Genomic DNA, 72,089 nt, shown 5'->3' on the forward strand with positions numbered 1-72,089 from the left:
TGAAGGTCCTCAGGAATCACTCTTTGGCACTTGCCTTTTGTTTCGGCTGAGGACGATGCAAGCGGCAGCAACCACCGACCCGTGGGACCAAGAACTGGAACTAGGTACTGCCCGTGGCGGTAACTGTCTCCTCATTTTAGGCCTTTCCTCTTTTCACCGCTCCCTCGCGGCCAGCCCTAACGTGCTCTCCCCAATGGGCTCAGCTCCGCTCTGCACTGGAGTCCCCGCTATCTCCTAACAAGACGCGGCTACGCTGCATCCGTCCTCCACCTGGCCCCGCGTCCAGTCCTTAGGAGGGGTGGTGTGTGTGTGTGTGTGTGCGCGCGCGCGTGTTTGGTGGGGGAGGGTTTCTAGCTCCACAAGCGCCCTAGAAAATAAGTGCTAATCAAGCGTTAGAAATGGACTTCAACTGTTAGCAACTTTAGAGATGGGAACGAGGGTAGATACCCGTCAGTTCTGCCTGGGTCTGTGCAGCTTGTCACGACAAAGCAAAAAGGAGACCATATGCACAGAGCCTTTCTCTCTAGCTGAGAGCCTCATACAGCTCAACCATCCCCTGGGCAACCTCCCGCTGGAGGACGCCTTCTAGAGCGCGCGTGTTTACACTTTTCCTGGACCGGGGGGGCGGGGACCGTAGCTCGCAGACTCTGGGGGATTCCAAACCGTTACTCCGCCCGCCGAGGTGGGGCCAGCCCAACGGCCGAGCCTGCGCAGTGTGCCTGGCAGGCTCCAGGGTCCCGGCGCACTACAAGTCCCAGAAGGCAATGCTCGGCGGGGCCGGCAGCCGCTTTACCTGCTGCGAGCTTTAGTCCTAAGGATACTACCGGCTTTCCCCCTCCCCCGTTCCCGTCGGTCTCCTCTCCACAGTTAAAGGCTACTTCCTTTGGAAGCACATAAGAGGAAGCCATAGCAGCCTCCACACTGAAACTCTCCGGGTACTCGTTCTTTCTCTTTCTGCTCGAATTATGCCTGACTCCCTCACCGGAGTCGGCCAGCGGACGCGAGACAAGGAAGCCTTTGGAGGTCCCAACCCGGGCAACCTGGTTGCACTTCCGCCTCCCAGGCTCCGGAAGGTATCGCGCACGCGCTCCCTGCGACTCCGGCGCGGTTGACTTCCGCTCCCACTGTGCCCTGCGAGCCGAATCATGGATCACACTGGTAAGGAGGCGGAGGCAGTGGGGGTCCTGGTTCCATGCCCCCTGGCCGGCCTGGAACTGGTCGCCCAGCGAGCCTAGAGGGTTTACGCTCGCCCTACAGCATTGGGGTGTGGCGGCGAGAAAGAAATCTCACAGACCCCTCCGCGTGTCCGACCAGGGCCTGCTACTTCCTGGCCTACTCTCTGGTGTGGTACCTACAGCCTCGGTGCCGGCAGCAGCCGTTCCTTCTCTGCTTCTGCCGGTCTCCGAGCCGGGACGGCGGGCGGCGCGGGCTTCGCGGGGAGGAGAGAGCGCCCGCTCTTTTTGTCCTCGTTTTGGGTGATCTGCCCTACGTTATGGGGACTGGCGGGTAGATTCCAATCTCGGAGTCGGGGAAGCCTCATTACGCTGGGAGTCGATGCGCGAGAGTGGGTTGGAGACTTCCTGCTGTCTCAGTCAGCTTTGGGCGGGTGCTGCGGTGGTCACCGCCTGTCGTTTTTGTCTCTCCGGTCTTTCATGGACTAGAGGTGGGAGAAGGGAGTCAGATATGGTTTTCGGAATCATACCGGGAGCAGCCTTTCTGCTTAAGCCGAAAGCATGCTCCGCGCTTCGGCTGTGGTCCTTAACCATCAATCTTGAGCTTAAAATCAAGATAGTCTCATTCCTTTCTCCAAGTAAGAATGGCTTCACTCTTTGTTGTTTGCTTTTTGGCTTTTACTTCTTTATGGTTTTTGGATATTGAATGAGTGCATTTGGAGTTAGATACTGCTCCGTTCAGTTATATCAGCCATATTACAAGTAGGGAGGGAAAGGCTTTTTCCAGTATTAAGTATTGTTTAGAATTCCTCAGTCATCAAGTGTCTACTTAATTTCATATATATATGTATACATATATATATGTATAAGTACGTTATGTGTGTATGTATACACACACATAGATATATATACACACTCTTCTAGGCTTGGAAATGGAATGGTAAAGAAGACGGACTGAGTCCCTCTCCACTTGGAGGTTACGTTCTACTGGGAAAGACAGTAAACAAGTTTTTAAAAATACTTAAATGTTTACAGATTATGATGAGTGCTTTGAAGAGGGTAAACGGGTGCTCTGGTAAAGACTCTCAGGAGGGAGGTTCAGAGAGGGTGGTCAGGGAAGGTCTTTCTGGAAAAGTGACATTTGTAAGCTGAAATCTGATGGATGAGAAGAATCCAGCGTGGAATAAATCACGAGGAAAGCATTTAGAGCAAGTACAAAGACTCTGAGGGAGGAAAATTTAGAGAAGACCAGTCAGCTGCACCTAGTTAACTAGAGGGAAAGAACCGGAAAATGGGATTGGAAAGGAAGGCAGGAGTCAGTCGTGCAAGACTTTGAAGTCCATGGTAAAGATTTGAATGTTATTTTAAGTGCAGTATGAAGCCATTGATCAGAAGTAGAGGAGGAACATAATCTCTTTTTAAAAACGTAATAGGTTGGTTTATGGAGAATGGTGTAAGAGAAGGCAAGAATAATAGAAAATAGAAAATTTAGGAGGTGATTGCAATAGATCAGAAGGGAGGCTTGGCTTAGTGAAGGTGGCTGGTTTAGTGAAAAAGGGAGTGGGCAGATTCAGTGAATCTTTTGGTGATAGAACTCCAACAGGCACTGGTGGATTGGTTTGGAAGCATGTGAGAGAAAGGAAAGGTGCCTAGGGTTCTAGTTTGAGTGGTGTCCATTACTGGAAGACTTGGGAGGAAAACACTTTTTTTTAAGGAGCAGAGGTGAAAAATGGGAATTTGGGAACAGGATTTTGGACTGCTAAGTAAGAGATGTGTGTTGAGACATACAAGGGGAGATGTCAAGTGGAGATCAGAGGGAAGTTTGTTTGGGACTTAGTACCACAAATCACTTAAGGCAGAAGAGAAGAGGGCCTAGAACCAGGCTCTAAGGAACTCTAGTGTTTGGAAATTTTATAGAATCGAAACTCTGGGATCTTGGTGTTAGGTAGCAGACATGCCACGTTAGCAAATGTTTTTCATTTGAGCATCTTACTGGAATTTTGGGAGTCAAGCAGCTTCCACAGTTTAGAGAATGTTACGTTAGGAAATTGTAATGTGGGTGGGTGTGTATCTCCATATTTGTTATCCTAGTTCTCTAAGTTAAAAGTTTGCCTAAGTAAGTAAAAGTCATCTGAACATGAAAATATTCACTAATGAACTGACCATTAAAAAAATTAGTTCCTGCTCAGATATCCCTGCTTAACACCAGCTTCGTTTTTATTCTTCTAGTTAATTTCATTATACGGCCCGTGTCCGTAGTGTTTCATATCAGGAAATGGTATAAAATGCTGTACATTGATTATGATTACAAAAGATTCCGATTTTCATGAAATTCGTTAATGTGAATTCGGTAATTATTTGAATCACAAATAAAATCATTGGCAAGTGAGGAAATGCCAGTTAGCCAGTGAATTGAAGACCTTATGACAGGATAGACATCTCAAAAGGATGTTTCTAATATCAAAGGATTAATAGAGGCCCTTGGGGAAATTGATGAAACCCTCTAACGTTATGCAAAAATGACTGGTTTTGTAATCTTGCTGAAAAAGTCAGTCATAAAATAAAGGCTATCCTGTGGTGGTTTTATAATAGAATTTTGCTGGAAAAATTATTCCAAGAAACTCGTACTTAACACTTGATTCATTCTTCGGCTATTCTAAGAATTAGCACTTAGTTGTAACTATAACCTAAATTTTGTAAAAATGTTTCTTGGTTCCTTTAATTCAAGATAAAATTCTACACAAATCTTTAAAAAACCTATATAATATAGAAGTGTTACGCCTTTTTAAAGTGGATTTCACTTTATATGGCCAGTTCTATCCTTAATTCTCGCTTTGTGTAATATCCAAAGACTTGTGTTGTTAGGGCTTTATGTTTGTAGTTGTCTTATTCAAAAGGAAATAATGCTGTATGTTCTGTTTCTTAGTAAAACCCCCAAAACCCTAAGACAAACCCAGAGTGATGTCACTATTAACTGCTGTACTTTGCTTATGAACTTGCAGTCTGAGGCAGGCTGCAAGGTGTTAGAGGGCAGCAGGCTCTGGAAAGCCATAATAGGCTAAACAAGCCACAGTAGTGACCACAGGTGTCCAGGGTGGTGTGAAAAAGACTTGTAGTAATGAAGTGTTGGTATTTTGATCATTCATCAAGGTGAAACTGTTAAGAGTCCTTTTACTATCTGAAGGACAGCACTGAACTATCTACAACAACTTGCTTTTTTTAGTTCATTGGAAAATCAGGAATACCTATTGAGCAAAAAAAAGAAAATTCATTCTGTCTTATCTGTCTTTTTGCTATTACATTGCTTGTAGGTATTTTTATATAAATAAGCAACTAGAGTGAAAGCAGATGAAATACATTATTAAAATTGTTAATACATTTTGTGAAGTGTTGAGAGTTGATCAAGTTGGATTTATCCTAACTTGACTTTGGCTATCCATGTAATCCCTTTTCCATGAATTTTTTTTTTGAGGGTTAGCTATTATGAAAGTAATAATAGAAAGTAGACTGAAAGATATTTAAATTAATAGTTAAGGACTGATTTTGAATTTTGTCCTATCCTTCCGAAAGAGTGCAAATCGATGTGAGTTCAACATGTGTCTGTAATTCTAGTACCCTTGGAGATCATTAGTACTAATTAGGATACTACTTCCAAATTTGGCTTTACTGAATTTAATGTGGACAGTTTCGCTATCACTCTGGATTGTACTGTCTAATGCAGTGACAGTTACACAGCCTTGTTCACTAATTGTCATGTTTAAAACATTACTATTAAAAAAATTATTTGCATTTCCTATTTTAGGGCATTTCCCTTTCTGTCTTTAGTAGGTAAAGGTAAATATTTTCTGGATTGTAATATCTTGTCATGGACTTGAAGAAAAGGTGGCTTTTAATCTTCAAATAGAGTCAGTTTTATGAAATAATGCTCCTGTTACTCATGGGATATGAGTGAATTTAATTCATAAGCTAATAACAGACAGGGACATAGAAAGTTTCAGTTATTTAGGCCAAGTACAGAAAACTTGCATCCTCCTAAACTATAATTTTCCATTACAATGGTGACCAAGAATAACACAGTCACATGTGTACATCTAGAAATGTTATAGCACAAGTACATTAGTGCATGTTTTTACTACTAAATGGTGCAATAATTTTTACTATATTCCTGAATGCTTTTTAGAAAAACGATTTTACACTTAATAATCACATCCCTAAAACTAACTTCATTTTCAGTGCATTATTTATTTAATTTTACCATTGTCAGTGTTAGTTTTGTGTTTCCAGTATTATTGATTGTCCTGATATCGATGCAGATTACTAAATTTACTGAGTGCCTACTTTGCATACTTGATGGAGATAGTGATGGTTTTTTCTTTTTGTTCTTCTTCCTTTACCTTTCTTTTTCTTTTCTTAAAAAAATCTCTTATAGTTCCAAGACAGAGGTTCTTATCTTAGGCTCATGAAGGGTTTTACATTTCTGTAAATCCCTCTGGAAAAATGGAAAATTTTTTTGTCCATTTTTTTAGGGAGAGGTTCTGTAACTTTTGTCAACTCTTTAAAGGTTCCATATCTCAAAAAGCATTGCTTTAAGGGTTTGTGCAAAATAGAGAAAATTTGTACTTGAACTTATGTAGCATAGTATTTAAAATCAGAAACCAGATATTCAACCCTTGATAATGTTGGGTATGTTGCTTTAATACCTGTGGCAGAATAATCTTCAAAAAGAAAAACTAAAAGAAATTACAACTTTTTTTCTAACATAGACAATGAGTTACAAGGCACTAATAGTTCTGGATCATTGGGTGGTCTTGATGTTCGAAGACGAATTCCTATAAAGCTCATCTCCAAACAAGGGAACAAAGCCAAAGCTTCACCTCGAACTCCAAGGACTATAAACAGGATGCCTGCAAAGGCTGCAGCTGGTGATGAAGGTAATTTGTTTAAACTAATAGGTCCAAAAGTCTTTCTTTTATATCTGATTCCACCAAATAAGCCATGTGATTTTATTTACCTTTAGTCACCTCTTTTTTTAATCTTTTATACTCTCTTCCTTCTTCAGTCTTTGACTTCTCATTTTGGCATATTTAATTTTCTCTCCCTTTATAAATATTTTTGGTTTATTTTCTTGTTGAAAGTAACACTGCCTATTGTTTAAAAAAATCTAAACAATATTGCAGAAAACATAGTAAAATTGTCTCCCTCCCCCATAATTATTCTCTTCCCAAATAATCCCTGGTATGACTTTTTCATAGTTCCTTTATAACTGCCCTTTTTTCATGCAAGATGGATGTGAGATTTGGCCTTCTCAGTACATACAGTTGTATCTCATTTAAGAAAATAGGTTTAGGTATTTCACTTATGGATATACCATAATTTATTTAACAATTTTTCTAATTTTTTGCTGTTAAAAACAATTTTGTAGTAAATATCCTTGTATATGTACCTTAGTAGGTATATTTTGTAGAATTTAAACTTTGCGTGAATTTGGGCATCTTAGAACTTGGTGGATTTTAGAATTTGTACATTTTAGAATTTGACAGATGTCGCCAGATGGCCCTTTAAAAACAGTACATCACTTTATACTCCCACACCAGTATTGGTACTAATAACCTTTACAAATGTTTGTTCTGATACACATTTCTTTAATTATGAGTGGGGTTGTATATCTTTTCATAGTACTGGTCATTTCTTTTGCCTAGGATCTACTTGTTCATTTCCTTTTCCCATTTTTTTTTCCTGTTTGATTGTCTTTTGATTTTTATGAGTTCTTTCTTTGTAAATTAATATATTGTATATTACATTACAATATATGACAATACAATATATTGTCATATATTATATATATTCTCCATTTGTCTTTTGAGTTTTATATATAAAATTTTTATTGTAGAAAAGCTTGACGATTCTATGTAATCAGATATCCAGTCTTTTCTAGTGTGACTTCTGGGTTTTTTGTCATCGTTAGAAAGGCCTTTCCCCATTTAATGAGTATAAAACAGTTTTCCCATCTTACCCTTTAGTACAGGGTCAGCAAACTATGGCCTATTGGCCAAATCCAGTCCTGTCTTTTTGTAAATAAAGTTTTATTGGGACACATCCATGCCCATGGCTGCTTTTCACACTATATTGGCATAGTTGAGTAATTTCAGGTATGGCCTACAGAGCCTAAAATATTTACTTAACTGGCCTTTAAGCAGGAAAAGTTTGCTGACCCCTGCTCTGGAACTTTTATAGATGTGTATTTGGTTATTAAAACAAAAAGGGGGTATGGGCTTGAAGTGGAAGGGAATGAAGAGATAACTGAGAGGAAAAGGATAGAAAGGGGATTTTAGCTCTTTTTCATTGTTTTACTGTTACACAAGAATTTATACATTACTGTGTAGTTTTTAAAAAGTATTTAAAAACCAAAAAGACCAACGCGGGGGTACACTAGGTTATTGATAGAGCAGCAGTAGCTGGTATGTTATCTATACAAATATATATGTAGCTTAATGATGGGAGTACAAGTTGAACTACTCTGAAAAATGATAATGTGCTCCTAACTTTCTTGGCTGTTGTTCTGCTCAATAATTTTTTTTTTAGATAAGTAGAGAAGTTAACTTTCCTTATTTTGAGTTTTAGATGACAGCAGCTTTTATAAGGTATAAATGGACCATATAAGAACCTAGGGTCACTCAGATGTAACTTATAAGAACTCTACATTTGTGTTGGAGGTAATTAGATAACAGTACACTGGTATATATGTCTGTATCAGGTTCAAAAAATTCTTGCATCTATGTGTGTGTGTCTGTCTCCGTTTGTGTTTGTGTGTCTGTATGCAGATGCTGTAATGTAGCCATGTGGGTAAAGTTAAAACTTCTGTGCTTTGGCTACTCTGTTTACCAGTTCTAGGGCCAAAAGAGTCGTGAGAAGCCTGGCACCTTGGAGGGATAGATTTGTCTTCTCAGCTTTACTTTAGGTAATTGGATTCTACCTAGAATCCCCACAAGACTGTTTGCTGGTGTTTTTTTTGTTTTGTTTTGTTTTTTTCCGGTACGCGGGCCTCTCACTGCCGTGGCCTCTCCCGTTGTGGAGCACAGGCTCCGGATGCGCAGGCTCAGTGGCCACGGCTCACTGGCTCAGCCGCTCCGCGGCACGTGGAATCCTCCCGGACAGGGGCACGAACCCGCGCCCCCCACATCGGCAGGCGGACCCCCAACAACTACGCCACCAGGGAAGCCCTGTTGGTTTTCTTTTGTATGAGATGAGAGGATTACCATCAACTTTTTAATTAGGTCAGAGAAATTGAAATTGAGCCCATTTGATCTTCATATTAACTTTATTGATATATGCCGTGTAGGGGAGGATACTTGTAAGTAGATATGATATAAATTCTGTTGTTTGTGTGATTAACCAGGGAGAGGTTTCAATGGAAAGGATGAAGTATGAATATGTTGGATGTTTCTAAAATCACGCTCGGGGCTTCCCTGGTGGCGCAGTGGTTGAGAATCCGCCTGCCAATGCAGGGGACACGGGTTCGAGCCCTGGTCTGGGAAGATCCCACATGCTGTGGAGCAACTAAGCCCGTGCGCCACAGCTATTGAGGCTGCGTATCTGGAGCCTGTGCTCTGCAACAAGAGAGGCCGCGACAATGAGAGGCCCACGCACCGCGATGAAGAGTGGCCCCCACTCGCCACAACTAGAGAAAGCCCGTGCGCAGCAACGAAGACCCAACACAGCCAAAAATAAATAAATAAATAAATTTTTTAAAAAAGATAGTAAAAAATAAAATCAGGCTCAGTTTAAAGCTGAAGAAGAGGGTACCTAATTTACTAAGTCGTAAGAAGAAAGTCTGCAGAATTCTTTGTTTTCATTAATCCTTTGGCAATAATATCAGTTTCTTACAGCATAATACCACTTTAATAGATAGATCAGAATAAATGGTGATAAGTATCTTTTATTTGTGTAATAATCATGATGATGATAATTAGTAGTTTTATACTAGAAGTAGTTTGGCGAATTAATAAGAGCACTTGAATGGGAGTGAAGAGATCTGAGATCTTTTCCTAGCTCTGCCACTGATCTTCTCTGTGTTGAGTTATTATGATCTCCAGTACTGAAGTATTCTCAGTCATGAGAGTTGGACTACATGATTGCCAAGATCATTTCTAGCTGGTGCTTTAAACTAGACTTGATTATCTTGTTCTTAGAAGAGCTTTGAAAGGTGTCAGTGAATAGGTCTATTTGGCCATGTATATGTACTTCCAAAATGAAATTGAGATGTGAAAAGTTAATAGGTAACACTTTCTTCTCTCAGAAGGATTTGATTATAATGAAGAAGAACGGTATGACTGTAAAGGGGGCGAACTGTTTGGAAATCAGCGAAGATTTCCTGGACACCTTTTTTGGGACTTTCAGGTATAACTAAATATAAAAAATTTTATTAGAACAATAAACTATTTTAAATACTTTATTAGAACAATTCAGACTACATAAAGAATGGTATGAACTTTTATTATAGTTACATCTTTCAGTAGTCACAAATCTTCTGTTTATTAATACCCTATTTCACTGTTTCCAAAAATAATCTGAAGTAATTTTTAGTAAAGTCAAGTAAAATCAATAACCATTAACACTGTTTAAGGGAATAAACCCCCAAGACTGATGGTGGCCCAACTAATGTGGCATATGTGGGGATTATACCAAGAAACCTTCATTTCTAATTGTTTTAATAACCTTTATAAAATACTAACCAATTCATTGTGTAAATTATGGATGTAAGTTTTAGAAATGCTTAAGGAAAATTTAATTATATCATTTCAACAGATAAACATCTTAGGTGAAAAGGATGATACACCAGTTCATTTCTGTGACAAATGTGGATTGCCTATTAAAATCTATGGGCGAATGGTAAGTATAAATTAAATTCTGTTTTTGTAAGTTAAATATTTGTGTAGAGGTAGGATTCTGAAATTTAAGTAGGTAGATTTATTACTGTTTAGTGATTAAGTTTATAACATTTTAAATAAGTATATAGCTAGGGGAAATTTGGGAATAATATGCATTTAATAGAATTATCTTGACAAATTCTTTAATTGCTTGTAAAATATTAATTACAGAAACTAATTTTAAAAACTAAATAATTTCCTTGGACTGTTTGATACCTGTTAGTTTACATTAATTCTAGTTTATTAGGGAAAAATGTTTTTTTTTCCCCTTGTTAACAGAATAAAATCAGTTATTTATTTCTGAAGGCTATAATTTTTAATATAAAACTGAATAAAGATTATTTATGATTTCTGAGAGTTGAATTCTAAACGTTAAAAAGAATACAGCCCTAAATATAATTTAATAGTAATTTTGACATATAAAAAGATAGTTTTACATTTTTGTTGGAAAAAAATTTGAACTCAATGATATATCTGTGATAGTGGAGGGTGTGGATTATGCACTGTTGCTTTGCTGTATAACACAGCTAAATAATGGTAATGGCCTGTGAGTTTTAAAATGGTGTAACATCATTTTACTGTGTCCTTCTGATTTATTTTTAAATATTTGTAAGTTCATTAACTTAAGACTACCAGGGAATAAGGCTACTTATATTACATTAGAAGATATTTGTTCTTTTCCTGCCTAGGAATACTTTCAGGAGATACAGGATTAGATAAAACATCATGCAGTATTCTTCAGGAGCTTTTAACCTGTAGGGACCATGAATGTGTAAGCAAATATGCATGTATGTGTTTTTTGAGGAAAGGGCCAAAGTTTTCATCACATTCTCACAAGAGCTTTGTGACTGAAAAAGGTTAACTGTTGCTTTTATGTAATTGGTACTTAATAAATGTTCATTTTAACAAAACAGTTCTTAAGTGCCTTCTATGTCTAGGTCACTGTGCTTACTGTTTTTTGTTTTTTTATGGAAGTATTTTAATTTTTTCTAGTATGCTTAACTGTAACATGTCTCTGTTCACAGATTCCATGCAAGCATGTTTTTTGCTATGACTGTGCTATTTTACATGAAAAAAAGGGAGATAAGATGTGTCCAGGGTAAGAGCATCATTAAATTTTTAAACAATAAAGTTTTGATATAATGATTTATAATCTAGGTTAAAGGTCAGAGTGTGCTATAGACCGGTGGCAGGATATCAGATGTGTAGGTGGCAGGATATCAGATGTGTAGACATGGCTCATGTTTCTCTGTGCGCCTAGAGTTGACCTTAGCCTTCTCCTTAAGATAGGGCTAATTAGCTATTATCAATCAATTCAAATTGACCAAAATAACGAGTGTATTTGCCATCACAAAGTTAGCGTTATAAACCAAAAATAGTTATTTTCTTGTTTTAATGGGACGCTAGAGAGGTAGTATCACTTAGTGATTGAGAGCAAAGACTTTTGAATTAGAATTTCTGGATTCAAATCTCTATTCTCTTATTTATTAGCTGTGTGACATAGGTGATTTCTTCATCTGTAAAATGGAGCTAATAATAGTACTTACCTCCCTGGGTTATTATTAGAAGTAAATGAGTTAATACATATATAGTACATAGTACTATGTAAGTATAGGCTCTTATTTATTACCTTCAAATCTGATTATTATGTCTTGAGTATATCTTAGAACACCATCATGTTCTAAGATAGACTCAGACAAGTTATGACAATCTAGAGGTGTTGGTTGATAGTGATCTATTTGGGGATGGTCCTGAAGGATCCAGAATAAACTATGAATTTTTATGTCAATTTAGAACCCCTGATAGAATGTTTGAGGAAAGCTTTGAGAGAAACGTCTTTGGAACAACTGTAGGCTTCCTAGATTCCTTATAACCTATGTCAGAACCTATCCCAAGGGTTGTAGTATTAGTTGATAGCAAAGCTATGGACAGTTGTAAGGGATAATTTTCTTTTATGGTGTAGGAAGATTGGCATCACTGAGAGAGAATGGATGATTCATTGACAAACCAGTGCCGACTAATTCTCTTGCCATATTTTTATTAGCCCTTTAAAGTCACAGATTATAAAATTTATAGTGTGAGTTTAAAGAGTATTTCCTTCCTAGAATTATAATTCAGAATTATGAAATTAAAAGTGCATATTCACTGTTTGCCTTATTTTCTGTAATGCCTGATTTTCCAACACGGTGTACATCCACTATATAGTAAATTTGATTGCCTCATTGGGATAAGGGATTTTGGATGTTGTAAAACACCATGTAGAGGACATCAAAAGGTTTTCTCTTTTATGTAAGTGTTCTAATGTTAATATTTAAAAGGGAATTTAGTTTTCAGGGTATTCACTGTAACTCCAGTAAGCATCTCACTGGTTGGCCCTTAGGTATATTAGAGCATAAGCCTATCTGGATTAACAGACCCAGGTTAGAAAGTGAAGAAATGGCAATCCAAATTAATGTAAATACTATATACTAATGCTTAAGCATCACCCAAAGAAGTGCCTCACATCCCGTTACTGTGGAGATATTTCAGAGCTTACAGCAAGTTAGAAGCAAAAAATAAGAAGTGTGCCAAATGGCCACTAAAGGGATGCTTTCTAGTATCAAGAAGGAGTACCAGCCTTCAGTGAGGAAGGAAAAACAGACACCACTCAAAATCAAGAATATAGAGCCGTGTAATACAGTGTCATATGACCTGACACACATATTCAATGATAACAGCTTATACATGTATAGTGCTTAACTAGTCAATAACTCCTGTCATTTTCACTGTTTCATTAATGTTACAGATACTCTTTTAAGTGGGGCGAAGTAGATACAAAAACATTTTGAGTTAGGTTAGATGTTTGAACCCCGTTTTACAGATAAAGTTTAAATGACCTCACCGAGATCTCAGAGCCAATACTAGACCCCAGTTCCAAGTCCTAGTTCGGTCCTCTTTCCCCTATTTCAAGAAGACTCTAAAGGCAAGAGTGGATTAAAAATAGTGAATGAAGAATAGTTACAGTTTGACCCTGACTCATTAAGAAAATATTGAGTTAAATTTAGTGGTTATAATTTAGAGAAGCAGGAGTGTGTAATACTTTGTACTAGTAAATTTGTCTTACAGTTCAGAAAGACCCCTTCTTGAAGGGACTCTTGGTGTTCAGGGTTTGAATTTAATTTGTTTATGTTGTTTAATGTTAAGAACCTTGATGATTATGATGATCCTATTTATTTTTGTAGTTCTTACAGTTCTCCCACTTGGTGTCTTCCACTTAGTATTATTTGCGCAGAAAATAATACTCAATAAATAACGGTACAAGTTTGAATTGCATGATTGTGACACATCCTTTGGTTTGCCCTTCCTGGATTTTTCTTTGTGACTGGATGCAAAGCATAGAATTGTTTGAGAAAATGAGATAAATTCTAGGTCTTGGGAAGAAAAGGTCTTTTCTTAAAACATACTCTGTTTGATAAACACTTTGAATTTTTTTCTTAAGCGTTCTGATGTTGAAAGAAATGCTGATGCTTAATAGGGAACAGACCACAAAGTGGAAAAGATTAAAGGTTCACTTGCAGTTAACTATAACTTTTAATTGTGAACTTCTGTAGTATTTTCCATAACAAAATTTAAAACTAGTCATATCTTTGAAATTAAGTGCATTATTTTTGTAGTTTGTTTTTAGTAAATCAAACTTTTTTCCCCCTCTAATTTAGCTGTAGTGATCCTGTGCAGCGAATTGAGCAGTGTACACGAGGTTCTCTCTTCATGTGTAGCATTGTTCAAGGGTGCAAGAGAACATACTTGTCCCAGAGAGACTTACAGGCTCATATCAACCACCGCCATATGAGAGCTGGAAAACCTGTTACCCGTGCTTCACTTGAAAATGTTCATCCTCCTATTGCCCCACCACCAGCTGAAATCCCTGATCGTTTTATAATGCCGCCAGACAAGCACCATATGAGCCATATTCCGCCAAAGCAGCACATCATGATGCCACCACCTCCTTTGCAACATGTGCCGCACGAGCACTATAATCAGCCACATGAGGATATTCGTGCTCCTCCAGCAGAATTGTCCATGGCTCCACCTCCACCTCGCTCGGTCAGTCAGGAAACCTTTCGTATTTCAACAAGAAAACACAGCAATTTAATAACTGTCCCTATTCAGGATGACTCAAGTTCAGGTGCTAGAGAACCACCACCTCCTGCCCCAGCACCTGCTCACCATCATCCTGAATATCAGGGTCAACCAGTGGTCTCGCACCCTCATCATATTATGCCTCCACAGCAACATTACGCACCACCCCCACCTCCTCCACCACCAATAAGCCATCCAATGCCACATCCTCCCCAGGCCGCAGGTACCCCTCACCTGGTGTATAGCCAAGCTCCACCTCCACCAATGACCTCTGCTCCACCACCAATCACCCCTCCCCCTGGACATATTATGGCCCAGATGCCACCTTATATGAATCATCCTCCTCCAGGACCTCCCCCCCCTCAACATGGTGGTCCACCTGTAACTGCACCCCCTCCTCACCATTATAATCCTAACTCTTTACCCCAGTTCACTGAAGATCAAGGAACTCTGAGCCCTCCATTTACACAGCCAGGGGGAATGAGTCCTGGTATATGGCCTGCACCGAGAGGGCCGCCTCCTCCTCCACGAATGCAGGGTCCGCCTTCTCAAACCCCACTTCCTGGACCACATCATCCAGATCAGACAAGATATAGACCGTATTACCAATGATAATAGTATTTTGAACTGAAGATATGATGAGGAAACAAACTTATGTATAGTCAATCTTTTAATTAAGCTTTGACTGTTTGGGGAAGGGAAAGTGCCTCTTACTGAGGTGGCTGTAAAACACTTAGGGTCTTGTCTCTTAAAATGGTTTTAAATCTTGACCTTAGGAGTGATTTCAAGTACTATACTGTAGTGCAGATAAGTGGCTCAGTTGAGCACAACTATATTTTAACAACTTTCTTCCCCTAGTGTGGTAAATTGACCCAGAGGTGACCATTTGTAAAAAATTTGAAAAAATTTTTTCGTCGTTCCACTTTCAAAAGTATTGCTTTTGTTAAACCCAATGTTTAGTTTTTCTTGTCATACATTTTGTTAACCTGTGTAAATGGATTAAATTTCAATATGGTTGTAAAAATGCTATTTTTATGTGAATTTAAGTGCAGCCACATACTGTTTTTTAAACCATATGTTTTACCACTAATTTCCCAAAGTTATAATAAAATTCTAAAAGTAAAAATCTACTAGAATTTACTGTAAGGCAGACTGTTAAATGGTAGAAAATGATTTCACGTGTTAGGCACTGAAATTTTGAGGTATATTAGGTGTATAATGCACTTCACTTGGATGCCTTTTCATTTGTAGGCAGCCTCAGGAACACCAAAATACATTGGAATTCCAGTACTAAGAAATATTTATGTTTGTAATATTGAAAGGCAGTGTTCGTTACTTGGAAAGTTACGGCCAAAGTAATCAACTCTGTAGGCTCCAAGCTGTTGGGGATTCTGGTACCCATTAATGCTTTTTACTGAATGGTTGGAATCACATGATGCACCACACTGATTAATCTTAAGTAACGTTATTTTATAGAACTGTTTAAATGGTGTGCTTTAGATGAAGTGTATTTCTCTCTACTCATTGTCTTAAACTAAATATTTAGGGCTGAATAGGCTTTATGTAATTCCTCATTTCATGGTAGAATTTGATCCCGTGCTTAAGTGGGTTCTTGTTTATTGGGTTTTAAACTATAATTTGAATGCCATGGAGGAATTTGAATACTGTATTAATGAAGGACATTCTTGTAATCACATACTTGTGTTGCTCAGGTTTCATTACTGTGTGATAAGGTTTTTCCTCTAACTTGACATTTAAAAACTATTAATGATTTCCTGTTTCTTTTATTGGTTAAGCATGCTTGGGGTCAACAGTGAAGACTACCAGATGATTTTGTATTGGAGAAAAGAAAAGTAATCTAAATTGTGAATTTCAGTGCTTTATAAGGTGTCTTCGGAGTCAGCTTTTGCTTTATAGGGGCTTCTTACAGTCCAGCTGAGATGACCACTTACAGTTTATACAGAACTCATGTATAAATCAACACTCTTAGGATATTACTATATATCCTTTGAATAAACCCCTGTGAAGTACTTCCTCCCCCCTAAAATGGTGCATAACATATAAACATGAAATGTGTAGTATGCAGATGCCATTTATTAAATAGTTTGTAGTGTATAAATTTAGAACATTTCTTTTTGACAAAGGGTGAACTGATTGCTAATTTACCATTTCTGTCAGGAACAGGCAAAACTTCTCATGTTGGATAATCAGATGCAAAGTAATCTATGAACTTAGAGCTGAAGTTAGAAATAATATAAATTGCCCTTTCAACCTTGACCAGCTGAAAATAACTAATACACTTTTTTTAAGTGAAAGTACGTGATTTTTCACACCTAGCAATTTGAGAGTCCAGTTGTTAATGCAATATTTCTAGTGAGAAATTGTTATTAGAAGCATGGGAGTGAAATAGTATGAAATGGTGGTGAGTGTGTCTATCATATTACTGTAGGTACTTGGACTGTGCAAACTTGATTCCTTGTCATGGCCCTATTTAGGAGCTGTTAAAATACTCTTGTTGAAAATCCAGTACCATTTTTTTGGTTTCATGTAATAGGAAATAGCCGAATTCACTTTAAAGCTTCTCAACTATTTATGAAGAGCTCACCTGTTTTAATGAAATTCACTAGAATTGAATGTGGCATGAAACCACTTAGCCTATATATTGGACAAAAAAATTAATATCATGATAAAATTCCACATGTTAAGAGAATTCTTGTAGGTTTTTAAAAAATGATTTCTTTTTGGTTAGCTTTAAGAAATATGTGTTACGCAGGAAGGCAGATCAGATGAAATGTGTTGTAACAGACAATTTTTTAAAATGGTGTTAGACTTGAATTCATCCAGTTATTGTTTGAATGAGGGTGGGTGGGTAGAGGATAACAGAATTACTGTTAGTGTTTCTTTCCTTAAGGAAAAAGATGTGAATCCCAGCCTTATTTCAGGGAAGCCTTTGAAGCTATGATGGACATAAGTCTAAATTAAATGTATGTATATTTCATTATATTGCTCTTAAGACTACTGAGGTGGCAGTTTAATTCTTAAAAACAATAAAATGAAAGCATAAATACTATTTTGCCTAGATGAATTTTTACCTAATGACACATTGGGAAAATGCAGAATTTTTCTTGTTGATACAGCTTTTACAGTAAAATAGATTCACGTTTTTGGAGATTAAAACCAGCAAGTTGAACGTTAATATTTCTAAAGTGGTATGATTGTTCTGAGTATTCTATAGTATTTTGGGGAAATATCAGTTGCAAAGACTAAGAAACTACTTAATATCCATCTTGCCCTGTAAAAGCCACTTGCTCAAGTTATCGTATCAATACTACCACTGAAATATAAATGCAAAAGATAATTTGACCATATTTTTAAACTCAAAATAGGTGACTTTATGAAGTATACAGAGCTGCTTTATGCTTTGTTCTTACTAACATACTGGAAGAGTATCTTTCATACATCTTTTTGGAAAAACGGTATAGACATATTATAAAATTCTTGAAAAAGAATTACAAGTACGTGGAAAAATCTCACAAGTACCTGAAACAAAAATAAACTTTTTGGACTATTAGATCAGCCATCAAATTGGTATATTGTTGTTAATTGAAGTTTGACATAATCATACTATATTCTGACTGAATTGGATTTATTTTTCTTCACTGGTTTTTGTAACTGTAATCTGTTCAATTGTGGCCTAGACCAAGCAGACTTGACTTATTACAGTATATGCACAATCTAATAAAGCAATATTGGATATACTAGGTTAAAAGGGGAAAGAGAGGTAAGCCAGTTAAAATACTTGGTAATGATACTAATAAAAACATTTGAATTTTCAAAACATGTTTTGATTCATGCCCCTTCAGTTTTCCATCTTTGAGGGAAAAAGTATTAAGGCAGAATTTTTTTTTTTTTTGCGGTACGCGGGCCTCTCACTGCTGTGGCCTCTCCGGTTGCGAAGCACAGGCTCCACAGGCTCCGGATGCACAGGCCCAGCGGCCATGGCTCACGGGCCCAGCCGCTCCACGGCATGTGGGATCTTCCCGGACCGGGGCACGAACCCGTGTCCCTTGCATCGGCAGGCGGACTCCCAACCACTGCGCCACCAGGGAAGCCCAAGGCAGCATTTTTAAAGCAGCATTTTAGTATCAAACTTTAATTTACTCATCTCCCTTAGAATTTGAATTTTTAGGCATTACAGAATCACAGGATTTAAATGAAGAATGGTGGGTCATGGGTTTAGCTCTAACAGTTGGGTGGAACCATGTCTTTTTAAAAATCTATCGTTTTGAAGTGTTAATCTATGTCCTGAGAATGTCTCATTGCTATTCCAAGTAGTTGTTAGCACCAACTTTCATATTTTATTTAAGCCCATTTCCTATTAATCTACCTTAAAAATTCTTCTCCCTTTGTCTTCCTTCAGGTTGAAAAATCTTGTTCCCCTTTACTTTTCTTCCTATGTGTTACTTTCAAAATCTTTTAATTTTTTTTTAAAGTTGGCACTCATTTCAATTATACAATCAGTAAGTCTTTTGGGAGAAATATGTCATATTACAAATAAAGGTCCCCTTCACTACCACAATTAACATTTCCCTTCCAGAGATAACTCATGTTAGAACTTTGGTGTATAAATTGTTTTAGTTGCAGAGCTGACAACTAAGTAATAGGCTCCATCCTCTGGTTAAGCACCCTAATCCATGGTAAATGTCGTATTTCATGGCCTATACTCAAATAGGTACTGAGCACCTACCATGTGAAATATAAAGATTCATTTATATGCTAGATGCCATTTTAAAAAATTTTTAATTTTATAGTGGAGTATTGTTGATTAACAATGTTGTGTTAGTTTTGGGTGTACAGCAAAGTGATTCAGTTATATCTATTCATTTTCAAATTCTTTTCCCATTTAGGTTATTACAGAATGTTGAGCGGAGTTCCCTGTGCTATACAGTAGGTCCTTGTTGGTTATCTATTTTAAATATAGCAGTGTGTACGTGTCAGTCCCAAACTTCCAATCTGTCCTTCCCCCCCACCCTTCCTCCCTGGTAACCAAAAGTTCATTCTCTAAGTCTGTGAGTCTGTTTCTGTTTTGTAAATAAGTTCATTTGTGTTTTTTTTAAGATTCTGCATATAAGCAATATCATATATTTGGCTAGACACCATTCTAATCACTTTGGATGCACAAGCCTTTAGAGACAGATGACCATAAATTTCGTTAAATTATGTAACGTGTTAGAAGTGTGATAAAATCGTAGAGAATAAAGGGAAAGTAAGGATAATGGAGTGTTGGTAGGTTTGCAGTTTTAAATAGAGCAGTCTGGGTAGAATTCATCGAAAAGATGACATTTGAGCAAAGATTTGAAGTAGGTGACAGCCACGTATGTTACGTGGGGAAGAACTTTCCAAGCAGAGGACACAGTCTGTAAAGGCCTTAAAGAGGGGGTTGCACCTGTCATATTTGAGAAATAGCAAGGAGATTGGAATGGAATGTGTGAGTAGTGAGAGGAGGTCAGAGAGGTAATGACAGCGGGAATGGGGAGATCACAGGCTTCCTAGGTCATTGTAAAGATTTTGACCTTACTCGGACATGGAAAACCATTGTGGGGTTCTGAGCAAAGGAGTGGAATGATCTGGTTCTTTTAAAAGGATTATTCTGGCTGTGTGTTGAGAACAGATGAGGGAAGCAAAGATTGGAAGGCCAGTCAGAAGGCTGTTTTAATCATTTTCACAAGAGATGGTGGTGGTGATATAAGTATCAAGAAGTGGGTGAGGGACTTTCCTGGTGGTCCAGTGGGTAAGACTCCACGTTCCCAATGCAGGGGGCCCAGGTTCGATCCCCGGTCGGGGAACTAGAACCCACATGCATGCCACAACTAAGAGTTCACGTGCCACAACTAAGAGTCCGCATGCCGCAACCAAAGCCCACACGCTGTGACTAAGTAGCCTGCATGCTGCAATGAAGATCCTGGGTGCCACAACTAGAACCCAGTGTGGTATGCATGCATGCATGCATGCATACATACATAAATAAATAAATAAATATTAAAAAAAATAAGTGGGTGACTTGTGGAAGGATAGATATATATATATAAAATAAAAATTTATGTATGTAAATTAAGCACATATATGATGAACATGGGTATATAATGATGAACCAACTAGATATGGTCCCTGCTAATTAGTAGCTTACATTTATTTCTAACTTACCCAGGAATTGTTCTTCATAGTAACCCCTGAATTTTCCTCAAAAGATTTTATTATGTTCTTTTTCAAAGTATAGCGGCCAGGGTGGGGAAAAACAGTAAAAAATGTATTACAAAAGTATACAGATATATAACCATAATGAGAGAAATAATTTATTTGATTCTGGAATTAATAATATATTTCCTAATAGCTTTTCTGGGTATATTTAACTGTGCAATGCTAAGTAAGTAACTTTGGAACAAATCTGCGGAATGCACCTATATTGTTCCTGAGTTTAGTCCTGCCTTGTGCTAGATCAGTTTTTAGATAGGTTTTAATTTCTTTGAAGAGGTAGTATTTCCTAATGATTAAGAGCCTGGGCTCTGGAGTCAGACCATCTAGACTGAATTCTGGTTCTACTACCTATAGAACTAGCAAGTGTATATAACTTAGACTAATTACTTACCCTCTTTGAGCCTTGATTTATTTTGCTTTTCTAAAAAATGAGGATAAACATAGTACCTATCTTAGGGGGCTATTTTGAGAGTTAAATGAGTTGATACTAGACATATTTAAAAGGTAGAGTCAATAGAATTTCCTAACAAAATTTTCAGCCTGAGCAGCTGGAAGGCTGGAGTTGGCATTAACTGAGGTGGAAAGGTGCTCGTAGAACAGATTAGGGGGAGAAGATCAGTAGATCAGTTTTAACATGTAGTTGTCCACATGAAGATGGCAGACAAATATGAAATATTCCTCTCTGCTCTTGTTTATGCAGTGTATGCTCCAGCTTGCATTTAAGACATTTCATTTACATTTCTAACTGGTTAAGGTACTGTGTTTAAACAAGAATATGTATCAGACGCATAAATTAGCATTAGAAAATGCTTTTGAAGATAAACTGCTCAACATGTATGTATGAGCTCCAGCCTTTCTTAATTTCAATAATATATGTTTCTTCACAAGTGGTTCTGTCTCCCAGTTCATCACTGGATATCCTCTCCCCTTCAGTCTTGCTCTGATTTGTGTAAGTTTTATTTTTTGTAAGTTTTCTTTCTTTTTTTTTTTAATATAAATTTATTTATTTATTTTTGGCTGCGTTGGGTCTTCGTTGCTGTGCGCGGGCTTTCTCCAATTGCGGCGAGTGGGGGCCACTCTTCATTGCGGTGCGCGGGCTTCTCATCATGGTGGCTTCTCTTGTTGCGGAGCATGGGCTCTGGGCATGCTGGCTTCAGTAGTTGTGGCACATGGGCTCAGTAGTTGTGGCCCGTGAGCTCTAGAGCGCAGCCTCTGTTGTTGTGGCGCACAGGCTTAGTTGATCCATGGCATGCGGGATCTTCCCGGAGCAGGGCTCGAACCCGTGTCCCCTGCATTGGCAGGCGGATTCTTAACCACTGTGCCACCAGGGAAGTCCCATAAGTTTTATTTTTCTCTTCCAATGCAATCTCTTGGCCTCTTCCTAAATCAGGGATCAGAGTCTTTGCCCTGGTCGGTTTCCAATATTTGCTCTGAGGCAGGCAAATAGAGGCCCAGCCCCATGCATACCCCTTACCCAAAGCATATCCACCTTAGAGGCCTCAGAGAAAAAACATTTAAGGATGAGGATAAGTGAACCTCCCTCAAGATGTTAAGGTTGAATGGATTGTGATGGGGGCATGGTAATTGGAGTGCTTCTTCCTGCTCTATGACATTTTGGTTGGCAACAAGAGGGTAGAGGGCACCTTTGCTTGGGAAGATGCAGACATCAGTGACAATTCTATACAAGGCTTTTGCCCCACCCCCAAGCCAAATGACCAATTAAATAGGCTCATGCTTTCAATTTCTACTCCCTGCCCTCTGTAAAGGAAAAGCTCTTAACCTGAGATTCATAGGGCATCATATACAAAGGTATATGTGTATGTGTATTTTTTTCCCAAAGTCCATAGGGTACATGAGGCTCTCTAAGGAGTCTATGGCTCAAAAAGTTTAAGATACGTTGCTATAAAGAGTGCTGACATTCTAGTTTTTAATTAAGAGTAGCTATGCAAATAAGCCTTTGTTTTTATTTTTCTGTAATTGGTTTTAAGTCCAGTAGACAAGCCCTCTCAGTAAAGACATTAAGAAAGATAGAAGGGTACTTTGACAAACATTCAGACGTGAGATCTAAAACAATTGGGGCAACTTTTCCGACTGACAAAGTGGTTTGATGTTGAACAGAGGCCACTGAATCTTTTTCTGTTGGTGATGATGTTTAATTTCTATTACATAAAATAAATAAAAATTTGCACCAAGAACAGTTCCAGCAAAAAAGAGAAACATGCTGAATCTCATTCTCCAGCTGAATTGAGCTCTAGAGCTGTTACCCTGTGAGTTACAAATAATGACCAGCAGTGAAGAAGGAGTCAAAAACTAGTTATAGTTACAGATAGGGCATTAGAAGGATTGTATCTAAATCTGGATAGGAGGTTGAGTGCTTTAAAAAGCTATAGTAATCATAAAATCTGGGCAAAGAAGTCTCATTGCAGGGGGTTTAGAAGATTCTCATAGCAGGTTTCCAGTCAGAACTATAAAGAGGACCCACAGCAAGCATGTTTCAGAAAGCTAACAAGAAATTTAACAAAGCAAGACACACCCACTGTACAATTGATTTTTTTAATGGATATGTATTAGTATGAACTATACAAATTACAAGATTCAAAGTGGTGCAAATGCACTGCAAAATATGCGCAAAGGTAGTGACTTGGATGGAAATCTGTCAGTGCTATAAAAATACGTACAAACAAAATAATTTTCCTTTGATAAATCTACAAGGTATAAAATTAAGAGTATTTACATAATTGCCTACTAGATATGTGAAAAATATACCATGCTAGAACAATCTCGTTCCAAAGTTTGAAACATAATTTCTGTCAAACTAAAATATTCTTCGGGCTTCCCTGGTGGCGCAGTGGTTGAGAGTCCACCTGCCGATGCAGCGGACCCGGGTTTGTGCCCCGGTCCGGGAGGATCCCACATGCCGCAGAGCGGCTGGGCCCGTGAGCCATGGCCGCTGAGCCTGCACGTCCGGAGCCTGTGCTCCGCAACGGGAGAGGCCACAACAGTGAGAGGCCTGCGTACCGCAAAAAAAAAAAAAAAAAAAAAAAAAAAAAAAAAATTCTTCATACAATGTATGAACTTATCAATAACTTTCTGGGTATAAAGTTGTTCTTTATGTGACAGTCAGATGAGGATCCCTCTGAATAATATTTTGATTAGAATTTTGTTTCAGTGGGTACCTGGAAGAAGACAGAAAGTTCTTGCTTTAAAAGACTTGTTAAGTTCTATCCCTCTTAATAATCATATCTTGTATTTAAAAAGAGTAAATGTGGTCAATCTGATTAAAATTGGGAGCTAGAACTTACCAGAGTCACCAACAAGTTTTTTGTCTTCAATTTTAATGATCAAATACCTTCCACGACTACTTGGTTAACATAGAACTTATGTGATACCATGTTGTAATAGAAGTGTATCTTTCAAAGGCCTAATTTAACTTAACCAAAATAACAATATAATGTGTTGTAGTAATATATTTCTTCACATATGTTACAGGGGCCATACAAACTCCAAGGGGCTATGTGTGCTGGTCAGGGACACTCAGCTTTTACATGAATCACCACTGGTTGCCTAACCACGACTGCTGATTTATCTTCCTATAAGTAATGCAAAGAGCTCGTGTTAAATGTTTCTTTATTTTAAATATAGGGAAACAGGTACAGGATGGTATTGACTACATTCTGTTTGACAGTTGGTTCTAAAGCTTTGATTGGACATCAGATTTAAATTCTGTTCCTATACTTAATCCTTTAAAACTTGGTGACAATTCTGAATCCAGCAACTGGGCAGAGGGTTTCTGGTAAGGCTCTCTTTATGGGGGCCTCAGGCAAGGTGCTAGATGTGGTGTTTTCTGGAAAACAGCCCTGGGAAATAGAATCATGGCTCTCCTCTCCCCCACCAGGTCTAATTTTCTGGAATGGCTTTTTCATCTAACCTTTTTCTGTTTGATAAAACTCTTAATAATCATCCAGGCTTATCTTATGCTATACATTGCTTCATTTCTAATTTAAATTCCTTTTTGCTATTCTTCTTAGACCTTTCTTCAAATAAGAGAAATACCACCAGCCACTTCCTGTACTTGAAGACAATCATTAGATTCTTTCCCAGGACCCTCACATCCATTAGTTTTTCACCAAAAGAAACAGCCAGTATAACATAGTGTGCAGAACATAGATCTTGACATCAGACAGATCTTGCTTTAAATCCTGTTGTTGTCACTTTGGTGTGTGACCTTAAGCAAATTAGTTAAGCTCTCTGAGCCCTTCTAATTTCCTCATTTGTTAAATGAAGATATCTTCTTTGCATACTGTTGTAAAGATTGAGATCATGAATGTAATGCACCTACCATATACTTGCCTTACAGCAGATACCCATTTTTATTTGTAGTTCTGCTTTTCCCAACCTAGAGACAGTCCCTTATAGGAGTGAATATTCTAGAAACGAATATTCTAGAATGAAATGGCACTATCCAGTTAAATGATGATTTGGCAACTCTTTCAATTAAGGAAGTAAAGGAACCTAACTTTCATTGCTGGGCTAGGCACTGTCTAGGGGCTTCCCATGCATCTGGGGGTCAGGAGGTATACATTAGCTTCTCAGCTCCATCACGAATTCATCTGTAGATGGAAACAGTAATTCCTTCCCTGCCTCATGGACTGACAAGACCAGAATAAGATCTTTGTTGTAAGTACTTTGAAAACATAAAACGTTCTCTCTATGCTCAATATTGCACTAAGAGATCGAGTATCACTATTTTCCATCCTTTTTTTGTACTGGTCTGAGCTTATTTCCCCCCAAAGTCCCTATGAGATTGATGTTGCTTCAGTTTTCTTTCTTTCTTTTTTTTTTTGTTGTTATTGCTTCAGTTTTGTAGGGATGAGGCACAGAGGCTCAAACAGGTGCTGGACTTTCTGCAGTGTGCTGGAAGAGGCCTCACTATTTTTGAAAGTTTTTTGTCCTAATGTCTAGATACAGGTAATCCTGCTGAGGAATCTTACCTGACATTCCCGATTACGTAATCCTCCATTTGTGTTTATGGTGAAATCAAATTTTGCTTCTTTTTCCTGAAAAACCAGGATGGAATTATGGATTAGGAATATATTTTTTTAATGTTGAAAAATAAAGGGAAATTTAAGAAGCATAGATGGTTGGTTATACAAATGTGAAAGTTGCCAAAAAGCTGCTACCTGACTGGGATTAAACTTCGAAGTACTGTAATCTTTCTTCATCAAAATATGCAAAACAGCATCATGGATTGTTAAGAAGAATATTGAGTCCTTGACTTCATCATCAAAAAATTCACACCGTGCAAGCTTCTCAATGAAGTCATCTGAAGAGAGGAAAGAAAGAATAACAGGAAGAAGTAATTGTTTGGCTATGGGTTTCTCCTTGAGGTTGGGGATTTGAACTTACATTTGCAAATGTGCATTTCACTGATGTTTGGTTAAGTGTTTGGGGGTTGCAATGGTACGATACCAGTGTACCATTAGTACAATGTCTTCTGGAACTAAAGGACACCTTTCTAAGAAAATTACACATATAATGTGTTCATGTAAAAACAAAGAAGGAAAAAGTTCAAATGAGAAAAACTTTTAGGCAGGAGCCTTGTGAGTTAATCTCCCTCGTTAATGACTGGAGCATCAAATGTAGCTCATTACTAAAAGCTGAGATTCTGCCAAAATAGAATGTATACTCATGAACCAGTGCCATGGTTCTGGATTTACTAGTTACTTACCTCAGTCCATTTTCCCAAAGCTGCTGGATACTATCAGAAAACATCTTCCTTGGCACCGTACATTACCTCTCCAGTCATCTTTGAGAAATTTTATTCTTGTAGGCACTAACCAGCATTGTTTGCACAGATAACCAAATATTACATCATGTCTACTATATGCAAAGCTCTGGCTGGGTAATATGAAGGATCAAAAGCTAAGTTAGACATGAATCTTGTCCTGGAGTGAAGGTAGAGCACTTATATACTATCTTAATGAAAGGGAAATTGTTGTAGAATCATAATGGCAGGAAGCAATCTGATTTTTTTTCTTTAATGTTTTTTGGGGGTCTTAAATAATGCCTAGCACAAGGTAGGTCCTCACATTTTTGAAGAATGAATAAGAGAGGCACAGATCATGTGCTATGGAAATTCAGAGAAAGAAGGGTAAAGGTTGTTTCCTCTTGGCAGGATTCTGGGAAAACTTGATGAAGCAGATACCATTTAAAAGAATGCCTAGGATCTGGAGAAAGAAGGATGAAGAGAAGGTATGAAAGGGTGTAGGTGGGAAAGTCTGTTCACAGGCCAACTTTCAATATCGACAAGACCTAGCAGTGTCTGAGGGAGAGGGAGAGAGGAGGGCATTGTGGTTGCCAGAACCCAGGATGCATGTGGGTGGTGGTGTGCAGTGAGAGGGAAGGTGGTGATCTTAGTTAAGGACCAAGAGGGATGCCAGGCAGCAGGAAAGGACAATCTTAAAAAACCTGGGATGATGGAGAAAGAATAAAATTGTTTAAGAGATTAAAGGGTTACCAAGATTAAGAGAATATTTTTAATTATAAAGAAGCCTTGAAACTAGAGTATATCTGTAGGTTTTATGGATAGGAGCCAGTAGAGAGCAAAAAATTAAAGATGCCAATTTCACACCTCCCTCAATTTCACTTGTCCTCCCCCTCCCTAGAATGCTTTCCCCCAAGATACTGTCAAGGTTGACTCCCTCACTTCATTCCAGTCGCTGCTCAAAGGTCGCATTACTGGACATCCTTGTTCACCTAATATAGCACTACCCCTGTGGCTCTATGTCTCTTAACCCTGCTCTTTTCTTCACAGTGCTTATCATTACCTGAAATATCTTTTTATTTGTTTATTATCGGGCTTTCCCACTAGACTATAAGTTTCATGAGAAAGATTAATGGGATGAGTCAGAAAATGGGATGGGTGAATATTCTAGGCATGGACAAGGACACTGATTAGTTCCTGCAGAGGACTTAGATGAGAAATGATAAGGATCTGGGTTAAGGCTGTAGAAATGGAGAGGAAGAGTGATTCAGTAAGGGATATTTATGGTGACTCACTGAATATAGAGGGATGGGGAGGAGAAATTAAAGATGGCTCCAAGGTTTCTACTTGGGGCAACTGGGTGGGTGTGTGGTGATGCAGTGATCAAGATAGAAAAGGAGAAGGAGTAGTTTGGGGAGGGAAGGTAATATGTGTAGTTTTGAATCCATGTATCGTAGGTACTTGGAGGACATCCAGATGGTTGAATACCTGGGTCTGCAGCTCAGAAGAAAGGTCTGGACTGAAGGTGTAGTTAGCGGATTCATTAACCTGTAGACACACTTGCAGTCGTAAGCATGCTAAGAGATTGACTTAGAAAGAGTTGATAGAATTAGAACCATAGGGTTTAGTTTGAACCTTGGGGAAGACTGACTGTGGCGTGGAGAGGAACCAATGTCAGAGTGGTGGGAGAGGACTCAGAAGAATGGTCTTGCAGAAGTCAAGGAGACAGAGGCTAAAGAAAGGGCTCAATGCTAAAGTAAGCTCCAAGAGAATGAGGCTGGGGTGGGGGTGGTTGATCTTGACAACCTGGACATCACTGATGACCTTGGCAAGGGCAACCTCATCAGTGAGGTGAAGCAGAAACCAGGTAATTATGGGCCAATGAATCAAGGGAGGTGAGGAAAAGAGAAAACAAGCCTACTTTTCTAGGAAGTTTAGGGTAAACAGTGGTTACATATTCACTCCTTTGCTGCCTGTTAAACTAGGATTCAAATTGTAAAGTTAATTACATACTGACACAACTCAAATATAAATATGCTGTTTCCCTAGAGATTTCTATTGGAAATCTACAAATTAGACTTCCTTCTTGGTGATCATAAAAAGTGCCTGTTCTTTGGAGAAGCTGTCTAGATTGAGAGTTAGCAGTGAAGAAATTGTCAGAATATAAAAACAGAACAACTTACCATCAGTTCCAACAATATACACATCTACCTGAATCCTGATAAATTCTTGCAAGATCTGTTAAAAAGAAAGTAGATCTTCCTTAGGGAACAGTTTCACTTGTCAGAATCATAAAGAAAACTATCATAATTGTGTCTTAGGGTGACATGTTGCTTTCAGAGCCTTTTACATTTTGAAAAGAGACAATAGTATACAGATACTAAAGTTAATAACAAGGCTGTATGACAAAAAGAAAGAAATCCAAAGGAAAGAACTCTAAGGAAGGATGATGGGAAAATGTTCTGCCTTGACTCACAGATGAACTGATTTAATTTTAAAATTTTCTTCTATGGGATGATCTTGACTTAGAGCTTTCATCAATATAAAAGTTAAAAAACCCCATGACCCATACACATTGTTCTTTATTCCTGTCCACAGTGCCTGGAGGTATCTAGCACCAATGAATCTATCCGTTTTCCTGGTCTCTAGGCTCTTTAAGAACAAAGGCCAGTAGTGATATGAGAAAGGTCATATAAGGCTAAGAAAAGTAGCTTGGGGCTTCCCTGGTGGTGCAGTGGTTGAGAGTCCGCCTGCCGATGCAGGGGACACGTGTTCGTGCCCCGGGCTGGGAAGATCCCACATGCCGCGGAGCGTCTGGGCCCGTGAGCCATGGCCGCTGAGCCTGCGCGTCCGGAGCCTGTGCTCCGCAACGGGAGAGGCCACAACAGTGAGAGGCCTGCGTACCGCAAAAAAAAAAAAAAAAAAAAAAAGTAGCTTATACTGTTGATCAATTTAGCGATCATTAATATCACTATTATCATCAGTAAACACTTTTAGAGCCTCTACTGGGCTGAAGTAAGAATTAGGACCTTAAGGAAACGAAGGAAACCGAAGGCAGAGTCCCCGTCCTTTGTGCTACACTGCCAAGATCAAAACATAAACTTTTTGCGTATTTTCTCCTCCAAAGCTAAAATAAACATAAACAAAGAAAAAGAAAAGGCAAGCAGTCTCAAAAGCTATGTGATGTTTAGATTTTTTTTTTAAAGATAAGTTTGAAGGAAATAAAATTGATCCTATTTTTGAATTTTATATCCAGTTCACCTATACTTAATAGATCTTAGGTCAGTTTTTTGTTTGTTTGTTTTGTTTTTTGTTGTTGTTTTGTGGTTTTTTTTTGCGGTACGCGAGCCTCTCACTGTTGTGGTCTCTCCTGTTGCGGAGCACAGGCTCTGGACGCACAGGCTCAGTGGCCATGGCTCACGGGCCCAGACGCTCCGCGGCATGTGGGATCTTCCCAGACCGGAGCACGAACCTGTGTCCCCTCCATCGGCAGGCGGACTCTCAACCACTGCACCACCAGGGAAGCCCCTTTAGGTCAGTTTTTATGTAGGCAGATTTCTATGAAAAAAAAAACAAACAAGCAAAAGAGGGGGACTTGGAATTCTTAAATTCTCTTGATATCTGTTTCTGCATTTCTGTTAGAAACTCATTATTTTAGAAATGATGATGAAACTCCAAAGAAAACAACCTGCAACCTGATTGTTACAAGTTCTGTTTTAAAATCACATGTGACATTTATTATTTTGCATATCTACTTTAAAAAAATCACACATTATTATATAGTCAAGTGAAATCTCACTGGCTTATGACAGATGAGGAAAAAACAGAAGTCCCACTATTGCATTTATTCCCAAGACCTCCTCTATTTCAGGACAATTTAGATACAACACCTGCAAGGATTTGAAGACACTGCAAAATTGGAATTTAATAGGATTATGATCATTGTTGTTTATAAGCAAACATTAGAAATTATATGCAGTCTCATGGGAAATGCACTTTTAAAGAGTTCTCTGAACACGCCCCACCTGCACTCCCTCCATGAAATATTCTAAGATTAAAATTTATTTCTACTTAAGCAAGTGTTATCTAAAGGAGCATTCTTCCACAAATACACCTTTTTTACCTTTAGTGACTGATTAGCTGTTTCCATTCAGAAAAAAAGAAATTACCGTTTTGAGACCCCTCATTGAAGAAATGTCAAGAAATGACACTGCTGAAAAGTCAAGAATAAGGCTGTGGAGGTTGATTTTAGGGACCACGATGTTGAGAGGAAGATCAGTGTTCCAGTCTATCTGGAAGGGCAGGTCTGTGGTATTGATGGGCTGATCCAGTTCTTCTATATTATCATTGTCCAGCTCTTCATCAGAATCTTTAAAGCCATCAACAGTACATATATATCCTTTCTGCAAGAGAGGATACTAATATGCATAAGAACTGTGACCAAGAAAAACACTGTAGGCAAAGATGTCACAAAAAAAGAAAACTACAGGCCAATATCGCTGATGAACATAGATGCAAAAATCCTCAACAAAATACTAGCAAACAGAATCTGCTAGCACATTATAAAGATCATACACTGTGATCAAGTGGGGTTTATCCCGGGAATACAAGGATATTAACAAATATTAACAAATAGAAGAAAAACCATATGATCATCTCAATAGATGCAGAAAAAGCTTTCAACAAAATTCAACACTGATTTATAATAAAAACCCTCCAGAAAGTAGGCATAGAGGGAACTTACCTCAACATAATAAAGGCCATATATGACAAAACCACAGCCAACATCATTCTGAATGGTGAAAAACTGAAACCATTTCCACTAAGATCAGGAATAAGACAAGGTTGCCCACTCTCACCATGCTTATTCAGCATAGTTTTGGAAGTTTTAGCCAGACCAACCAGAGAAGAAAAATAAATAAAAGGAATCCAAATTGGAAAAGAAGAAGTAAAACTGTCACTGTTTGCAGATGACATGATACTATACATAGAGAATCCTAAAGATGCTACCAGAAAACTACTAGAGCTAATCAATGAATCTGATGAAGTAGCAGGATACAAAATTAATGCCCAGAAATCTCTTGCATTCCTATACACTAATGATGAAAAATCTGAAAGAGAAATTAAGGAAACACTCCCATTTACCACTGCAACAAACAGAATAAAATACCTAGGAATAAACCTACCTAAGGAGACAAAAGACCTGTATGCAGAAAACTATAAGATATTGATGAAAGAAATTAAAGATGACACAAACAGATGGAGAGATATACCATGTTCTTGGATAGGAAGAATCAACATTGTGAAAATAACTATACTACCCAAAGCAATCTACAGACTCAATGCAATACCTATCAAACTACCAATGACATTTTTCACAGAACTAGAACAAAAAATTTCACAATTTGTATGGGAACACAAAAGACCCCAAATAGCCAAAGCAATCTTGAGAAAGAAAAATGGAGCTGGAGGAATCAGACTCCCTGACTTCAGACTATACTACAAAGCTACAGTAAAAAGACAGTATAGTACTGGGCTTCACTGGTAGCCCAGTGGTTAAGAATCTGCCTACCAATGCAGGGGACATGGTTCGAGCCCTGGTCCAGGAAGATCCCCCATGCCACAGAGCAACTAAGCCTGTGTGCTGCAACTACTGAAGCCTGTACGCCTAAAGCCTGTGCTCCGCAACAAGAGAAGCCACTACAATGAGAAGCCCGCACACTGCAACGAAGAGTAGCCCCTGCTCGCCGCAGCCGGAGAAAAGCCCACACGCAGAAACGAAGACCCAATGCAGCCAAAAATAAATAAATTAAAAGAAAAAAGACAGTATGGTACTGGCACAAAAACAGAAATATAGATCAATGGAACAGGATAGAAAGCCCAGAGATAAACCCATGCACATATGGTCACCTTATCTTTGATAAAGGAGGCAAGAATATACAATGGAGAAAACACAGCCTCTTCAATAAATGGTGCTGGGAAAACTGGACAGCTACATGTAAAGGAATGAAATTAGAACACTCCCTAACACCATACACAAAAATAAACTCACAATGGATTAAAGACTTAAATGTAAGGCTAGACACTATAAAACTCTTAGAGGAAAACATAGGCAGAACACTCCATGACATAAATCACAGCAAGATCTTTTTTGACACACCTCCTAGAGAAATGGAAATAAAAACAAAAATAAACAAATGGGACCTAATGAAACTTCAAAGCTTTTACACAGCAAAGGAAACCATAAACAAGACGAAAAGACAACCCTCAGAATGGGAGAAAATATTTGCAAATGAAGCAACTGACAAAGGATTATTAATCTCCAAAATATAGAAGCAGCTCATGCAGCTCAATATCAAAAAAACCAACAAGCCAATCCAAAAATGGGCAGAAGACCTAAATAGACATTTCTCCAAAGAAGCTATACAGATTACAAACAAACACATGAAAGGATGCTCAACATCATTAATCATTAGAGAAATGCAAATCAAAACTACAATGAGGTATCACCTCACACCGGTCAGAATGGCCATCATCAAAAAATCTACAAACAATAAATGGTGGAGAGGGTGTGGAGAAAAGGGAACCCTCTTGCACTGTTGGTGAGAATGTAGATTGATACAGCCACTATGGAGAACAGTATCGAGGCTCCTTAAAAAACTAAAAATAGACCTACCATATGACACAGCAATCCCACTACTGAGCATATACCCTGAGAAAACCATAATTCAAAAAGAGTCATGTACCACAATGTTCATTGCAGCTCTATTTACAATAGCCAGGACATGGAAGCAACCTAAGTATCCATCGACAGATGAATGGCTAAAGAAGGTGTGACACATATATACAATGGAATATTATTCAACCATAAAAAGAAACGAAATTGAGTTATTTGTAGTGAGGTGGATGGACCTAGAGACTGTCCTACAGCGTAAAGTAAGTCAGAAAGAGAAAAACAAATACCGTATGCTAACACATATATATGGAATCTAAAAAAAAAAAGTTCTGAAGAACCTAGGGGCAGGACAGGAATAAAGATGCAGACATAGAGAATGGACTTGAGGACACGGGGAGGGGGAAGGGTAAGCTAGGACGAAGTCAGAGAGTGGCATGGACATATATACACTACCAAGTGTAAAATAGCTAGTGGGAAGCAGCCCTATAGCACAGGGAGATTAGCTTGGTGCTTTGTGTCCACCTAGGCGGGGTGGGGGTGGGGGGATAGGGAGGGTGGCATGGAGACGCAAGAGGGAAGGGGATATGGGGATATATGTATACGTATAGCTGATTCATTTTGTTATAAAGCAACAACTTACACACCATTGTAAAGCAAATATACTCCACTAAAGATGTTAAACAAAACACTGTACGTCAAGGATAAGTAGTGAATTTCTGAAGCATAGATTCAGAGTTGGGTCAAGTGATGGGATTATAAACTGTTTTATTTGAAGAATAAAAAATTTCTTAGGAGAATACAATTTTAAGGAGACCCTTAAAAACATGACACTAATTGACACACAAAGTACTTTGTTTATCCGGCATTTCATTTAAACGAATGGAACCAACCTCTTGAACTACATTTTACTAAGCTTTTAGCTATAATATGCAGAAATGTGGGCAAGAAGCTTACCAGTGTCATTTGCAACAGGCCTTTCTTCTGCAGTTTTCGGATTTTCTTCAAAGCTTTGTTGCGCTTGCGAAGAATTCGAAGTGGACTAAAGCCAACCTGAAACGCCCATTGCTGTGTTACAAGAATGTGAATATTCTGCTACTTATATAGCATAATTCTAGTTAATAGCATAGTTCTACTTATATAGCATAATTAAGTGGGATGGTTTGAGGGACTGGGGCACATAAAGCAGATATTCAAAATAAAATTTACAAGTGGTCCAAACATCATCATTGAGAGCATTGTATCAGACCTATGGTCTGCTCAGCCTGTATGCAGTTAACATTAAAAAACCTCTGTACCATCCAGGTTTTATCCCTAAAGTATCCATTAATGCGTCTAAATTCTATTTGAAGTTTTTGATTTTGTTTTTGGCCCACACAACCCTTAGGGAATTTTATTTTATTTTATTTTTTTCTATTTGTTGAATATGAGTGGCATCTAATTAGTATCCTGCTTCTAGATAATTTTTATTCTATTAAAATTTATATGATTATATTTTATAATATCTACTATTATGTATCTTATTTTATACTTTTAGTATTAGATCTGAGGGTAACGTTCATTTTTCTCTTTTTCAAAACAAATGTGTTCTTATTGTGGTAATATTTAGCTCCAGAGTAATAAGTAAGGAGGATCAAATTATGTAATAAAAAAATCATTGACAAAAAAATGTAGTGAGATGGAAAGATAAGTGAAAAGGACAGTATCTAAAGCCAGATAGACAGTATGATCCCATTTTTGTAAAAAAAAAAAAGTTGTTGGGGAGAAAGATATTTGATGCATAACAAATGAGTAAAAATAGTTAGGGTTTAAGGCAGAAGCTCTATGCAAGGTACAGAGTGGACCAGAAGGCATGTGAAAGAGTGAGTGCTGAGCTCTTCTTTCTTAACCTTAAAGTCTGCTTCTTTGTCAGCTTCCCTCCAGTCCACCAGGGACATTAGTTGTTATTTAGTGTTAAATATTCATTTATATTATATTTGTTCATTTCACTTATAAGTATTCATTTGCTATCCTGAATCTCTTCAATGATGCAGTCAAATATTAAGGACTCGTGTTGTTTCTGAAGTTGATTCCCAAAGAAAATCTGTAGGAGACCATCTATTAAAAACCAGCAGCCCAAAATCTTGTGGTAAATCTTTTTACTTTACAGCAGAATTTAATAAAAAGGGTCTCTATATTGGACCTTATACAAGGAGTCTCATTTCCCACCATAGTAATGGACCCCTTATAATGTAGTTCCACCTGCCCTGGGACATAGGGTACAAAAACACAATCACAACCCAGCCTCAACATATGTGAAATGAATGACACTCTTGTTGCAGAACAAGCATTTCTTTCCTAGATATTCAGCGGAATTAAAAAAAATTAATAACCCGAAACCTTACAGCATCGATAAGTTTCTGCTTAAAGAAACTAATGTTTGCAAAGTAAATAGGAGTTGGACATCTGAAAATCTTCACACCGTCTAGTTCATACATCTGTAAGGCAGAGAAGTCATATTAGATGGTGCCCATTAAACTTAATATTAATATCATTTAGCAAATCAAAGAAAAAAATGAATTTTCCTTACTTCAGAGTAATCTTTTCTATTCTTATAGATGTTGCTCCTTCCAACATTAGCCAGCGTGCTGCATTTGGGACTGTAGGGAAAAATCAACACCAAGTGAATCCTTCATGTATATATGTTAGGCCTATGAGGCTAACGTCGATGTTTTCCCAGCATCCCAAAACAAAGCAGGCTCACTTTTCCAAATTTTAAAAGTTGGGGAATCCTCAGGCTATCATGCCCTGGAGGGCAAACACCTTCTTTGACTGACCCTCCCACTGCTCCTGGGACCGTGCCTCTCCTCCCATTTACCATATCCAGTTTACAAAGCACTTCCATATGCCTTGCCATTTTGATTCTGAATATCAGTTAGTGGGTGAAATAAGGCAGATACGTCACCTTGTTGTATAGATAAGGACATGGAGAAGTATTATGATTTGCCTATGACCACTCAGTTTGTCTCTGTGTTCGATAGGTCCCCAAGAAATGAATGAAAATGTAAGTGAATAAACAAGTGCAGGAACATTTCAATGTAAATGTGTTCCGTCAGTCCAGGATCAACCTTAACTGTGATAACACCTTCTGTTCTAGAACACCTGAGATCCCAACAAGCCTTATCTGTCTGTCATGCCATGTAATCCAACATAGGCTGAGTGACCACACGGTGGTGACATTACACGGCAGATTTAAGAATCCAAAGATGTTTGGACTGGAATTCTATTTGGAATTCTGTTAAAAATCAAGAATTCTAAGTAGCTTTTGTGGCATTTTGGGATGAGAGGGGCCTTTGAGAAGTTCTCTAATCCAGCTCCTTGATTTTCAGGTGGGAGTCCAATCTAACAACCCATCCAGAGGAACAACAACACCCCCCCAGACATGGAGAATCTCAGAATCTTCTCAGAAACATTTTCCCATGTTTAACAAGTCTGAGACAAAGACAGTAAACCTGCTCAGAATAGAATTACCACCAGTTTACAGCTGGGCAAACAGACTCAGATTTATGATTTCTTTGAATTGGTGTCAAAGCAGGAAGCAGACCAATAACTGGTGGGATCTGGCTGATGCTCTAAGGTTGGGCCATTCTTTCACCTTCAGGCCTTGGGGTGAGGCAGAACAGATTGGCCAGTCTTCTCTTCCTTTATTTTTTTTGGCTACACCACACAGCATGTGGGATCTTAGTACCCACCAGGGATAAACCCTCACCCCCTGCAGTGGAAACGCGGAGTCTTAACCACTGGACCACCAGGGAAATCCGAGGCTGAGCCAATCTTGATAGATTTGCATACCTATCAACTAAACTGCTTTTCCCTTAACAAGTGACAGGTTTTTTTCTCTTCCGACCTGGGCAGGTCAAAGCCTGCAAGGATGCAGACCACAATGAGCACTTACAACTGGGTCCTGAAGACGATAGTCAGGAGCTGAAACGCCACACTGGCAGCCAGGCCTAAACCGAGGCCCAGGACAACCGCAAAGATGAAGGTCATGACCCAGATTAGCTGTCAAAAGAAGGCAACACGTACACTACAGTTTACTCTCATTTAAGTACAGTGTCCTAGGTCCAGAGCTATAAGAAAGCATGAACTTCTAGGGCCCAAAGCAGAAGTTGGGAGTGCACAGAAGAAGGGACCTGCCTTGAGGTCATTTCTGCTGGCTAGTGTTCTGAGCTGCCGAAACACAAGCAAATCTTTTCAAAAATCCCAAGAGAGTGTATCCATTTCTAATCCCATCCCTGAGCCGGTTAAGGAAATGATCGAATCTGTCACAGCGAAAATTCCAGAACCAGCTGCTCTTTGTCAAAATCAGCAAATTAATTGGTAGAGCCTGGACTAATCTCTTACTTTTGGTCCGCCGATTTAATTAAAGACTACTGCCTCTACCAGACTCCTAGCATGCCAAAAAAGTGTTAAAATCCCTAACACTGATCTATCAGCAGCAAAACTAAACCAAGTGTGGTTTATTACTTTATGCTTGTTAAGTACCATAAGCTATGTTAACGAGCCTTTTTACACCACAGACTTTGACCCTGATATAATTAGGGACACAGGCTTCTCATAGCAAGGCATGTTGAGAGTGAGGGGAGCCTTTATAGAGTGTTTCCAAAAGGAATGTTCAGAATTTTTCTTCACAGATTCTCTGGAAACTAACCTATGATGTAATGAAGAACAGAAGCAATGCACACCCTAAGATTCAGAGAGTTTCTGTGGTGTTAGAGGTGACTGCAAGAATTTTTAGAACGGATCTAAGAAGTTCTCTCCTTCTGTTTCATGGACCATTTCCTACTTGTAAGTAGCTCATCCTTTTACATTAAAATCCCAGATAATAATCATTAGAGTATGTAGTTTCAAGATAGCAAATAAAAGAAACTCAGGTTATTTGAACAGACAGAAACAAAATTTCACTTTGTTAACAATATAAATATGCATTTTACATCAGCATTAAAATGTCATTCTGATTCCTCTCTTTCAAATACCATCGCCTGTACTTACACAATCATACTTATCCTTTCGCCACAATCTTTGTACTTCTGTGAACTGCATCAGCATTCCTTTCAAGTTTCCAAGCGCTAAAGCTGCCAGGACAGACTGTGAAAAACATAAAGAGCAGATGTACTTTGAGATAATCCAATAACCATAGAGAAGCAAAGGTGAAGGCTGTAAATAAGTGAGTCCTTTCAAGGGCCTCAAGGCCTATCAAAGGATACACCCTTTTCTGGTGTGCAATGCCAAGCACGATACACCAGACCCGGGACTGTGGGCTGTCCCCAGCCATGATTTTGTCCTCACCACAGTGACAGGGACATGCCACCGATGATCTGATAGCATTTACTCGCCTGTACCTTGGGTTAGAGAAAGGCAGATCTGAAGACCTATGACCAAAAGAAATTCTTCCCAGGCAGAGGTGGTCTAGTGTATGTCTATTTACTGTAGGTAGGGAGAAGGGGTTGCTCTTTGTTTAAAAAAAAAAACTTGTGGGGACTTCCCTGGTGGTCCAGTGGTTAAGACTTTGCCTTCCAATGCAGGGGGTGCAGGTTCCATCCCTGGTCGGGGAGATAAGATCATGCCTTGCGGCCAAAAATTCCGAAACGTGAAACATAAGCGATATTGTAACGAATTCAATAAAGACTTTAAAAATGATCCACATCAAAAAAATATTAAAAAAATAAATAAACTTGGGGAGCTTGGGGTCTTGGAATCAGAATTCAGACCTTGAATGATGATCAGTAATCATGTCCTTTAGTAAGAGGAAACCGAAGGTCACAGAGAGGTTCGCAAAGATTTGACGCCGACTCTCTGGGACAGTGTGAACCTTATCTGTCTTGTTCCCTGCTAGATCCCCAGGACCTACTGTGGTAAATGCACGTGGGAGGGGCTTCATAATTATTCAGCGAATGAGTGGGTGAACTAATGAGTGGAAGAGGCAGTAACACAGCCTCGTTTAAGAAGCCTGATGGCGATACCGCTCAACAGTAGAGTCAGGAAGAGGGGTCTGGGTGGTCAGCTAAGCTCAAGTTTTTGTTTCGTGGCATGCCAAAATGAGATAATTTGTCTTGCAGGAATTATGACAATTAAGGTGAAAACTGCTGAATGGCACGCTCTCTTAAAATGTTCCTACCATTTTAACACAATGGTAGGAACAGGCCCCCAACCCCTGCCCCCAATTCAGCTGTTTGATTCTGAATGGACTATGGAATTTATATACTGACTACTTTCACACCATAAAAGAAATGTACAAAGAAAAACCAAACACAGTTTGTTTTGCTATCTCAAATATAGTTTAACTGATCTAGACATTTTTTGTTTTCACAAGTTATGTTTATAATTTAATGCCTGACTGGCTCATTTACTCACTGTGAGAATAGAGGTTGTTGTTTAGAAGACTAAATATTGTCTTAAGTGACTTTAAAAAGGAAATTTCACACAAATGCACACCAGTTAAAAAATGGGGGAAACTGGATAAAGTCTGTAATCTGGTTAATGGTACTGTACTGATGTCAATGTACTGGTTGTGATATTGTAGTGTAGCTATGTAGATGCCCTGCCCCCCCTGCCATGGTAGCTGTGTGAAAGGTTCACAGTACTCTGTACAATAAGCCTGCTGCTTTGGGGGACTTTACTATAAAACATGTCAAGTACCACCTGCAGAAGAGACATTTTTTCTTTTCATTAGGCATTATTTACCACCTGGTCAGTATTCTATGGAAAAACAACTTGAAAATGGGTAAACAACATATATATGTATAACCAAATCACTTTGCTGTACACTTGAAACTAATACAACGTTATAAATTAACTATATTTCAATTTAAATTTTTTTAAAAATTAAAAAAGGGCTTCCCTGGTGGCGCAGTGGTTGAGTCCTCCTGCCGATGCAGGGGACACGGGTTCGTGCCCCGGTCCGGGAAGATGCCACATGCCGCAGAGCGGCTGGGCCCGTGAGCCATGGCCGCTGAGCCTGTGCGTCCGGAGCCTGTGCTCCACAACGGGAGAGGCCACAACAGTGAGAGGCCCGCGTACCGCAAAAAAAATTAAAAAAATAAATTAAAAAAATGGAAACAATTTACAGTGAAATACATACACAATAGAGCCCTTTAAAGAAAAATAAAGATTACAGAACCCTGAGAAGCCATAGACAGGAAAAGGGGAATCATTTTACCAGGAACCAGGTGTCCATACTGTAATTGATATAAAGGATTAATTGTAAACAAAATGCTTAGAACTCTGCTGATGCTTAGTAAGCGTTCAAGGAACGTTCATTCTTAGCTATCATGAAGGGTTATTTTGTCCTTATATGATAAAAAGAAGTAGACCAGTTATTCAGATGAAAGAAAAACATTGCAGACACAATGGTCTGAGAAGGAATTGTCACATGGTTCCTTTACAAAGTAGGGCCTTTGATTAGCATCCTGGACAGCGTCATTGGTGTGGTTTATTCACAAAAGAGATAGGATTTTAAATGGCAATTGTGTTTTTAGTTTCTCCCAATTGAAGGGTGTGAGATAGAGCCCAGGGATACACATGGGAGGAAGCACACAGGGCAGAATTCTCTATGTTGGGGAGCTGTGTGTGCATTTATTTTTATTGAGATGTCCAATTCTTATACACATTATGTCTTTGGTGGTGACTTTTTGACCCATTTTATGCCATTCCTCTGAATCAGTACGTTAGCATAGGAAGAATGCATAATTTTAGCAAAGAGTACTGTGTACTGCTTGGCCGCATTCAGGATAACTGCACTGGGACTCCAGAAACCTTGGACAAAACTCACGTTCCAGCTACCAACCAACAGGGAAAAAGGCCTAGATAACAACCAACAGACTTTGGTGGGCTGTGTCCTATCTCTATGTCCTTTGTAGTCAGAGGTATAATAGAATGTTTGTAGAATAAGAATAACAACAACAATAATAATCTTTACAATAAAGGCTAGCATTGGGACTTCCCTGGTGGCGCAGTGGATAGGAATCCACCTGCCAATGAGGGGAACACGGGTACGATTGTTGGTCCGGGAAGATCCCACATGCCGTGGAGCAACTAGGCCTGTGCGCCACAACTACTGAGCCTGCGTTCTAGAGCCTGTGAGCCACAACTACTGAGCCCATATGCCACAACTACTGAAGCCCACGTGCCTAGATCCCATGCTCCACAACAAGAGAAGCCACCACAAGAAGAAGCCCATGCAAGGAGGAGCCCACGCACCACAACGGAGAATAGCCCCTGCTCACCACAACTAGAGAAAGCCCCTGCACAGCAGCGAAGACTCAACACAGCCAAAAATAAATAAAATTTTTAAAAAGGCTATTATTTATTAAGTGTTTATCACGTGCCACACCCTGGGCTAAATATTTCACGTGCATTATTTCTTTCAATTTTTGCAACAACTCTGTTGTTGTGAGGTGGGGACTATTTCCCTCCCTGTTTTACAAATGGGCAACTTGAGGTTCAGAGAGGTTAAGTAATCTGCCCAAAACACACAGATAATAAGCGGCAGAGCCGCTTAGAAGTACATCTACAGGACTAGAGCCGGTGCCCCCTGTACTCCCTGAAAGTCAAATTAACACCACAAAGAACAAGGTATTGACCATCATCTGGTTTCCTACAGATCCTGTATTTTCTAGGCCCTGCTGTTATTTTTGTAACCTGGATGCTGCCATGGTGGACAAAGCATTAAACTACGCCCTCAAAAATTACAGTTCAGGAGAGATGGACAGAGGAGCATGAGGTGAAGTTACAAGGTCAAAGTCTAGCTGTTTGCTCCCATCCAGCAATCTGACAACTTTGGTCTTGGAGTCAAACCAAACTCTGGGAGCTGCAGGGCGTATTCCTAAGAACAGGTTGTGTGGCTGACAGCACCATTCTCTGAATTCGATAGAGGCCCCGATGACCTCAACCTTTAAGAAAATCTTCTCTTTAGTCAATCCATATCGAAGCTACAGTGCCAGGATGCCTTCCTATGTAAACATTAATTATATCTAGGGCTACAAACATAGCGGTTGAAGAGGAGATTTGATAAGGCAGAGTATGAGTTGCAAGGGTAGAGTTGTTGGATATTTGCATTCCTAACATTCATAAGATAGTGCCAGGAGAAAAAGAAACAGTTTTGGCCCGTAGAGTATTGGCTAAGAAGAGAACCTGAGAGTTTGTAGATACTCATTTTCCCTAGTTTAGTTTGTGATTCCTCAGCTTAAGAACCAGGGTCCTTGATTCATCACCCAAAGGAGAGAGATGTCAGTCCGAGAGAGGAGTGCTACCTTTTGCAGAGGCTCCAGAAGAAATCCAATGGCTAGGATGACAATCAGCACGATGACAGCAGAGAGAAGGCCAGCAACCTGTGAAGATGAGAACATTGTCATCACAAACTCAACTTTCCCCCCCGGGCTCCGCATCCCCAGTGACTCATGTTAGGATGACCATCACAGCAAAGATCCTCCAATACCTGGGTTTTGCCTCCTGTACTCTCCTGGACCCCTGATCTGGAGAGGGCTGTACTTGCTGCAAATCCTCTGAACGATCCACCGAATATGTTACTCACTCCCAAGGCGATTAACTCCTGATGGGAGAACAAGGAAGAATCTTCTTTAGACGCGGCACCATTGATATTATGCATGCAAAATAGTATGTAAAGTTGCCTAATTAGACCCAGCGTCGGTTTATACTTACCTGATTGCCATCAATGGGATAATCGTATTTGAGGGAATAGACGCTGGCCACAGAGAAGGCCACTGCAAAGCCAACAATGGCAATGCCAAAGCAGTCTCCGATGGTATCTTGGAAAGTCTGCACGTTAGGTGTGATAGGGGCCTGAAACCTGAAATTGAAATTAAGCAAGTCAGAATGTCACCAACCTGCTTATAAACCTTCAATGGTATCCATTTCTTCTCAGGAAAAGTCCAAATTCCTTAGTAAGGTCCCAATTACCCCTCTTCCACATCTTGCTTAATTACTACCATTTTCCCAGAATTTATACTCCAGCTATACCAAGCTTTCTTTGTTTCTCATCACCCATCATCTCTCACCTTGAAAGCTTCTAATTTGCTGTTGCCTCTCCCTGAACCATTCCCTTCATCCCTATCCTTCCCTCCAGAATGTCTTTTCTCACCCCCAAGATCAGGGTTAGGCAAGATTCTCTATGCTTCCCCAGTACTTGATGCCTCCTGTTTTCCATCCTTGTCCCTCCCTCGCCCAACTCTCCATCCAGACCCAGAGCAGGGACTGTAACTGGTTCATTATTCTATGACCAGGACCAACAATGGTCCTTCACAGCATATTATCAGGTGGTCAGTAATTGTTGGGCAAGTCAATGAATGAATGAATGCAATCTAGGCTGAGTTGTGCCTTTGGAGTATGACTAGCAAGAATTTAGCACCACTGAAAACCTTGGAATCTGTTATCTTACTGTTGAAAAGCAATGCTGGCTGTATTTGATATGAGTATAAATCTAGTCCAGTGATAGTGATAAATCTGATATGATTTGGCTAGCATAGCCACACAGTAGTGTACACTTAGATCAATATAAGCTTTGTGCAAAATGTCTCAGGTCCCACTTGTTATGTTGGGTTGCAAAGTATCACCCTTTATGCCTCTAATAGCTATCCATGGATGAAGGCTCTTCGAGCAAACACAATTCTGAGAGAAGGAAAGCAAGAAATCCTTCCCTTCATTGATAATGATAAACTTTCATGGAAAACCCTTAACAAACAGATGGGCGTTAGACTCTGCCCTGCACTCCACAGAACTTCTAGAGCTAGCTGTGGCCCTGATGGAGGGCGGGTTTCCATTTAAAGTGAGATAATGTCAGGGAAACATTCAAGTCACAGAGGATACTCCTGTGCCTGTGCCTCATGAACTTAGAGCAGTTAAATAATAGTTACTAATTGTATTATAAAGTCCAAATATCTCAAACTCAACATCAATTTACTAAAATGCTCAGCTCCTATAAACATCTGTTTCTGACCTAAAATTTATTGGAGGTAAGTTAATTGGGTCCATTCAACTCTTTTTAAATTGCTATTCATGTTTTGTGAATGTTAATACATTTTTAGCTCTAATTTTGAAGAAGTACTATTATTTCATATTCTGTAGCTTTCATAAATCAGAAAGTTAGCTTGGAATATTATATATAATCTAAAACCAGTGGTACAATTATATTTTGCATTTTATACCAAAATAACCAGAAGCCTGCTATTATTCTTTTGTTCTAGCCTCTAATCACCATAGGCAGAGTGGTGTGATGGAGATTTACAGTCTGAAAACTTGATTCATTTCCTGCCTCTGCTACTTACCCAGGTTCCTCATTTGTAAGGTGATGATAATAACACTTGTTCTCTTTTCTTCATAATTTTTGTGGGAAGGTCAAATAAATAATGAATGTGACTACTGTTGACACACTGTAAAGTACAAAGTACCCGTAAGCTACTATTACAGGGTCCCTCTGGAATCTGAATATATCCTTTGTGTTTCCTTTACTATTTCAATGATCTCTTTCCTTCAGCCAAGTTATTTGTATTCAGTGTATGTGGCTTCACAAAGTCACGTCTAAGGTGTCATATTCATTAATAACAGATTAGCAATAATTAGCAATCGTTACCTTCCAGTTATCTTCTATTTGCAATCATCAGAAATTTAAAATGCTCACTCGATTATCACTCAGAAAAAGTGGGACTGTAAAAAGCATGTAGGGGCTTCCCTGGTGGCACAGTGGTTAACAACCCGCCTGCCAATGCAGGGGACACGGGTTCGCACCCTGGTCCGGGAAGATCCCACATGCCGCAGAGCAACTAAGCCCATGCGCCACAACTACTGAAGCCCACGCTCTAGAGCCCGCGAGCCACAACTACTGAGTCTGTGTGCCTAGAGCCCATGCTCTGCAACAAGAGAAGCCACCTCAATGAGAAGCCCGCCCACTGCAAAGAAGGGCAGCACCCATTTGCCACAACTAGAGAAAGCCCAGGCGCAGCAACAAAGACCCAGCACAGCCAAAAATAAAATAAATAAATCAATTAATTTTTTTTAAAAAAGCGTGTAAAGTGCCTAGTACCTAATTTAGGTGCTAAATTACGAACAGCAGTAATGCAGTTTGAACACTTACAGTAGGCCAGGCACTTCAGGGCATCACACATATTAACTCACTTAATCTTTACAAGAACCCTATGTAATAACCTATGCCAGTTTTAGCCCCATTTTTACAGCCAAAGACATTAAGGCACAGGGTTTATTTGCCCAAGATCAGGAAGTGAGTCTGAGTAAATCCTAGGCACTCTGCCTCTAGAAAGCATGAGTTTGCTTACTGGGCTACACTGCCTCTCTGTAGAGTGTAATGACCTATAAATGTGAGTTACCCCTTTCCCCACCCACACACACTATGGAGGGAGGTCCACTGACATTTAAAATATATTTACTAAGTAATGTCTCAAAGATTGTAACTCAGTGTTCTTACCTTTTATTTCAAAACCTTTCTGGCAAGATCCTCTTTAATTTTGTATATACTTATCTATCTAGTTTGTGTCTCCCAAGATGTTTAAATAAAGCGTAATCACTTGAAAGTTGCAGAGTGGAGAGAAACCCTAGAAATAGTCTTTCAGCTTCAGCCTAATTTCTACCATTTAAATTAAAAGTGATATTTGTGATCCAAATATTAGAAGGGTAACACAATTTTATCTCATGATAAAAATATTTTTTGCTTAAAAATATATATTTGCTTTTAATAGAATTTAGTTAGTTTTAAGTCAATAATACAATGCATATAAATGAGGATTCCTGGAATAATTCTCAAATACTCCTAAGCATGGGGAGGGAGGGAGGGTTTGTTTTTTTTTTTTACAGGGATACCACCTTTCCTTGGTAAGCAAGTTGGAAGAAATTGATGCTATGGCCAGAGGGCAGAGAGAGGAAAGAGCAAAAAACTGGATTTTCCTCCTCAATCCAATAAATGCAGTGGAATACGTTTTCAAATTCCTTGTACAAGCTGTGCCTCCCATCCTTCTGCAGTGCTAAGAGTGGCTCTGGGCTTGTCTTGAACTTGATCTTCAGAAAGGACGGAGTGTGCCCATCTGGATTGCTCAAGCAGCGTGTGGCAGGTATTCCTTCAGTATCTCCTTTGAACTGTCGGAACTTGGCTCCAGTAACCTCAAACAAAACACTACATATTGTTTATAGTAATTTATGGCCAAGGAAATCTGGTTTCCCTCGGTTCCTTTTAAGGCGAGGAGCAAGTTTACTTTGGCTATTTTTCTACTTTCACTATCTCACTTTTCTTGCGTGTGAGCCCCTTCTCTTCTGGTTTGTGAGTTCTTCCACACAGAGAAACTTTCTGATGTTAAGAACTGCAGACCCTGTGTCCTTTGTGACCCCCTCCTAGAAGGAGAATAGTGAGTCCTCCTCCTGGATGCATGATGGATGCCAGATACATGGAGGGTTCTGAGCTGGGTTCATGCATTTCAGCTTGGAGTCGTTCGTCACTACTGCTTACTCTCCAATTAGTGCTTGGAGATGCCATAATAAGAGAGACACTTACCCACTTTTCATCTCCCCAACCACGGCCACGTTAAACCTGTTTTTGAAGTCAAAGCCATAGGACACACCTGTTGCGATCACAGTCTGCAAAGTTGCAAATTGCCCAAGTTAGAAATGGGAGATGTAACTAAGAGTCTTGCTTTGAAAAAAAAATACCATTGCCAAAAGCCACCCCTTGACTTATTAGATAAGAATCTCAAGCTCAGGTTTGGCTACTTTTTGAAAAGTCCCGAGGCAATTCTAATGTACCACCAAAGCTGAGAACCACAGCTCCATTCCAATGGGTCTCTCACTAGGATTCTCAGAGGTCTGCTCTCTGCCCCATCCTTGTCTTACATGGAAAGAATAAACCCCAAATCATCAAAGCAAGTTATTAAATTCTGAATAAAGAGAAAACCATACTAAATATGATACCCAGAAACTGCAGAGAGGTCACCGGTCCCACTAAAACCTCCTGATCTACAGACGGTGAAGGGCTTTAGACATAAAAACACAAGACTAACGAATTATGAAAGAAAGTCTTGAGACAATCAGTTACCATGATGAGTTCAATTGGAATGGGCACCGGAAGTTTGTCTTTGTAGAGCTGATTTATTTCTTTAACCACAAATACCACCAACAGGACAACCAAGGATGTCACAAGGTCTGCGATATTAGTCTTCTCTATTTGTGAGAATATGGAAATTAGTACCTAAAGTATAAAAGTAAAAAACACCCAAGTGCTACATTAATGTGTAATTTGGATATAACACTTAATTAATTCCAAATCGATAAAAAGAAACATAGACGTGAAACGACTGACAGGTTGATAGCAATTCCCAGTTCTGCTCATGTTAGCTACGAGTAATTGTAGAGACTAGCATGGAGATACGAGAAGGGTGAGTCAGCACAGCACTGTCACCACACTGGTTTAGGGATGCTCTTCTTCTAGTGTTGAATTTTCTTGGATGTTTTTCACATTTTTATAACTGGTCTCTTCTGGTCTTAGGTCTCGTTGCCATCTTTTTTATTTCATAATGAACACTACTGCTCTGTCCGGGGAATAACCTTTGACCTCTGGTAGTTTTTCTTAGCATGTATCCCCTTAATTCCTTGGCTTTTTTTTTTTTTTTTTTTAATGTTCAGACCCCTCATATTTCTTCGTTGACTCTCTCTGTCACTTTTGGAAACTAGTTTCCTGGCTAGCTGTGCAATTCTCGAAGCCAGTTGGGTGCCATATCTGTGGGATCCAGACAGCTCAAGCAGGTCCAAACTTGATCCCAAATGGTTCCCCAAATACTCCACTTCTGGAATAGCGCTGGATGAGAGTGAGAGAGGTCTGGTTCCAATGTGGAGGGAGTTTGTCTCTGATTCCCAAAGACTGTCTTGACAGAATCACTAACAAGCCCAAAGCCAGTAAAAGGAAGGAAATAACAAAGATCAGAGTGGAAAGAAATGAAACACAGACTAAAAAAACAATAGAAAGGATCGATGGAACTAAAAGCTGAATTTTTGAAAAGATAGAAGAGACAAACCTGTAGCTAGCCTCAGAAAGGAAAAAAGAATGAGGACAAAAATGCATAAATTCAGAGGCACTAAGAACACTCTCTGTTCTACAGAACATCCTTTAGAGGAGAGAAGAAAGAACCACTGTTCTATTTACATATTGGCCAATTTCCTTTTGTTTTATAAACAGGGATTCATAAGAGTCAGAAGAACTTCAATTCTAAAAGAACAAGACCTGCTCTTTAGAAATAGGGAAGCACTTCCACTCAATCAGCACATTTCTTTCAAAATAAGATTTTGAGAAAGATGTTAAAACTTGGGACAAACTTTTAATAATGGGCATCGATGTTTTTTCTTTTTAAAAATACTGAAGACAAATCTAAGAGAAGTGGTAGTTAATTTCTGTTATTCACATCAGCTGATGTGGTATATGGTAGCTGTGGTAGATTTTCAGCGTTGTTCTTGCCACTTTTTCTTAATGTGAATGCATTTCACAGACTGTTGATTTCTTGGAAGTTATAGGTAAGTCCTGCAGCAAAGGCATGAAGGCATGAAAGGAAAGTTCTCCTGGAAACATGATAGTGAATTTCGTGTATTTCCATATTTTTTAAGCAAAAAGAACACTTACTTTGAAAATTGAAAATGGGTCAGCATGTGCTGGGACTGTCAGCTGAAGAATAAATTTGAGCTGGGAAACCAAAACGTGAACAGCGGCAGCTGTGGTGAAGCCACTGATTAAGGATTCGGACAGATAAATCACCACGAAGCCCAGCTGCAGAGCCCCCATGAGCAACTGCAAAGAGAGAGCAGAGCCTTTGTTAGTGTAGATTCAGAGAACACCTCAGCAGACTGAAGGATCAGCTACTGTAATGATTCAAAATGTGGATGTTCAGCCTCCACTCCTGTGTCTTCAAGAAGCAAGTGTTTTTGCCTCCTGGAAAACCTCCCATGCAAGGTACCACCCTTTTCTTCCCTCCCCCATCCCAACACCCCCCCCTCCACCCCAAGGTGGAATGTTACATGGTGTTCAAATAGCACATCAGTCCAGTATACCCCCAAGAACTAACAGGTTTCTTCTCTTCCCTCTTTTGAAGGTGCGGTATCTTTAGGAGACTCACCCATAAACCTTTCATAGCAGAATCTTATCTAGCATCAGCCCTCATAAATTTTCCCAGGGAATTTTCAGTTACCCTTTACAGCTGCTGTCGCATGCATGGGCAAGCATCCATTCAGATTCCCTCAAACAAGTTGCTTGACTTTCGTTAGGAAATAGTAACTGCACATGACATCAAAAGTGCTTGATTTTAAATGAGGGCAAAAGTGGTTCATTCCCCCAAAGCATCAGGATTTTGCAAGAAAGTAAATGGATAGATGCTTGGCCTACCTCTCCATTCCTGTCCCCGGAATGCAAACTGAGCTGTGTTTGCAAAGGCACTAGGATCAGAGATGCACTCGGACCCTATTGTTGAACTGACCCCATTGTTGGTCAAGAAGACCCACCACTTATGTCTTGGTTTGAATTGACTCTTTTTTTCTTTTTTTTTTTAAGGAATGGTCTTAACTAATAATATCATTAGCCGTAAACTTAGGCAACATCTTGAGGAGTCTGACATTTTCACTATCTAACATCTTGAGGATAGGGACATTTTCATAATCCAGGCATGGTGACAGGGGTGTGGCTTGGGAGTGAGGCTTTAAATCCCTCTATAATCCTTTTCAGCTTTCTCCAAATCTTTGACATGGACAATTCAAAGCACTAAGTGCCCCTCCCTTCCAAATAGACTATAGTCAATGAGGAATTAGAAAGAAAAAAGTTCCCAAGCTGCCAGTTTCTCTATTGCATAGAGTTCTGTTTAGTGAGTATATAAATTCCGAGATATATTACTGAGTTCAGCATTTCACTTGTCACCACATGTGCCTCCCCACTCTTATTTTTCCTTCTCTCTAGACCCACGTTCAATCATTTTTTGCAAAGTAGATCTGCCCTTTCACTTCTGGCTGTGGTGAGTGACTCTTCTTAAATTATTTCCAATGGGCCACTGAAGGAGGCATGTAAACTAATGGGAAGAGTCGGGAGGGGTGGCAGGAAGGAGAAAAACCACAAAAACCTGTACCAGTCAGGACACATAAATTGGGGAGGATAGATTCTGTGACAGAGTACTCACCTGGATGATTCCAGAAAGAATTGTGACCGTTGCAGCCACCATCACCTTATGTTCATCTAGTGATGAATCGTTAGCCACTGAGCTATTAGTGACTGTCGGATCAGCTGTATTGGCTATTGGGGTTAATCTCACAACTACTGCGCCCACCATCATACTAAGAACTGGAAATGGACCTAATAAAGAGAGGGCGAGTTGTAGTCATTATGTCTCCCTATAGCACAGTTGTCTTTCAGCCATAATGTCACATATAAAAAGACTGCTGTCTGGAGTTCTGGTCTACTTCCCCAAGCCCCAGTCCTAATTCTTACAAGAAACTATGACTCCTTTCCTGGATTCTGCACAATTTGGAATTGATACAATGCATGTCTAATGGCATTCATAAAGAAAAGCAATGTGAGCATTAATTAGCCCAGTAGTTCACTTACCCACTGATACGTGTCTAGAAGTGCCCAAGAAAAAGTAGATTATGACTGGGAAAAAGGCTGCGTACAACCCATAGCTTGGGGGAATGGTGACCAGCAGAGCAAATGCTAAACCTGTAAATACACAAGCATCAGTGTCCTTATTTCATGCAAAGGGATCATAGAAGTTTTCATTAGGTTCTTCAGGTATTTAAGATTGTACCTTAAAAATTATTTTATTAACTCAAATATATCAACGATGTAAATGTAAGAGCTAAAGCTATAAAACTCTCAGAAGAAAACTTAGGTGTAAACCTTTGTGACCTTGGATCAGGCATGGGTTTCTTAGAAGTGACACCTATAGCATAAGCAACCAAATTAAAAACAGATAAACAGGGCCCCATCAAAATGTAAAAATGTGAGTTTCAAAGGATACTATCAAAAAAGTGAAATGACAGCCTACAGAAAGGGAGAAATTATTTGCAAATCATATCTTGGATAAGGGTCTATTATCCAGAATTATGTAATTAACATTGAAGTTCAACAATAATAAGACACATAACCTAATTTTAAAATGTGCAAAAGATTTACACCGACATTTCTCCAAAGATGTACCAATGGTCAGTAATGACATGCAAAGATGCTCAACATCGTTAGTCGTTGGGAGAATGCAAATCAAAACCACAAAGAGAGGCCGTTTCATGCTCACTAGGATAGCTAAAATAACAAAGGCAGACAATAACAAGGGTTCACAAGGCTGTGGAGAAATGTGAACCCTCACCATTGCTAGTGGGTTATTATATGACACAGCAATTACACTCCTAGGTATATACCCAAGAGAAATGAAACATGTTCACACAAAAACTTGTGTACAAGTGTTCATAATAGTATTATTCATAAAAGCCACAGCATGGAAACAACCCAAATGTCCATCAACTCATGACTGGACAAACAAAATGTGGTATATCTATACAGTAGAATATTATTCATCCATAAAAAGGAATGAAGTACCCGTACATCATGGATGAAACTTGCAAACATTATTCTAAGTGAAAGAAACCAGACACAAAGACAACATATTCTGTGACTCTGTTTGCATGAAATGCTCAGAATAGGTAAATCCATTGAGACAGAAAGTTGTTGCCGAGAGATGGATGGAGGGGGGATGGGAAGTGATTGCAAGAGATTTTGGGGGATGGTTGTAGTGAAAATGTCTTGCAATTAGTTAGTGGTGATAGTTGCACAACCTCGTGAATACACAACAAACACTGAATTGTGCACATTAAAAGGGTGAATTTTATGATACATGAATTATATCTCAAAAAAAAAAAAGTTACCTTGCAGTACAGCCACCAGCCCTGTGCTGATTCCAGAAACAATGTCACTGAGGAGCCATTCCTTTATGCGATACGCTGGCAACCAAGATGCTATGGGGAACAAAGAGAGGGCAATTCTCTTGGCCTTTTGTGCAGAACAGCTGAAAACATTGAAAGCCACTGTTCAGTTATTAATATCCAATTTTAAGTTTAGTACCTATTGTAAATGAAAAATTGGTAAAGATAATAATATATTATCATTTCACTAATTTTCCCACTAACATTCACCTCCTTACCCATATCAACTGCCCCCAAAGGATTGACCACCACCAAAGGATTTTTTTTTTTAAGAAAAATGTTGCTTTTCTTTAGCCACAATAGAAATTATTTGTCATCCTCAGCTTGACTTTACAACACTTTGATGGAGAATTTTCCTCTGTCCTCATCTATCAGTCCTCTGATATGGAGAGATTGTGTTGAGAGCCGAGATTGGTGTTCATTTCAGAGACTACTTTTCTAGCCCTGGCAGGAAGTAGGAGGTTTGGAAACCAAAGATAAAAAGACTTTGGAGAGGGGAGAAAAATATTTGAAAAAAGAAACATTTTAAATCTTTAATAAGTAGACAATTATAAATATCTGTTTGAAAAAAAAGACTTTGGAGACTGTGGGCTAGAAAGAAGAGCTTGGAAGCTTAAAAATTTCAGAGAAAGTGCTTCATTTACTTCTAATGCCAGTACCTTAAAAAAAATCTTACCGGAACCACTTTTTGAGATGATCCAGAAGTGTCTTATGATGTCTGTGTTTCTTCTTATGTTCTTCCCCAAAAGCATTTGCAGAATACACTGGCCTGGCCACGACGTACTGATTCCCGATGGGTTCGATCATTCTGCTTTCTCTGACCGTTGTGGTAAGTGGAAGACCTTTGGAACTATGTGGCAAACCCTTCTTGCCTTTAGCAGGTTAAAAATGCCTGAAACCAAACAGAGCTTGCTTCTTAAATAACTCGGGGATAATGTGATGCAATTTACAGATGAGTGAGCTCTGAACTGAATGTTACCACCTTTTGAGATCAAAAGAGGCTGGATTAAGGGACCTAGATTGTGTTTTGCGACTGTGATAATCGCTTTTTACTGCAAGGAGCTGGACACAGCTCTCTTGGGTAAGTAAACAAGGGCTTTGATTGATTGATTTTAAAAAGATTGCCAAAAAGCAATAGAAATTGACTCAGTTTACTAACCAGTGAGTGCATTTTTGATTTGTAAAGCGAGATCTCAAGAAAGGAATTTATTAAAAAAAATTTTTTTTTCAGCAATGTTTACAAAGTTATGGCACTGGGGGTACTGGGACAGGTTAGATTTAAAGTCTATTCATTGCCCCTAACTCTAGTCAAGACTGTTCCATTTGACCCATCAGAATTTTTGTAATATATTATAAAATGTTTTTAATTTGTGAAATTCAAGGATACTGCCCATTTAAGGTATTTTCTTATTATTTCTGGGAATTAAACAGAGTTTTATCATTTGTAGTTGAGGAAACTACTCAATTTACTTAACCTTTCTGAGCTTCATTTGTATACTTGGAATAATAATACTCATTTCAAGGGGATGGTGAAAATTAAATGAGAATGTTTTCACAGCATCTAGCATTGCCTCAAAGCATCTAGCACACTACAAGCATTCACTAAATGGTAGTTCTTATTCTAACTATCTGCATTTTCTGCACAAGATTGTTAATTTCTTGGTTCTTATCTCAATCCTTTTTACTACAGTTAAAAGATCAGTTTTGCAAAAGTTTTTTTATGCACATTATCTAGTTAGCCCTCAAAATTCTTTGAGGCAATTACTATTATTATACTTGTCAGCTTCTTACAAATGAGAAGATAATAAATAGCACATAAAAGTCTCCATAAAAATCTAAGAATCTTTTCCTCAGGTCATACAGCTAGTTCACTGTCAAAAATGCGACTTCTGTTTTCAGACTTTGCTGTTTCTTCTACAACATAAAGCTTCTCTTTTGTCCAATGTGAACAGAATTGAAGAACCTTCCAACTAACTGTTAGCATTTTGCCCTCTAATCTTGGTTCTGTATCATAGTTATTAATTGAATTATCTCAAACTAGATTGTACCTTGTTACATGGTGCTTTTCCAAAGCTCAAGGGATTTTTAGCATGTTTGCAGAGCTCAAGTTATAACCAGGAATCAGATGCTGGCCTCAATTTCTGACCTCACCTGATGTCTCTTTGACACCCATTTCTTTCCCCACCCCATCCCCTAGCTTCCTCCACCATCATTTCTATTGACCTTCTCTGACCACAGTGTGGTGTTTCTGCCCCAGCCTCTGGCTTGACCTCCAGCATTTGAGACCCCGTAAACTTTGTTATGACTGTAAGACCACCTTTGCTATTCTTTCTGAGCCTCCTCCAACCCCAAGCTGCTTGTCCTCCTTGCTTCTCATTTCTATTACCTCTCCCACCTCTCCACACTCAGTTCCAGGTGTTATATCCTACTAACTATATAGTACTTTCCATTATCAAAAGAACTTGTACGTGAAGGGCGGGGGTTGGCTTACTCATTGCTGTGCATAGCAAGGATTTTTGTCCTTGTTTGCCAACTACCAACCATTTGGTTGAGACGTTTACACACAATCTATCCCACGTTAGTGACTCTTGATACCTTAGGTCTCTTGCAAAGGCTGTCTTCAAGAAGAGCTTTAATCCTTGAGGTACGCAACCTAGCCAACATTATTATTATTATTAGGCCATGCTGAGCAGCTTGCAGGATCTTATTTCCCCAGCCAGGGATTGAACCCTGGCCCCCATATCAGTGGAAGCATGGAGTCCTAACCACTGGACTGACAGGGAATTCCCCAACCTAGCCAATTTAGGATGAAGATGACTCGGGTACTGTGCATTCTATCTCTGGCAGATGCTGCCATGGACAGAAAAAAAAAAAAAAGATGCTGCTAGTTTGTTACTTTACTCATATTTTCATCAAGTTGTTCACGGAAACTCATTAGTTCTCTTCCTTAAGAAAGATCCTGAAAGTGCTTTCTTCCTTTTGCTGCTGCACATTTTCTCTCTGCTAAGTCACAGTCTAATTTTTTTGACCAGTGACAATGATGGCAGATATAACTACATCTCTATGAAGCTTCCTTCCCTGAGGATGACCATGCCCTGGCTCTTTAGTGGATCAAAGGCCTGAGCCCTGGCCATCCTGCCACAGCCTGGGAAATGCCACCACCTCATTCCCAAGCGCTGACTACAAGGGGAGTGCTCGAGGGCCGGCGTCAGGGTGGCTTAAGAAATCTTTCCAGAATTTAGAGCGACAGAGCTTGAGGGCCACCATTCCAATCTTGTGGTTTTCCCCAGCTGCCATCACTGCTCCCAAAAGCTACTGCCTCATATTCCACATGTAACCAGGGACTTCCCTGGTGGCCCAGTGGTTAAGACTCCATGCTTCCAAAGCAGAGGGAACTTAAGATCCCACGTGCCATGTGGCGCAGCAAAAAAAAAAAAAAAAAAAAAAAAAGCTTATAAGAAAACATATTCCACATGGAACCACCCATCTGAGCCACTAAATGGACCACCCCAATGGTGCCTCTGCTAGAAAAGCTCCAGATACTCATAAATTAATGTCATTCTCCAGTTCATCATTTCTGGGATTCTTGAGAATGACCTACTTTAGTTAGGAATTCAAAAGTGATTTTTCTTAACTTAAAAAACAAAACAAAACCTGAACATGTTACCTTTTCCGCAGAAATTCTTGGAAAACTTTTTCTTGGCTCCTAGAATCAATTCCAATTTCAAATATTACACCCTCATTAATATACACCTTTTCATATTCTGTTTTATCTTCATGCCTCAAATTTTTCTCTGGGTTTCTTAGGGCATCGGTGGCTTTTGGGGGATTGAAATTCATTCTCAGGCAATTTTCCTCCTAATAATTTTTGAAATTTAAGCCTTCTTTGTGTACATTTCCAGTCTTGCTTCCTTTCCTATGATGTGTTCTTTTTAATTTGGGGGCCTTTATTACATATAAATTACATACATAGACACATGCACATACATATACCTACATATCTTGGTCCTGTGACTTAGTCATACAGGTTTGTCTTTCTCTGCTTTTTTTTTTTTTTTTCTGAGCAGAAATTTAGTCCTGGGATTAATTTCTGAAGTTCAGTTTTTTCTATTTTAACTATTTTGATTTATAAATAACATTTTGATACTTCTAGGAATTAGGGATAGTCATGTGCATTACCCATCCCCCTAAACCCTGTGAGCTCCACCCATCTGCAACCTGCAGCGCATCACTGAGTGTCACCACCTGGCTTCCAGCTACCTGGGCACCTCCATTCTGCCTGCCCCACTCCCCTGAGAAGTGTCGAAGGCCATGACCTTTGCATGTCTCAGCATTTATCCATTCAGTGTTCTAGTCTTTCAGGGGTCTGCCCCTTCTGTGGGCAACTAATTTGAACCAAGATGCTCATAAGCAATGCTAGTATTTTTCTTTAATTGGTGGTAACTTGAAACCAGGAGGGAAGCAGGTGTGCGGAATATTTCCCAGCCCCTCCCCAGTCACGGTAGATAACCCCTACCACCCTTGCACAAGGTTGGCTCTCAGGGACTCCACCCCTCCGTCAGATCTCAAAATACCCCTGTGCCAGTCGGTGGAAAACCAGAGGTAAGCCAGGCCTGTTTCATGAGTTGGTCCTTGGACAATGGGAAAAACAGCCGTGTCTTGATAGCTACCTGTGGGGGAGAGATGGGAAAACAAGCAGAATAACGACTCTGGTGAGCACCTATCAGAGGGACCCCACTCCACAGCCAAAAAGAAACCAGAAATCAAGGGCACGTAGGTCCACATTCTGGATGATGTCAAGCTGAATGGAAGCGGGGAGATAATGGCATCAAAATCATAGAGGGACAGAGAGGTGGTCAGGAGTCACTGGGTTGGGGATGAGTGGGAAGGATGTGGGTGAAGAGAGCTCGAGGTGGAGGCTGATCCTGATGAAGAAAGGTCAGAAGGGTCAGAGGCAGGGCAGGCTATACTTTCTAGCTAAATGCTGTGGTTCTTGTGTGCTTCAGCCACTTTGGAAACAGTAAGGTAATTAATTAAGCTATGGTATAGATGTGAAGTTGAACCTGGTAGCTCTTTGGGAGAAATAAATGTGTCCATTGTCATTTAGAACAGAAAAAGCACTCCTGTTTTCTTTCCACGCTTTCATCATGATCCTTGGAAAGCTATGAGCATCTCACAAACCCTTCCAGATTGCTTTTGAAGCCAGAGTCTTCCCCTGATGAGGGTATGTGCTGACATAGAAGGCAATTGAAGGTGGTGGGACTGGGGTGAGAATCCTGAGGGTATGGGGCAGTATCTTCAAAGAGTCCCAAAGATTTTTGTGGGTTTTTTTTTTTTGCCACAATAGTATGGATGATTCACACAGCTCTAGTTCAGTGTCCATAGTGGGCAAGAACATAACAGGTATTTTGTATTGCTTATTCAAGAAATCTGTGTATGTGACACAGATTTATAGTGGTCTTATCTTCTGGGAACTTAACTCAGTTTTATCTTAATCTTAGTTCAGGCACTATAGTTATTATTGACAGTTCTTTTTATTGGCAATTATTATTCTTGACCATCTGCTGGAAAACTCAGTCAAACCTAACTGAGTTGGGAGGTGCAACAGAAAAGAGTAGGAACTGGACAGCTAAGTAGACCTGCTTTCACGTCCTTGCTTTGCCATTGCTTCACTGTGTTGCTATGGGCAAGTGCTCCAAGCCTTAGTTTTTCTCATGGTGAAAGGGGATGTCATTACCTCCCTGGTAGGACTGTTGTCCAGACTGAAAGTGAGGTATGTAAGGAGAGAGTTCTTAGCTTTAATTGCACAGATAATAGTTTCAGGATGGAATTTAATAACTGGGTAGACCTTACATAACAGTCAGCTGGAACCTGTCTGAAAATGTTAGTGCCGCTATCTTTTCTATAATTTTGTGTTTATTCTGGACTTCTCCAGAATTTGAGCTTTTCCATTCCCACCCATTTATTTTAACATAATGTTAAAGCATCTCCTATCTAAGCTTCTTAGCATAGTATAGAAGGCCCCACATATCTTGGCTCTGGCCTACCTCAAGACTCTTTACTCCTCCTTCATAATTACAGCAGTTTCTTAACAAACCATGATATTTAACACCCCTCCCCCCATTCCTTTGCATGCATTGTTTTCTTTATCTGTGTTCTCCTCCAACACCAGGTAAATTCCAATTCATCCTTAAAAATACTCAGCTGTCCCTGACCATTGATTTGTTCCTTTGTTCCTTCAACAAGCATTTATCATCCTATTGTTTGTTAGGAACCCTGTTCCTAACGTTAACTGTATAAGATAAGACAATGCTGTAAAACCTTCATGGAATCCCCTAAAAAGAGTTAATCATTTCCTTATTGTACATACCTAGTGTGTATTTCTCTCCCATAGTGTACTGTATTGTCATTATTTGTTGATTAGTTTCTCTTTCCAGTAAGACTCAGTTCCTCAAGGACAAGGTCTAAATCTTAATCATTTTTTCCCTTTTGCATAGTACCTGTACCATAGTAATTACTCAGAAAGGTTTGTTGAAATAAACTGAATTATAAGCAAAAGATATAGAAATGGTGTAGTCCTAAATTCCGAAGTTTACTTGCATAGAAGGAGTGCCCAAAACGATTGGTACAGATAACAAATTGTAAGCAGAAGGGATGTGAGTGTGGGTTGGCGTTGAGGAAGATTTCATCAAGGGACTGTGGGTCTTGAGTTAGACCTTAAAGAACAGGTAAGTTTGAAAGAGATGAGAAAGCAGTGGGGGATGAACACAGCATGTTCAAAGGCTAGCGGCCAAATACTGGAACAGAAGATTTTGTTGGCCAAAAGGCTGAACTGCTAGAGAAATATTAAGGTGTGCCATAGGAAGGAATCTCAGACCCACAAGGCTCTCAAAATAATAAAGAGAGTCCCTTGACTTTCTCTAAGGCCTTGCATCTTTCTAAGCACTTACACTTTACTCTCTTGAGTGTTATCCTGTGAAGTAGGCAGAGAAGGTAGGCATTATTATCACCAATTTACAGACCAGGAAATTGAGGTCAGAAAAGATATGAGACTTCCCAAGTCTCACAGCTAGCAAGTGAAGGGCCTGGACAAGAAGCCAGGTCTTGTGAATGATTCTCTCCCATCCACACTCTTCTCTGCCTTTTGATGTGGGGGATGCCCATGAGCCGTGATCCCCAAGAGAGACAAGACAAGAGAACAGAGCTCCAGATGAGGTACCTACAGTGCTCTTGGCCTTGTGCAGAAGAGCCCCTCCCGCCAGGCTCCCGCTCTCAACATCACATACACAAAATGTGAGCCTGGATAGCCTGGAGTTCAATCTCACCGAAGTGACCTGGTTTATTCTCCCCATTACTACTCAACAGAGTGAAACAGAGGCTAGAGGAAGGCTCCTTTCTCCTTGTTTGGAGAACCAAGGACCTGCATCATGGAGAGAAGCTGGACCAGGTGATTACTCATTTATTCTAGTAATTAAAAAACATCCATTCTCATTTTGTGAACTGTTTTGTTCCTTAGTGAAGTATAAGCTATTTAGTAGCTATTGAGACATTTGTTCATTTATTTATATACCTACTCATTCATTTATCCAGGTGGAGGAGGCAAGGTGTGTGTTAACCCACCGTAAACTATTTAATACTTTTGTCTGAAATCAAATAGTTGCTTCCTCATTTCTTAGTAGGAATGATCTTTATGTGGCCAACTTTCACTACACTGTTTCTCTGAATGACACATTTTCTTTGGAAAAGAGAACTATCTATTCCAAAGATTTAATAAGTTGTTTTTCACACTCACATTTAAAGAATATTGTGCAATCTTTTTTTTGGCCGCACTGCATGGCATCTGGGATCTTAGTTCCCCTACCAGGGATCAAACCCGTGTCCCTTGCAGTGGAAGAACAGAGTCCTAACCACTGGACTGCCAGGGAATTCCCTGTAATCTTCTTCTGACATTTTAAAGAATGAAATAAATTTTCCTGTTAGGACTGGTAATCCATAGGAAAAGTACTCCTGCTGGTATGATATTACTCATGGCATGTGACGTTCTACTTTCCAGTGGCAACTTTTTTCTCTTTCTTACTGTCTGTCCTACTTGTTTCTATTCCCTTTTCTCCCCTCTGCCACCTCACCCCACCTTCCCTTCTTGGACTTTCTGGAGCGTCTGGCAGTTAAATCCCTCACATTTGGACCAAAAGTCTTTTCTCAATATCTTCTAACAGATCATTCTATCTCCTGGAAAAAACCTTTCCTAAAATCTTGCTTTATTTGACAAACTTCAGAACAGATGGTCTACTAATAAAGTCAGGTTTGAGTGCAGAATTAAAGGAATATGTGAATAATGAATGCAAAAAACCCTGCTATCATTGAAAAGGCTATTTAAGCCCTAACAGTGCATACAAACATTTACTTGGTTATATCAAAATCTACTCAGGTATTTATATCACATTGCTAGGGCTCCAGACTAACATTTTTAGCCTACTGTTAGTGGTATCATTGAAAATTTCCTGCTCATGGAATAAACTCAAGAATGCAACCCTAACTCTTGAATCGGCTTTGATCAAAAAATATACCATTTGCAAGAGAAAACCAGTTTGAGTAAAATGATCATATATTTGTTTCCTACCTGCTACATACTCATTGAGGTCCTTCAGCGATGGTGCAAAATAGCCCAGTTCTAAGAGACAGTGTCCATCCACTTAGGTCTATAAGTTCTGCACTCATCCATATGTATAGAGATGTCTATATATAGGTTATGTAAGGCAGTGGGGAAATCACCTTTCTGTCAGTTTTAATAATTAACTTTCATTAACTTTTACAACAATGGAAAGACTCCAGTGTGGTCTTGACCTTTGAGACTCTGATCAGCAGATGGGATGATGACAACAGCTTCCTCAAGTTCCTTGTGAGATTATACCTCTCATTGTACTTGTATGTGTGTGTGTGGATTTCATCAGTCTGCAGAGATTTGCACAGCTTATGTGTACACAGAAGTAAAAAAAAAAAAAAAAAAAAATCTCAGCAAGGGTTATCTTCTTGACATTTTACCTACTAGTTTAGATGGGAGTTGAGAGGTGTTACTTCTTGGCTGGATCACTCCAAAGAACGCTCATGAGATGCAAAAGAGTGGTGCACAGGCTAACTCTTGGTGTGATAAAGGCCCTTCTTAGGAAGCTCTCCTAACTCCAGGCCACAGGCCTCTGTTTTCCCTCTAATTTCTGCCTCGACCACCGCTCCTGCTAAGGGCAGCAAACCCTACGTTGGTAACTCCAATGAGTGTTTTGAATCCTCATCTTACTTAACCTCTTAGCATTTGACTGTGCTGACTACTCGTCCTGGAAAACCTCTCTTTTAAAAATCTTAATTTTTTAAATCACACCTCTCCCCATTTTCACCTCATGCTTCTTCGCCAACTCCTCTTCTATCCAACTCTTTTTTTTTTTTTTAGGCATTCCGCTCTGTCCTGGACTCCCTTCTCTTGCTACCAGCTTGAGTCCTTGGACTCTATTCAATAAAAACTGATGAGGCCGGACAAGAAATTCAGGCAAGGTTTTACTGGGGCCCCTGCTGCAGCAGCATGAGGGAGCAAAAACAAGCAACAAGTTCCTTTGCTCGCTACCTGAGGAGGGCGGGCTGGGTCCTTAAACGGGGCGAGGACAGGGCTCAGTTGGTGAGTCTGGGTCGGACCGGAGCAGCGGCTTGGGTGGGCGGCCCATCTCCATGGGGGTCCTGTGTGCAGGGATCGTGCACAGGACCCTGCTTTTTTATTCCCGGGACCTCAGAAGTGGCAGTTGGTTTGTGGCCTTTTTGTAACTTATTCATAATTTGCCCCAACTGCGCATGCACGCAGTTATTTTTAGTCCCTTATAGTTTGCATTCTGTTGCTGGAGGAGACGTTTGTCCGGGTGCAAATGCAAGCATTCTGGTAGATACGGGTCCCAGATCCCAGCCTATCTTATTCTCTCTCTTTATCTTCTTGCTCTAAGAGTCCCGTGGCTCCCAGGGACTTTCAGATTTCTAAATCCAGCCCTCCGGATCCACGTATTTAACTGCGTACCCAATATCTCTGCTTAGACTTGACACGTGCGGATCTGAACTCTTGATCTTTCCTCCCCAATCTGCTTCATCTCTAGTTTTCCCCATTCTAGTAAAGAACCCCACCCCAACTCATGTCAGAAATCTGAGTCATTTTGCCGCTTTCTCTTACAAACAATCGCCTCACCCCCAGCCAATGCGTCATCACCAAGTCCTGCTGAATCTGCCTCCAAAATATGTCACAAATTTTCATCGCACTTTTGCCTCCCTAGCCTAAGTCACCACCATCCCCCGCAAGAGCCTCTTGCCGCACTTCTCGCTTCCTCTCTTAGCCCTCCCAGTCTCTTTACCACCCAATAGTTAGAATCATCTTTTCATGCTGGGACTCTTCAGGGAACTAATGATGGTACTTAGGATAAAAGACTCCAAAGTCTTGCATGATAACCTCTTGCCCAACTCTCCAACCTCATCTGGCTCTGCTTTGCCTATTTTTCTTCCTTCCAACCATAGTGGCATCTTTAGTGCCCTGAACTGCCTGCCCCTTCAAGGCATAGTTTCCTCTGCTTTAATGCTCTCTTCCCTCCCTTTCTGTCTGGCTGTTCAATATCACTTCCTCAGAGAGAAGCACTTTGACTCCCAAATCTAAGTGAATTCCTCTTGTGGTATTTCTCTCATAGCGTCCTGTACTTTCCTAAAGTATCATCATAATTTAAAAATAAACAATTATTTTTGCAAGTACTTGTTTAATGTTTGGCTCCCTCATTCAAATAAAAGCTCCATACAGGCAGTGACCTTGACTGTCTTATTCACTACTCTGTCCCCAGTACCTAGAATGAATCTACCACAGAACTGGTTGAATGACGGTTAAATGAGTGAATTATATTTGGTACAACAAAATTCCAAGAGAATTTGGACAAGTCACTAGAGTTTATTCTAAATTAATCCAACCTGTATTTTTACATTTGGCTCAAACATGTACTAACTGTGTAACTGAATTAGTTGTGTCATCATTTAAAGTACATAATACTGCTTTTTTTAAAGAAAAATGTACAGTGTACAAACTATATATGAAATAAATAAGCTACAATATATTGTACAATACATATATTGTACAATACAGGGAATATAGCCAATATTTTATAGCTATACGTGGAATACAGCCTTTAAAAATTGTGAATTACTAAGTTGTACACCTGAAACATATAATATTGTACATCAATTATACCTCAAAGCAAAGAACAGCACTTATTCAGACCTACTGTGCATTGATCAAATTGTGTTTTTAGGTTTGTTGCTGAGAGAACTGGAAAACGTTGCATATAAAGATAGAATTTCAGAACCATTGATCAGATGAAAAATTATTTTAGAACAAATAAGAGAGTTTTGAAAGGTTTATGGATACAAGCTGAACAAAGACAAATCAAAAGCATTCCTATAGGGCTTCCCTGGTGGAGCAGTGGTTGAGAGTCCACCTGCCGATGCGGGGGACACGGGTTCGTGCCCGGGTCCAGGAAGATCCCACATGCCATGGAGCGGCTAGGCCTGTGAGCCATGGCCGCTAAGCCTGCGTGTCCGGAGCCTGTGCTCCACAGTGAGCGAGGCCACAACAGTGAGAGGCCCGCATACTGCAAAAAAAAAAAAAAAAAAGCATTCCTATATACTAACAATAACCAAATTTTAAAATGTAATAGAAAGATACCACTGGTAATAGCAACAAAAGTTACAGAGATAAGTAGGAATACATTGTTTTTTGAATTTTATTTTATTTATTTTTTATACAGCAGACTCTTATTAGTTATCCATTTTATACATATTAGTGTATATATGTCAGTCCCAATCTCCCAATTCATCCCACCACCACCACCCCTGCCACTTTCCCCCCTTGGTGTCCATACGTTTGTTCTCTACATCTGTGTCTCAATTTCTGCCCTGCAAACCAGTTCACCTGTACCATTTTTCTAGGTTCCACATACATGCGTTAATATACGATATTTGTTTTTCTCTTTCTGACTTACTTCACTCTGTATGACAGTCTCTAGGTCCATCTACGTCTCTACAAATGACCCAGTTTCGTTCCTTTTTATGGCCGAGTAATATTCCATTGTATATATGTACCACATCTTCTTTTTTTTTCTTTTATTTTTGTGGTACGCGGGCCTCTCACCGCTGTGGCCTCTCCCGTTGTGGAGCACAGGCTCCGGACGCGCAGGCCCAGTGGCCATGGCCCATGAGCCCAGCCGCTCTGCGGCATGCGGGATCCTCCCAGACCAGGGCATGAACCCGCGTCCCCTGCATCAGCAGGCGGACTCCCAACCACTGCGCCACCAGGGAAGCCCTGTACCATATCTTCTTTATCCATTCGTCTGTCGATGGGCATTTAGGTTGCTTCCATGACCTGGCTATTGTAAATAGAGCTGCAGTGAACATTGGGGTGCATGTGTCTTTTTCAATTATGGTTTTCTCTGGGTATATGCCCAGTAGTGGGATTGCTGGGTCATATGGTAATTCTATTTTTATTTTTTTAAGGAACCTCCATACTGTTCTCCATAGTGGCTGTATCCAATTACATTCCCACCAACAGTGCAAGAGGGTTCCCTTTTCTCCACACCCTCTCCACCATTTGTTGTTTATAGATTTTCTGATGATGCCCATTCTAACTGGTGTGAGGTGATACCTCGTAGTTTTGATTTGCATTTTTCTAATAATTAGTGATGTTGAGCAGCTTTTCCTGTGCTTCTTGGCCATCTGTGTGTCTTCTTTGGAGAAATATCTGTTTAGGTCTTCTGCCCATTTTTTGATTGGGTTGTTTGTATTTTTAATATTGAGCTGCATGAGCTGTTTATATATTTTGAAGATTAATCCTTTGTCTGTTGATTTGTTTGCAAATATTTTCTCCCATTCTGAGGGTCGTCTTTTTGTCTTGTTTGTAGTTTCCTTTGCTTTGCGAAAGCTTTTAAGTTTCATTGGGTCCTATTTGTTTATTTTTGTTTTTATTTCCATTACTCTAGGAGGTGGATCAAAAAAGACCTTGCTGTGATTTATGTCAAAGAGTGTTCTTTTGTTTTCCTCTAAGAGTTTTATAGTGTCCTGTCTTACATTTAGCTCTTTAATCCATTTTGAGTTTATTTTTGTGTATGGTGTTAAGAAGTGTTCTAATTTCATTCTTTTACATGTAGCTGTCCAGTTTTCTCAGCACCACTTATTGAAGAGACTGTCTTTTCTCCATTGTATATCCTTGCCTTCTTTGTCAAAGATTAGTTGACCATAGGCGCATGGGTTTATCTCTGGGCTTTGTATCTTGTTCCATTGATCTATGTTTCTGTTTATGTGCCAGTACTATATTGTCTTGATTACTGTAGCTTTGTAGTATAGTCTGAAGTCAGGGAGCCTGATTCCTCCAGCTCCGTTTTTTTCCCTCAAGACTGCTTTGGCTATTCGGGGTCTTTTGTGTCTCCATACAAATTAAAAATTTTTTTGTTCTCGTTCTGTAAAATATGCCACTGGTAATTTGATAGGGATTGCATTGAATCTGTAGATTGCTTTGGGTCGTATAGTCATTTTCACAATATTGATTCTTCCAGTCCAAGAACATGGTATATCTCTCCACCTGCTTGGGTCATCTTTGATTTCTTCATCAGTGTCTTATAGTTTTCTGCATACAGGTCTTTTACCTCCTTAGGTAGGTTTATTCCTAGGTATTTTATTCTTTTTGTTGCAGTGGTGAATGGGATTGTTCCCTTAATTTTTCTTTCTGATCTTTCGTTGTTAATATATAGGAATGCAAGAGATTTGCATTAATTTTTTTTTTTTTTTTTTTTTTTTTTTGCGGTATGCGGGCCTCTCACTGTTGTGGCCTCTCCCGTTGCGGAGCACAGGCTCCGGACGCGCAGGCCTAGCGGCCATGGCTCACGGGCCTAGTTGCTCCACGGCATGTGGGATCTTCCCGGACCGGGGCATGAACCCGTGTCTCCTGCATCGGCAGGCGGATTCTCAACCACTGCGCCACCAGGGAAGCCCTGCATTAATTTTGTATCCTGCAATTTATCAAATTCATTGACTAGCTCTAGTAGTTTTCTGGTGGCATCTCTAGGATTCTCTATGTATAGTATCATGTCATCTGCAAACAGTGACAGTTTTACTTCTTCTTTTCTGATTTGGATTCCTTTTATTTCTTTTTCTTCTCTGATTGCTGTGGCTAGGACTTCCAAAACTATGTTGAATAATAGTGGTGAAAGTGGGCACCCTTTTCTTGTTCCTGATCTTAGAGTAAATGCTTTCAGTTTTCCACCATTGAGAATGATGTTTGCTGTGGGTTTGTCCTATATGGCCTTTATTATGTTGAGATAGGTTCCCTGTATGTCGACTTTCTGGAGAATTTTTATCATAAATGGGTATAGAATTTTGTCATAAGCCTTTTCTGCATCTATTGAGATGATCATATGGTTTTTATTCTTCAATTTCTTAATATGGTGTATCACATTGATTGATTTGCATATATTGAAGAATCCTTGTATCCTTGGGATAAATCTCACTTGATCATGGTGTATGATCCTTTTAATGTGTTGTTGGATTTTGTTTGCTAGTATTTTGTTGAGGATTTTTGCATCTATATTCATCAGTGATATTGGTCTGTAATTTCCTTTCTATGTAGTATCTTTGTCTGGTTTTGGTATCAGGGTGATGGTGGCCTCATAGAATGAGTTTGGAAGTGGTCCTTCCTCTGCAATTTTTTGGAAGAGTTTGAGAAGGATGGGTGTTAGCTCTTCTCTAAATGTTTGCTAGAATTCACCTGTGAAGCTATCTGGTTCTGGACTTTTGTTTATTGGAAGATTTTTAATCCCAGTTTCAATTTCATTAGTTGTGATTTGTCTGTTCATATTTTCTATTTCTCCCTGGTTCAGTCTTGGAAATTTATACCTTTCTAAGAATTTGTCCATTTCTTCCAGGTTTTCCATTTTATTGACATAGAGTTGCTTGTAGTAGTCTCTTAGGATGCTTTGTATTTTTGTGGTGTCTGTTGTAACTTTTCCTTTTTCATTTCTAATTTTATTGATTTAAGTCCTCTCCCTCTTTTCCTTGATGAGTCTGGCTAAAGGTTTGTCAGTTTTGTTTATCTTCTCAAAGAACCAGTTTTTATTTTTATTGATCTTTGCTCTTGTTTTCTTTGTTTGTATTTCATTTATTTCTGCTCTGATTTTTATGATTTCTTTCCTTCTCCTAACTTTGGGTTTTCTTTGTTCTTCTTGCTTTAGTTTCTTTAGGTACAAGGTAGATGGTTTATTTGAGATTTTTCTTGTTTCTTGACATAGGCTTGTATTGCTATAAACTTCCCTCTTAGAACTGCTTTTGCTGCATCCCATAGGTTTGGATCATCGTATTTTTGTTGTAATTTATCTCTTGGGATTTTTTTGATTTCCTCTTTAATTTCATCAGTGATCTCTTGGTTATTTAGTAGTATATTGTTTAGCCTCCATATGTTTGTGTTTTTAACGTTTTTTTCCCCCTGTAATTGATTTCTAATCTCATAGCGCTGTGGTCAGAAAAGATTCTTATATGATTTCAATTTTCTTAAATTTTCTGAGGCTTGATTTGTGACCCAAGATGTGATCTATCCTGGAGAATGTTCCATGTGCACTTGAGAAGAAAGTGTAATCTGCTGTTTTTGGATGGAATGTCCTATAAATATCAATTGAATTTATCTGGTCTGTTCTGTCATTGAAAGCTTGCATTTCCTTATGAATTTTCTGTCTGGATGATCTGTCCATTGGTGTAAGTGAGGTGTTAAAGTCCCCCACTATTATTGTGTTACTGTCAATTTCCTCTTTTATAGCTGTTAGCAGTTGCCTTATGTATTGAGTGCTCCTGTGTTGGGTGCATATATATTTATAATTGTTATATCTTCTTGGATTGATCCCTTGATCATTATGTAGTGTCCTTCCTTGTCTCTTGTAACAGTCTCTATTTTAAAGTCTATTTTATCTGATATGAGTATTGCTACTCCAGCTTTCTTTTGATTTCCATTTGCATGGAATATCTATTTCCATCCCCTCACTTTCAGTCTGTATGTGTCCCTAGGTCTGAAGTGGGTCTCCTGTAGACAGCATATATATGGGTCTTGTTTTTGTATCCATTCAGCAAGCTTGTGTCTTTTGGTTGGAGCATTTAATTCATTCACATTTAAGGTAATTATTGATATGTATGTTCCTATTGCCATTTTCTTAATTGTTTTGGGTTTGTTTTTGTAGGTCCTTTTCTTCTCTTGTGTTTCCCACTTAGAGAAGTTCCTTTAGCATTTGTTGTAGAGCTGGTTTGGTGGTGCTGAATTCTCTTTGCTTTTGCTTGTCTGTAAAGCTTTTGATTTCTCCATCGACTCTGAATGAGATCCTTGCTGGGTAGAGTAATCTTGGTTTTAGGTTCTTCCCTTTCATCACTTTAAGTATATCACGTCACTCCCTTCTGGCTTGTAGAGTTTCTGCTGAGAAATCAGCTGTTAACCTTATAGGAGTTCCCTTGTATATTATTTGTTGTTTTTCCCTTGTTGCTTTCAATAATTTTCTTTGTCTTTAATTTTTGTCAATTTGATTACTATGTGTCTCGGTGTGTTTCTCCTTGGGTTTATCCTGCTGGTACTCTCTGCGCTTCTCACACTTGGGTGGCTATTTCCTTTCCCATGTTAGGGAAGTTTTTGACTATAATCTCTTCAAATATTTTCTTGGGTCCTTTCTCTCTCTCTTCTCCTTCTGAGACCCCTATAATGCGAATGTTGTTGCGTTTAATGTTGTCCCAGAGGTCTCTTAGGCTGTCTTCACTTCTGTTAATTCTTTTTTCTTTATTCAGTTCTGTGGCAGTGAATTCCACCGTTCTATCTTCCAGGTCACTTATCCATTCTTTTGCCTCAGTTATTCTGCTACTGATTCCTTCTAGTGTATCTTTCATTTCAGTTATTGTATTATTCATCTGTGTTTGTTCTTTAGTTCTCCTAGGTCTTTGTTAAACATTTCTTGGATCTTCTCAATCTTTGCCTCCATTCTTTTTCTGAGGTCCCGGATCATCTTCACTATGATTATTATGAATTCTTTTTTTGGAAGGTTGCCTATCTCCACTTCATTTAGTTGTTTTTCTTGGGTTTTATCTTTTTCATTCATCTGGTACAAAGTCCTCTGCCTTTTCATTTTGTCTGTCTTTCTGTGAATGTGGTTTTCCTTCCACAGGCTGCAGAATTGTAGTTCTTCTTGCTTCTGCTGTCTGCCCTCTGCTAGTGTTGGAGGGTGTCCTGCAGAGGTGGGGGGTGGCTGTGGCTAACCATGGGGACAAGGTCACTAGGGATAAATTTTAATCTAAAGACACATAAGAACTTTATGGAGAAAATGGCAAAATGTCATTAGGGGATGAAAAGGAAATCTGAGAAAAATATGAAGCCATACATCTTCATGGATGTGAGGACTCAGTGTCATGCAGATGTTTTCCCTAAATTAATTTATTACATTAAATGCTATTGCAATAAAAAATGTAAAAGTTTTTTAATAGGGCTGGAAATACTTGTAATAAATAATACATGTATGGAAATACTTGTATGGAAGCACAAAGAACCAAGATAGTCAAGACAATTCTGAAGAAGAAAAAGTGGGGAGACTTACTCTGCCAGATGTAAAACCTTATTACAAAGTTTTAGTACTTATGACAGTGCTCTATTTGTGCTATGGGAGACAAATATACCAATGGAACAGAACAGAAGGCCCAGAAACATATTGAAATTTGAGATATGATTGATGTTGCATTACAGCTGTGAAAGGATGGACTATTCAATAACTGGTACTGAGAGAACTGGTGATCCACATGGAACAAATCAAACAGATACAATTTCACACCATACACACACAAAAATTTTCAAGTTGACTAAAGATCTCAATATAAAAAGCAAAATTTTTAAACTTTTAGAAGACAAAGTAATACCATTATAACCTTAGGCTAACAGTGTTTCTTAAACAAGTCACAAAAATGTGCTCATCATAAAGAAAAAGATTGATAAATCCTACTCCATTAAAATTGAAACACGAGGGGCTTCCCTGGTGGTGCAGTGGTTGAGAATCTGCCTGCTGATGCAGGGAACACGGGTTCGTGCCCCGGTCCGGGAAGATCCCACATGCCGTGGAGCGGCTAGGCCCATGAGCCATGGCCGCTGAGCCTGCGCGTCTGGAGCCTGTGCTCCACAACGGGAGAGGCCACAACAGTGAGAGGCCCATGTACCGCAAAACAAATAAACAAACAAACAAAAAAATTGAAACATGAAATACACTTATAACAATAGTGAAGACAAGCTCCAAACTGGATATTTGCCCCAATTAAGTCTTAAAGGATTAATGTCCAGAGTATATAAAGAACTCCTACAAGTCAATAAGACAAAAGGCAAAAACTCAATACAAACTGTCAACGTACAGAAAACTTGAAGTGCCAACTAACATCTGAAAAGATGTTCACTAGTAATTTCATTAGTAATTTCACTAGTAATCAGACTATTTTTTTAATGCAATCACAGTTTTAGTAACAAAGATACTGTTTTTAACATGGTCACATATACTTGGCTAAGTCCAGATCTTAAAAAACAAAAGAATCTAGCCCAACAGTACAACCATACAGCTTTGTACAGAACATTCCATAAATCAACAAAAAACATATTTGAGCACAAAAATAAAAAATAAAGAGAATCTCTAAGCAGCATTTTATTTCTGCAAAACAGACATATAGTACTGATTAAATATCTACAAGTCCTTTTACTTTACAAAAATACATATATTCTTAATAAACTTAGTCATTTACAATGACCTGGTAAACCTTCTCTTCAATCTGAATGATTTACAAGCTAAATCTTACAACCACAGAAAGGTTTTTATTTGTATTAAGATGTTACCACTTTTTTTTTTTTTTTTTTTTTTTTTTTTTTTTTTTTTTTTGTGGTACGCGGGCCTCTCACTGTTGTGGCCTCTCCCGTTGCAGAGCACAGGCTCCAGACGCGCAGGCTCAGTGGCCATGGCTCACGGGCCTAGCCACTCCGAGGCATGTGGGATCTTCCCACATCGGGGCACAAACCCGTGTCCCCTGCATCGGCAGGCGGACTCTCAACCACTGTGCCACCAGGGAAGCCCAAGATGTTACCACATTTGACCAAAACAAAAAAGCTTAAAATATTTTATATTTCAAAGGAAAATTAGCAACATAACTGTACAATATAGTCTATGATGATTTTACTTAACGTGAGGGCTACTCTATTAAAAACTGGTGCTTACTGTTGTGTTGCCAGATGCAGGAATGCAGCAGAACACTGGTGCTTCTCCCAAACTCTTGTCGACAACAGCTTCATAAGGACACTTGGGCCCCCATCCCCATTCAAAAAAATACAGCAAAAGAAAACCGACCCCAAACGATGTTAGGCTAATCCCATTCCATTTCTAATGTGCAGAACACCAACTCTGCTGGACTGATGTGAAGTCCACGGATACATAATCTATTCACTATCTCTGCATTGCCCGGAAATATTTACTCTTCCGTTTGTACTAGATTAGTTTCTTATTCCATGAAGCTCTGAAAGATGGAAGAAAACTGGACCCAGTACTTAATATGTTTCACTTGATTCTAGATTTAATGATAATTAAAATTAAGAAGCATTTCTGAATAATGACTCAAGTTTTGATTCCTAGAAAAAGGGGCATAACAAGTATTCAGACACATTCTAATGAGCATTTAAAATTATTTTTGTTTAGTTTTATAACTTTCTGTAAAGGACATGCTCAAACATTTTAATTCTATTTTTTTAAACATCTTTATTGGAGTATAACTGTTTTACAATAGTGTGTTAGTTTCTCCTTTACAACAAAGTGAATCAGTTATACATAGACATATGTTCCCATATCTCTTCCCTCTTTTGTCACCCTCCCTCCCACCCACTCTATCCCACCCCTCTAGGTGGTCACAAAGCACAGAGGTGATCTCCCTGTGCTATGCGGCAGCTTCCCACCAGCTATCTAACTTACATTTGGTAGTGTGTATATGTCCCTGCCACTCTCTCACATCATCACATTTTACCCTTAATTCTATTTGGAAATACAGTAAGGTTAGCAAATAAACACACTACTTGTGAAAACTACATTACATTAGGA

The 72,089-nt window shown here is 39.2% G+C and overlaps 2 protein-coding genes across 5 annotated transcripts; one reads left to right on the forward strand and one right to left on the reverse strand.

Moving 5' to 3' along the window:
- Window positions 1-744: 744 nt before the first annotated feature.
- CBLL1 (Cbl proto-oncogene like 1) lies at window positions 745-17,288 on the forward strand. Of its 4 annotated transcripts, none has more exons than XM_059074042.2 (6): window positions 745-1,158; window positions 5,936-6,103; window positions 9,469-9,569; window positions 9,978-10,061; window positions 11,125-11,198; window positions 13,795-17,288. In XM_059074042.2, the coding sequence occupies exons 1-6, from the start codon at window positions 1,146-1,148 to the stop codon at window positions 14,828-14,830; spliced, it is 1,476 nt and encodes a 491-aa protein (XP_058930025.1). In that variant the 5' UTR covers window positions 745-1,145; the 3' UTR covers window positions 14,831-17,288. The 4 variants fall into 4 exon arrangements, with proteins under 4 accessions (XP_058930025.1, XP_058930026.1, XP_066898944.1 ...); XM_059074043.2 differs by having other exon boundaries at window positions 1,052-1,158; window positions 9,472-9,569; XM_067042843.1 differs by lacking the exon at window positions 745-1,158 and adding an exon at window positions 1,181-1,342.
- A 6,709-nt stretch (window positions 17,289-23,997) lies between these two features.
- SLC26A3 (solute carrier family 26 member 3) lies at window positions 23,998-52,713 on the reverse strand. Its single transcript, XM_067041639.1, has 20 exons — window positions 52,583-52,713; window positions 51,850-51,989; window positions 50,537-50,647; window positions 50,112-50,284; window positions 48,575-48,739; window positions 47,000-47,152; window positions 46,463-46,545; window positions 42,610-42,757; window positions 42,386-42,499; window positions 42,201-42,278; window positions 37,942-38,037; window positions 36,845-36,951; window positions 35,480-35,549; window positions 35,295-35,387; window positions 33,868-33,963; window positions 30,407-30,640; window positions 28,421-28,475; window positions 25,654-25,796; window positions 25,465-25,530; window positions 23,998-24,063 (listed from the first exon to the last, which is right to left on the reverse strand). The coding sequence occupies exons 1-20, from the start codon at window positions 52,711-52,713 to the stop codon at window positions 23,998-24,000; spliced, it is 2,322 nt and encodes a 773-aa protein (XP_066897740.1).
- Between the last annotated feature and the right edge of the window lie 19,376 nt (window positions 52,714-72,089).

Source organism: Kogia breviceps, chromosome 9 (genome assembly GCF_026419965.1).
Source record: "Kogia breviceps isolate mKogBre1 chromosome 9, mKogBre1 haplotype 1, whole genome shotgun sequence".
Taxonomy (NCBI): domain Eukaryota; kingdom Metazoa; phylum Chordata; class Mammalia; order Artiodactyla; family Physeteridae; genus Kogia; species Kogia breviceps.

Coding starts and splice junctions, on each gene's coding strand:
- SLC26A3 (XM_067041639.1), bottom strand. CDS start 52,713: ATGATCGAACCCATCGGGAATCAGTACGTCGTGGCCAGGCCAGTGTAT. Junction 50,285..50,536: donor TTCTAGACACGTATCAGTGG/GTAAGTGAACTA, acceptor TCTCTTTATTAG/GTCCATTTCCAGTTCTTAGT. Junction 42,279..42,385: donor GTACAGGAGGCAAAACCCAG/GTATTGGAGGAT, acceptor TCATCTTCACAG/GTTGCTGGCCTTCTCTCTGC.
- CBLL1 (XM_059074042.2), top strand. Junction 6,104..9,468: donor GGCTGCAGCTGGTGATGAAG/GTAATTTGTTTA, acceptor TTCTTCTCTCAG/AAGGATTTGATTATAATGAA. Junction 11,199..13,794: donor GGAGATAAGATGTGTCCAGG/GTAAGAGCATCA, acceptor CCTCTAATTTAG/CTGTAGTGATCCTGTGCAGC.